Source organism: Melanaphis sacchari, unplaced genomic scaffold, assembly GCF_002803265.2.
Source record: "Melanaphis sacchari strain LSU unplaced genomic scaffold, SCAv2.0 Contig27_pilon_pilon, whole genome shotgun sequence".
NCBI lineage: Eukaryota > Metazoa > Arthropoda > Insecta > Hemiptera > Aphididae > Melanaphis > Melanaphis sacchari.
The window spans coordinates 3,639,404-3,711,492 of record NW_020271152.1 but is presented as its reverse complement, the minus strand read 5'-3'; the positions used below and the strand labels follow the sequence as shown (position 1 = coordinate 3,711,492).

Below are 72,089 nucleotides of genomic sequence, written 5' to 3'. Positions count from 1 at the left end.
AGTTAACATTTTTTTTTCAATTTCCATAGCACAATACTTTTAGTAGTCCAAATGATTAAAATATAACTTTTAGATTTAGTTTAATATATTTAACCTTGTATTTGATCAAAATATTCATGGTTTGTATTAAATTTATAATTATTCATCACTTCATCAGTATCAAATTTGATTATAAAATATGAGTTTTCTGACAACACTGTTTAAAATTTTGATAATAATATTTTAATGGAAATCTGATTTTGGCACAATATTTTTTATTATTTACAGTAGCAAGTTCATCAGGATATATATGGGCATATAACAATAAAACTATAATATGGCTACATTTAGTCTTTTCTGCTGCACATGTACACTTAGAATATTCTACAGAACTATTCTTAATACAAATCTGAAATATTAAAAAAATTAAATATTGTAAATTTATTATATAATTTAAAATTCAGAAACGCAACTAAATGTTTGATCGGTCTTAAAAAGCTATAGATATCTTTAAATTACTGTTCTCCAAGTAGCTGCATCACTTTAATGAAATTTAAATCAGTAAATATAAATAAATTCACCTCTACATTATTTAATTTATTTTTTATGTTAGAATGCATATTTATTTTAAAACTCCCAAAGTAAAATTGCAAGTGTGTACATTTTTACTTTCAAAATGGTTTTTGCCTAAAATCAGTGGTGCTGAACCTATATATAAACTGAAGCGATTGCTTCATATAATAAAGGGTGGGTGGTTTTATTTGTATATATGTTTTTATTTTTACATTACATAATTTTTACCTATACTAAATAATTAAATAAATAACTAGAGTTATTATAAGTTAATAGAGGTAGACAACTTCTTCAGTGGTAGGTGAGTAGGTGAGTGCTTATGTAAACATTTTTATTTTGCTTCACTTAAATTTAAATGACTTGGCGCCGCTGCCTATAGTAATAATCTTATAATCACTAATGAATTCAACTATTTTATGAATCTTAGTTATAGATTCAATACTTTAAAGTAACTGAAAAATATAAGTAGGTATATCTAAAGATAAGAAAATTTAATTTATGAATTAAGTGGTACGCCTACTATTCAATAATACAATTATATGTGTTATTCATATTAAGAGTTTCATATAAAACAAATTCTAATATTAAACAGTACATAAATAAGTAAAATGTAATTATTTTTTTAAATGATCAATAATTTGAACACGCTATTGAAAATATAAAACAATATATACTAATTAAATATTATTATATGCTATACTTAACTTTAGACCAGGTATGTCAAACATAAAGTATCAACTGGATCAGTGGTGTACCCAGGATTTTAGTACTGTGGGTCTGCCTTATTTACGAAAGGCCACTGAATAGAAACTTTAACCAATTATGTATTACAAAGTAGCTGGCTGCGCTCAAGATTATCCTTATTAGTTAGGTATTTATATCACATTTTAATACCAACATTCAATATAACTATATAAAATTTTAAACTTATTTACAAACTTTAGGTATTATCAATTAATTGTTGCATTAAAATGTATATTCAATTAATACATTTATCTGGACTATTTAAATAATTTTAAGAATAAGGGATTATACATATTTACTATTTTATTTGTATACATTTATTTTAATTTAGTTTTCAATGACTGCTTTCAGTTTCACAATAGATAAATGATCTAGAAAAGTTGGTTCTAGATTCTAATCCAATACAAAAAATAATGCATTAATTAATTCTGAGCGAAGATGATTTGTCAGTCTAGGACATTTTATACTATATTTATAATATTTTTATTAAAACGGTAGCTAGTTGGTAGAATTAATATAATTTGCATATCATCATATTTGTATATAATAATATATTTAATAGTTAAGAAATTTCAAGTAATATTATGTAATATTTTATATTTATATAAACAACAGCATTGGTAATGTTTTGTAAAGACCTGTATTGCCATATTGTCGTATCACAGCCACATGTATTATGTTTTTCAAATTAGGTTCATTATTTAAGTTGATGAGTTAAAACACGATTTCGTACACGTTATTAATACTTTAATATTCAGTCTTCAGGTCTATAATACACCATAATTTATAATACACATATAAATTATATGTTTACTATTTCTTAACAATTAAATTTTTATAGGAACATTCTTGAGCCTGTCTACATTTAAAAAAGTGTTATTATTTAATTTAATTTTTAGATTGATTATTGTATATATTTTTTTCAAATAAAAAAAATTTTATGTAGTTTGTCGTTTTGAAGGGCCACATTAACCTCAGAAAAAAACTGTAGGTTAACTGACCTCTCAAGTCCCCCCCTGGGTCTGCCAAAACAGTATCTGCGTGTTGGACATGCTTACTTTAAGTCATAAATATTAAATATATAAGTGAATCTACCTACATAAATATTGGTTAAATATATAACTCAATATGCATATAAAACTATGAAATAATAACAATATAAAAGGATTAACAAACAGAATGAATTTAAAAAAATAAACGGGGAATGCATTTCTTATGAAATAAATCAAGATAACGGTTCGTTTGGATCCAGGCCTATTATCATTATAGATGATTAATCTCCAGGCTCTATATACTTAAAAAACTTCCCAAGAGCAACTAGTGACTGGTACGGTAGTAAATTCTTGTAGAACTTTAAATATTTTCAAAAGATTTTAATTGATCAGTTCCGATGTTATGATTAGTATAACTACTGTATGAAATTCCAAGTTAGATGATTGTAATATGGCATTAACTTTGTTTATTAAATTTAGAATAAACAAACACATGACAAAAACAAATTTAAAAGTTTTCAAAAAATAAAGAGACCTTTTGTTTTGGCTCTTACATCTGGAAGATTTGCTGAGTTTGATATTTCCTACAATGCTTTTAGTATTGCACTATAATTATATTTAATTGGCTCAATTGTTTCAGAACGGCATGCCCATCTTGTGGTGGACAGTATCTTCAATGTTATTAACTTTATATTTATTAAAATTGAAATTTTCTCTAATATACCATGACATACACAACTACCTTCAATTAAATTATAAGCTAATTGAACAGTTTCAAAAAATTCAAATGTCACACGGTTTTCTTCTTCAATGGAATCTACTAACACAAAGTTTTAAGCAATGCCCATAACAATGAACATGGAAAAATTGTGAATTCATCTCTTTAACCTTAGCTTGAACGCCTGCTATATGACTAAATACTGTAGAAGCACTATGATGAAGCAAGCCAAAAACACATTATGCCATTCAATCATCACATAATTCCAAAAAAAATAGTTTATTATACATAATAATATTATGCATAAATATGATACAGAATAAAATATACCCATGGTCAAACATATTTAGCCATGATTTTACCTACTCTCAATAATCAGTTTTAAATAATTAAACAATTTTTCATAAAAAACTTAAAGTAAGCACACATCTTTATAGAGTATACAACTGCACTGTTCGCATGTCTATGATTATATTACATATTTACATATATCATTTATATTAATTGTCTATACATTATATTATTGACTATTGATCAAATGTTAATTTATTAGTTACAATATATTATTACTTTTTACTTATTAGTTATTAATAATATTACCATTAATCTCTATTGAAATTACACAATTTTAACTGTATTACTATGTATTGTAATTTTTTATTAGGTATTTATATCTTATTAGTTATGACTTACCTATGAAGAATTTATCAGTCGTTCTGTATTTCGGTTTAAATTTGATTGACTGTTACTACTTGCTATTTACATTTTTTGAGTACCTAAACAGTAAATATTATTACTTTTAGTTTTTAGTATGGATAAACCTCAGTACTTTCAAAAATTTAGAGAGAAATAGTTAAATAACAGATAATTTAAAGACTGGTTATTAAAAATAAATAAGAATATTTCAAAGACTAGATATAAATTTTGCAAAAGTGAAATTAATGTAAAAAATTATGATTTAATACAACATTCAAATTCCAAAAAACATAAAGAGCTTTCAAAGCCTTTAACAACATTCAGATCCATAACCACATTTAGAAAACCTATATGCATGAAAACTTCAATAACGGAAAGTGAGTTAGCTTTGCTTATTGCTGAACATTGCTCGTTAATGAATTATGACCATCTTGATGTGTTGTGTGCTAAACAGTTTCAAGACTCAGAAGCTAGAAATAGTATAAGATTACATAGAACCTAATGCACAACTGTGATATAAAATCTCTTAATACCACATTTTGAAAAATTAAAAAAAAAAGTATTGCTGACCAACCATATAGCATTCTTATCGATGAATCGACTGACATTAGTATGTTGAAGTTTCTTGGGGTTACAATTATACATTTTGACATAAAAATCAGCAAAATTATTTTAACATACCTAACTTTAAATCAAATGAAATCATGTGATACAGATTCAATTACAATTGCAGTATGTAAAATAATTGAGAAAAAGGCCTCAACATCAAGAATATGGTCGGTCTTGGTAGTAACAATGCATCAGTAGTAGTAGGTATTAACAATAGGTTTATAAAAATCGAAAGAAAATATTCTCTCATTTATCCATATACCATGCATTTGTCAGTCATTGTAATTGGTGGTTTAAGCTGCATACGGTGCAGCATTATCCAGGAACATGGAGTTTTTTAATCTTAGAAACATTTAATTTGATTAGCCATTCCACACTAAAGCAGGTACAGTAAAATAATTTATATAATACTATAAACGATGGACATAATTTGTTAAAAAATAGTAAAAGCTTGTGACACATGATGATTGTCAATCAAAACTGCGGTTTCATGGATACATCAGTGGATTGAGTTTAAGACTCTATTTCAAATAGCTAGGCAAAAACAAAAGTGCTATAATGCTGAAATTTAGTTTGAAATCTGTAGTTATGACAAAAACCTAGCTTATTTGACATGCTTACATCTAATATTACTTGAGATATAAATTATGTATAAGTCATTTGAGTCTAATAATGTAGACTCCAGTATACTGTTAAATTATTTAACAAATTTAGTATGTTCAATAGGTAAAATATTTGTGAATTCAAACTTAAAAGAAAATCTTTTGATCTGAAACAAGTCCTAAAATCCAATGGCCTCTCGAATGTATTCTGATACTTGTAAAAAACAATTCATCAGAAAATGATAAAAATCATTTAAAAGAAAGATTAGTTCAGTTCTTACAAATTTTAATAAATCAATTACAACAGTAGTTGCTACAAAATGTTAGTATACTAGAAAAAGTGTCAATGATATCAGTTAAAAACACATTAAGATTAATTAAAGAGCCTCTAACACCCTTATTAAAACTATTGTTGTTAGATATTCATAAAATTGATAAAATTAACCACCATTGGCAGAACTTGATAAATATTAAATAGATAGAAAAATCAAATACGATATAATTTTAAAAAGAAATGTCTGAATACACAGACACAAGCGGTTTAAATCCATGCTTTGATGTTTTATCTGTAGCTTTACAAATTTTAGTCTTTCCTAGGTTTAACGTGGATTTTGAAAGACTGATCAGTCAGATGAATATAGTAAAAACTAAATTAAGAAATAGTATGGGTCCAAAGTTACTAAATTCAATAGTTCTATAAGAGCTAGGGTTAAGCGTGAATGAACATATTACTCAAAGTATGTGATACCAACAGAATTCAATACTTAAGTCATATATTACTTCTGGTCAAAATCAAGAAGATGAAAGAGTAGATAATATGGAGCTTATAGATATAAATGCAGACTGTACAATTTTATTTTAACACTAAGTATTATTACAATTAACCAAAGGTTAAAGTTGTTTTCTAATTTCTACTCTAAAGACTGAAAGAATTATGTTTGAAAATATATAAAATATTATCTGTTATTTCTACTTTTTACTTTGATAATTGTTTTTTTCCAACACTGAAGCTCTAAATTATTAAGTCTACCTATTGATTGTTATTAAAAAATCATTATGAACAGTAATTATTTACTTAATTTTACTTATTAAAAATTAGCAATTTAATACCAAGAATAATAAAATAATTATATTAAAATATGATTAAAAAAAAAAAGTTACCTAGCTTTTTCTAACATTTGTATCAACACAATTTATTTTTATTTATAATTTTATTTTAGATCATATAAAATGGATGGAGCCACGCTCAATATTTTGATGTACATGTTAATGACAAGTCACCAATAATGTAGCCTAACTATGCATGTGCAAGCCACTAGTTGCACATTTTTCCCAATTGTATGATAAACATGAACATAATATCATAGAATAATTCTGAGATAATATATAATTGATAATTTGTTTTTAAACTTCAAATTCTAATTTTCTAACTTATTAATAATAATTTTGGTTTGACATTAGTTATTTTAATTAATTTATTTTTTTATTGTAGTAATATATTAGATAAGATAAGGCGTAGGACACAGGCCTTGCTATAAGTATTTCGTAAGGGTTTTCCTCATATTTATAGTCAGCCTCATTCTTCTGTCAACCACTGTCTAGTGTTTGCCCAGTCCCGTGTGAGCAATAGTGTGCGACACGCACTGTGCCAAGTGACAATGTTACCTCAGCCTCATTAAATGTTTTATTAAGCTTAATATTATATTATAACCTATTAGTGGTTGTTTTTTTTTGTATACAAATATATGTAAAAATATTCAAATATAGTTTATTTTGTTTCTAATACACTCCTGCCTACATTATATAAAATTATTTTTGGGTAATGGCACCAAAAAAGAATACTAGTTTATGTGTATTTTGTTTGAATTCACTATATAAAAACAAAAATATCTCTTTACAAAAACAAATCAATTCATACAACCTTCACTCTTAAACAAACACAATGTCCGGCTATAACTCTTTATAATGTCCAAGTTCCTTCATCTCATGCGGTTAAATATCTTAAACTAACACTCAACCGCTATCTAACCTGGGCACACTTTATTAAAACTAAAAGACTGCAGCTAAATACTAGACTGGGCATGCTTAAGACACTCTTATTAACAATAAGCACACCAACTTTAAACATTAAACTACTCATATACAAATTCCTATTGAAATTTATTTTAAATACTCAATAGTAGAAAGTAATAACAAACATTTCAATAAATTTAATAAAACTTTAATATATTGAATTGGTAATGAGTTGAAATCTGTATGATGTATTAAAGTAAAATAGATTATTAATTATGAAATACAAATAAATAGGTTGAGATAAATATGCGACTTATTGCTAGTGCATACGCAGTAGAGGCTACATAAAAATAGATAATTAAATTTGGTATCTAGTTATACTGCTAAATTAAAATAATATTATTTTATTATGGATTCAATGAGAAATATTTATTAATATATATTATCTCCATTACATGGCTAACAAATGAAAAGTGACTTAAAACAGCACAGACGATGCACAGAGGTATGTCATTCACATAATATGTTTTTCTACTACTCATATGCGACTGATTTACAAGCACCAAGCCCTCAGTCGCTAATGCAATGAACCCACTGATGGCTTAACAGATGTCTAGCTAGCTTGGTCATGAAGTGTTAGATGATATATAGAAATACATTTATATTTATTTATTAATAGCTACATGATATACATTATACAGCGATTATGAACATTTTAACTTTTTTAATTTACATTTTAAAAATATGTGGTCAATTTTTAAGGAAAATACTATAGAATACATTTCAAACTTTTGGTTTAAAAATAGTTAATGTGCATATAAAGCCTTCTTTAGGTTTTACTATTTCAAATTTATGTTTTTTAAGTATAATTTGTTTACATTTACATTATCTAGAATATAAATATTTGTAAAAATGGTTAATATTTTTAATAAATGAATTATATTTCTCAATAGTTTTTTTTAAAGAATGGATGTAATAGAAATTTTTATAAAATAAGATCATTTGGAAAATATAACAACTGACAATGAAACACGTTTAGTTATGAGTTATGACTGAAGAAATACAGGGTAATAAAACAAGAATGTGCAATATTACAGAATTTTTCCAATTATTTCATTAGGTGCTAAAATTATTTAGAGAAAAACTACTAGATAGAGTATTTTGTTTAAGAATGATTATTACTTTAATAATTTTAAAAATAATTTGTTTTTTTTTAATAAGGAGTCTTGATTCATTGGTTTGCAATTCTGTTTCAAGACTAAACTTACATTACTGTCAAGGATATTTATCAATGAAATTATATTTAATAAGAAACAAAATGTTTGATTGTTGTAGTGTAAATATTGAAAAATATATAGACCTAAATTACCACAAATATTTTAAGTAAAAATAGCTTCCATGATTAAATAAAAATTATAATGATAGAGATTTAAATATTATACTCAAATGACAAATGTATTTTTAACTACGAAATAGTTAACAAATTTTCCTGATTTCAAATGCATCAAAAAGAAAAATGTCACGATTTTTAATATTTCTTTAAATATATATAAAAAAAAACTTAAGCAAAACTTTTAATTTACTAAATTTTCAAGCATTTTCAAATGTAAACAAAAATTTTATCACACATACATTGATATTAACAGCTAAAAAGGTCGAAAATTATTATTATTACTAATAATATTTTTATAATATTAACATAAATGATTGGTTAACATTTCATGACTATGTTTTAGAATTACAACAAAAAACAAATATGATTTTGACAAATACTGGTTTTGCATAAAAATGGAAAATTTTTACTTTTATTCATTTTGAAATCTACTTTAGATCATTTAAAGTACAAACAAAATCCATTTTTTACTATAAATCTCATTGTTAAGATTAAAGATCTGAGAATTTCCAAACTATAAAAAGTGTATTTTACCAAAAAAATAAAAAAATAATAAACTTAACATTGTAAAAAGCATACAAATTAACTACCCTGAATCTAATACAAAAAATGTATTATTTGAACACTTTTTTTTTATTTAATGGAATATTTATTTTGTTTTTACTTTATTATTAATTTTAAAGATTGGATCTATCACTAATAATTACCATTGTAATTTACCAAAATAATTTTGCATTTACTTTGAAATTATATTTATGTTTTTGTAAATGTAATGAAAATATAAAATAATTTAAAGATAGACCATCTTTAATAATTTAAAATCTGTTCAATATTTAGCCTAAGTAAGTAGTCAGTAGAATTAACAGAAAAAAAGTATGAAAATAATATGTTGAAGACCATTTAAATTTTACTATAAATCATACCTATAATTTTACATGCACGATACCTAACAACATAATTTAAAACAACAAATGATATAAATTTATAATAGTAAAAAAATATATATATGCAAGCAAAGTTAAAAAAATAAAGTGTACCAGTTTTTATCTAATGGAATAACAAGCTAGAAATTAATGAGAACTAAAAATTAAAACTCATAACTAGTAGTATAGTTTAGTGGTTCTCGGCCTTTTTTGTATGATGAAACCCTAATTTAGATTCTTAAAAATGATGACACACTCAGGCCAAGACTCAGAAGATACCGGCCTATAGATACAATATAAAAAAGACCTTTTTTTTTCTCATTAATTGTTTAAAAAAAATTGTGTCATTTAATATAAGCACTTCACACGACACATTTGGTCTTATCCGGCGACACACCGGTTGAAAACCACGGGTATAGTTAACCAAAGTCAAAGTAACAAATAGAAGCACAACTGAACTAGTAACAATCAAAATAATAAGTTAATATAAAATTAAACTGCCTGTTGGCAATCATTTAAATGTAATAAAAATTCACCTTAAAGGTGTTATTTTATAAATAAAAGTAAATAAACATATATGTATTGATAATAATAACATGAATTGTTAGCCATTTACCTTTTATAGTTGCTGTCCATTAGCTGGTTTTACACCTAAGCTACTGCCACGGAGTATACAAATTTTTGCAATAAAAAGTTACAATAACTTTACTAATGAATATAAATATGACGTAATGATCTCAAAAACATGCTACTAACGAGCCAACAACCCAGCTAACACTGCCAAACATAGAACCAAGCGAAAGGCATTCTTGGGTCACAACAGCCACAAAGAATAGATACAATAGAACTAGTACGGTACTGACCAACCTACATTGAAAATAAAATAATAGCCGGGAACAATAATAATTTTTGGAACGATACTTACAATAACCAAAAAAAAATTAAATCCACACGCTTTAGAAAAAAAATATATTATGGAAAATTTGATTTTAGCATTTTTAACGGACGATGGCTCTCGTAAAAATTGGACGACGTATTTCCACGAGGGCTGAAAAAAAAAACAATGAAGCTGAAAGAGAGCCACACGAGAACATAATAGATGATTAGGGACGTACAAAACAAAAAAAAAATAACACGAACGATCAATGCCACAGCAATAAAACAGTTACGACTGGAAGTCTGGAAGACTATGACAGTTCACACTTTGACGAGGAAATTATTTACGAGCAGAAAACTGAATGGAAACTTTAAAAAACTTTATGATCACTACGTTCTACGGTCAGACGCCTTAATGACAACGACCAGTAATAATAAACAAATATTAATTAACGATGCGGCGATCGGCGCCGCGACCATGAAATGATAACACACTAAAAAACAAACATTGATAGGGCGGTGCGATTTGCGCTGGGCTGTTGATATCACTTCTGCTAAAAGTGGCGCCGATATCATCTGTAATACCTGTGAAAAATGTTCGCACAGTAGTATACACCTACCAACCACCCAAACGCGCGAGAGGATCGTTTTAAAACAAACGTTTTAGACGATTTAATTCTTTTTAACTTTAACTCCCTTCACAAAGTTACCACAATCTTATATTGTACATTTGTACATGTCGGGCAGATGGCTCAATTTTTTTTGTTATGTAGATTTGTTTAAACGACATGCAGTGCTATCTAGCGAGAGTTCTTTTTACTCACGAAATACCAACACTACATTGCAGATCGCAGCACCGGATTAATACTCAATTGTCATTATTATATTATTATCATTATTATAATATCATTGTAGTTTCGATGCAATACTTTGTTCGTTTTGGATCTTGGCCGTTCCTTTGTCGTCTCGTCTATTGTTCTGCTTTTAAATTGAAACCAATAAATATTGAAATCGTCCAGAATAAACAACGTATTATACTGTTATTAAACTCTGTTCAAAATTTGTAAATTATTTTGTAGTTAGAAATTCATGAAAGTATTATTTTTTTATCTAAGATTTGAAATTTTAAACCAAGATTCCTCACAAATTTTACTATCCATCACAAAAATAAGAAATTACTGGTAAGGCATATTTATATTTATAAAGGTAATATTGAAAAAAACTTACCAACAACCAAAAAGATAAAATATATTTATTGAAACTCAAAACAAGCAAGCTAATGGTAGATACCATGTTATTCACATCTTATGTTTATCATAAATTTTTACTTAATATTAACTTTTAACAATATTATTTTTAGTTTGTTTTTTTAGCTCGACATTCTTAAAATTATTATTATAGAATATATATATGACAATTTACGTATCTGATTGTGTTTTTATTTTTATGTAGCTGTAAAAATATTTTATTATAAAATAATCGTTCAGGACACAAATAACACGTTACAAATTACAATAGGTAAGTTGTGTACAAACTATCTTATCGTTGTTTCTGCCGACAACCGATAAGTATTTTCTACTTTTATAAGTGTCTCTGATACCTATCAGAGTAATAAATTATACTATTATCACGACCGATAATGATCATGTCAATTTCAAACATCATTGCTTATATATTTAAACTTTATGAGTACCAATAAATAACTGTTATGGATATTGATTCAGTATGCGCTCGTTATTCGTTTGATTACCACGCATTACGTTTTGAAAATTAACAATTTTCGATAACCGTCGGCAGAAACAACGATAAGATAACCGTAGGTATATTACGGTAAAATAAAATATTTTTCGCTGTTAAAAAAAAATAATTTTTAATAGAAAACGAAGAAAGGTACCGTGGACCACCTATGACTGGCCCACGGACCACCGGTTGGGAAACACTGATTTAATGCATTATTATAAGGAACTTATGTATTATTATCTTAGTTATTAATATGTTTAATTCTTAATTTTTTAATAAACAAACAGCTGTAATTTATTTTAATATATTATTTTGATGTAGATTTTAATTAATGTATAGGTATTTAATACATACTGTAGGTACTTGATGATATTTTTAACATTTTTGCTTGTTTATATTATATTATTATTTTATTCATGTCATTTCTGTAATTAGGAACTTATATTGTATACCTATTACCTATATTTAATATTTTACTTAAATAACAATACTTAATTTATAAATTGTATTGGTTATTCATTTCCTTCAAACAATCAAAAACTTAATTTTTACTTTGGTAAAATGATCATGTGTTATTTATTTAAACTGTATAATTTTTTATTATAATTTTCAAAGAAGAAATCATAGTTTTTATGAAAAAAAAAAGTGAATTGTTTTAAAACCAAGAATTATTTAAAATAAGGAAAAGTAACATAAAAACGATGCTTACAGTTCATTATTTGTTTATTTTATATAAAACAAAAACAAATTAATTTAATCTCAATAATCTATGAAAATAAAAAATTGTAACATAAAATCAATGCATGAGTTTCTTTCTTAATATTTTGAAAAAAATCAATTTCAAGAAATTTTTCTTTAAATTAATTCACATAATTTTCCAACAGTTTAATACTAAAGTAATTAAATTTATGGATTATTTAATTAAAATTAATGAAATAAGACATTGGTTTAACGAAATCATACCCATTTTTTCTTAGTTTTATGTACTTTTTTCATTGATATTAGTAAATATTTTTCTGAGTGGGGAATGGTGAAATAAAGGTTTCTCAAAGATACTGATTAAACAAATAATGGAAGAGAAATAAGGGCCTTAAGCACCCCAATTTTTAACTCTAATTGCACATATGTCTATTACAATTTACTGTTTAATTATTTTAGCCTATAATCATGTCTAAGATCAAATTTATGGGAGAGTCAGATCTGCTATAAAAGTATAAATTGTTGAGTTAAAAATGAATTCATAATAATGACACAAACGTAATTGATAATATGGACACTAATGATATAGAAATTAACAATAAAATATATATATATATATATAAATTATTGATATATTATACATGGCAAGAACTATACTTTAAATAAAGTTCAAAATAAAATTAATGGTACAATGTCATACATACATTTAAATAATAATTATTTATTAAATATTGAGAACAATGATAATGTACATTAAATGTTAAAAAGTATTAATTTTATCACTGAATTGGTAATAAAAATATCAAAAATCGATATTTTTCACATTAAAAATGAATATTTTTGAAATATTTGGATAGCTCTTCATCGATACATTTGACTATTTGCGTACCAAACTGATAAACTTACTTGTTTCATCCAAATAGTTCATACACAACTTACCTATTGTAATTTGTAACGTGTTATTTGTGTCCTGAACGATTATTTTATAATAAAATATTTTTACAGCTACATAAAAATAAAAACACAATCAGATACGTAAATTGTCATATATATATTCTATAATAATAGTTTTAAGAATGTCGAGCTAAAAAAACAAACTAAAAATAATATTGTTAAAAGTTAATATTAAGTAAAAATTTATGATAAACATATTATAATAAAATAATTGAACTATTGTAATATTACTAACACTTATACAAAATATAATATTATTTTTTTTGTTTATTGATGTTTATAAACGATAATAATAATATATTTATATTTTTATTTTGATCTATAATACTAAAAGTATAACGAACACACTTAAGTTTTGTTTGTGATATTAAAGTTGATTGCCGCATGGCATTATTAGGTAATCATATGACATATACATTTACAGATATACTATATGGTTTTAACAATTTTAAGGAATCAAACAATCAATGGTATTTTCATTATTTTTAATTGACGAAATTTTAAATAAAAAAACAATTTTAACACCAATTATTATAATATAGGGGTACAACACGATTGCGAACGTTTTACCTTTTTTATAACACGATTGCGAACGAATAACTCTTATCAGAGAATTTGTTTTTTTAGACGAAAATCGAACGATTGCGAATGTTTTTTTAGACAACGTTGCCAAGTTTATAATTTCTGAATATTTTAAACATTTATTTATTTTTATTTATTTTTAACATTTATTATAAACATTTTTTTTTTTTTTTTTTAATATAAACTATTGGTATTAATAATACAATTAAAACAATAACTCTTCGTTACAAACTAAAATAAAATTATACAATTGGTATGTAGCGTTTAAAATGTTGATTAATTAAAACAATTTTCGTTGTATAATTATTAATAATACTGTTACAAAATGTACTTGTTAATTTTACGTTATAGAAACTGAATAAAAAAATAATATAATACATTCAAAATACTAGTTTTAAAAACACACATGTTAGTGTTACGTTTGAAACTGAAAAATAAATAAAATAATACATACATACATACATAGATCTGAGTTCTGAATAAAAAATAAAATAATACATAAACATACATTCAAAATAATAGTTTTTAAACATTTTTTTCTACATTTTTATTATTTTTTTAAATTTTTTCCTTGGTAGGAATTTCCAGTTTTTCTTAAATATAAAATTAAATCCTTGTTGTTTTTATAATCATTATAATTTTGTAGAGTTAATTCAATTTTAGGTTTATTTTTTTTTGGACATAGGATTATGTACATTGTTTTTAATTGAATTAATTATTGTCAAAGTTTGAGCTTGTGTTTCTTTTAAAACAGATATAACTACATGTGTTGGAGAATGGGGGCTATAAAACTGACCATTGTACGTCCTATGAAAACTCTCTGGACCATTAGTAGTTCTAAAAAATAATTATAAAAACTTAGAGATTTTGAATTTACTAATAAAATTAACATAGGAGAAAGAATTTAATTTAAAAAATTTTAAAACCATACCTTGGATTTACTGAGGGTTCTTGTGCCCAAAGATATGGTGGAAATAATGAATCAGGTGCAATATATGTTGATACTAAATAGTCTGTAAATACATGAGCTTCTTCTAGGTTAGGGCATTCGGCTATTAATGCTAAAAATGCATCTTCAATTTCGTCACTGGGTAAAAACGGTAAGCCGAAAAATAATTTTAGCCATGGACCTAATTCATTGTTTTTTTCTTTGTATGCATTTATCAAATTTGAATCTTCATTAATCTGTAGATATTTTATTTCATTAAAAATAATGCTTCAAAGTCGTAAAGAGTATTAATTTATAAATAAGATTAGATTTTGATATTACCTTTCTCCACCAAGCTTGACCTAAATGAAAACGGCATTTATCTATCTTATCGGCATCGCTACGGCGTGGTGTAATAGCAAAAAACCCTTATATTATTATTATTTAATTATTTTTAAAATTATTATTTAAAAATTTGTTATTGACACCAAATCTGACAACATTGCAAAATTAAAGTCGGGTAAAAACGTTCGCAATCGTGTCACCGGAAAAGGTCCGTTCGCAATCGTTCCATTCGCAATCGTATATTACCCTAATATAGTAATATATAATAATATAAAATATATAATATATATTAGTAATTATTATATACTAACATCTATAAAATAATACGTACCTACGAATGTCAAATATACCATAAGGAGATAACAATTCTTCAATAATCTATAATCGTATAATTTTTTATAAATATTCATATTTTATTACTAATTTAATTTAATATTTAATAATTTAATAAATGTGTGTATTATACAACTCAAACAAAGAAAGATAATTGTTAACTTTAAATTGATACAAAGGTCTAAAGTCCATATTAAATTATTAAGTTATCAGAATTTTAGAGTAATAAAATGTTCAATTTTGTGTTTTAACGAGTACACTCGAATTGCGTACCAAAACAGGTAGACGAACCTTTTTTAATGAACTGCGTCCCAGACACAATTCGTGTTACCTTTTCATCTACAGTTAATTATTGTAAGTGCCAAGTGGTTCCTAATGTGATATTGCCATAATAATGATATACTAAATAATATAAATTTAATTGTAAAAATATAATAATATAGTAATATAAATTTTAAGTCATACTACTAGCATACTTATTTATAAAAAAAAATTAAAATTTAATTTTAAAAATATAATACAGTAGACGCCGCTTATAAGACTCACGGATATAAGGTCAGTCGTTTATTAGACTTAAAATCGTCAGGAACGGTCCGAACGTATCCAAATACATTAAAAAAAAATCGGTTATAACACTTCGGTTATAAGACTCCAATTTCGTAAAATAAATAGTAGAAAATAAACTTTTTTGGTTATAATTTAGAAATAAATTAGTTTTGAAATAGGAAATAATATTCGTGTTGATTATTTTTAGTTTCTGTTGGTACCTTAAAACGTATAATAATTTTTATCGCAGATAAAAGTTCACATTTATCGCAACGATAATTATAACGATTATAATTTTAGTTGTTTTTATCGGGATTATTAAATTTATTCAATAATAAAGTATGTAATATATAATATGTGTTAATGTATTAAAATCAAAGCAAAATATGTAGTAAAATAAAATTTATAAATACGTAATTAATTTTTTTTTTCCACTTCGCCTATAAGATTCATTCGGTTATAAGACTCACTTTCTGCTGGTCCCAAAGTGAGTCTTATAAGCGGCGTCTACTGTAGTATCTTTTTCTGTATTTATATTTATTGGCTAATGTATTAACATAGACTTAAATTGTAATCTCATTACTGTTTAATTGTTTAATTTTATTTTCTATAAATAGTATTCATTGTCTTATTGATTTTCTAGTTACTCGTTGTTTTTCTAGACTACTTCTTATTAATATTATAGTATCAGTTTACATATTTTTTAAATCTTCTATAAGTTTATGTTTATATATATTTGAGTAAGAAGAATCAAAACATTTTTTTAAATTTGGAATGAAAAAATTCGCATGCATTCGTTGTTCTTTGTAATTTACAATTTTTTTCTGCCCACAACTTTGGAGGAAATATTGAATTTTCACTCATATATGTATCTATTAAATAACTAGCAAATTTTATAGTTTTGTGTTTGTCTGATTGAATATCAGACATTTCAAATAAAAAAAATCTTTAACTTCGTGTTGTTCTAGGAAAATAAATCCAAGCGTCGATGCTAAGTACTTGCCTATTTCATTATTTAGGATAGTCTTAAGTCAAGCCTAATTCTTGTATTTTTTTCTACTAATATTGACCGAGATAAAATTGACAACCTCTTATTAAGGTTTTTGGCCATATTCTATTAACGGAATTGTGTATTGCCTTTTCAAAATCCAAATAAATTATTTTAGGAGTAAATGTGAGATTAACCTATTTTTGTTATTTCGCGATTAATTGCTCTCAATACTTTAAAGTAACTTAGTGTTTGCTTATCTTTTAATAAAAATATACAATTGGAATATAAAAACCATTTTGTACTCCATGAATTGTGAATAACTGACAACAAAATTTAATACAATAATCTAAAGTTCTATCTACGTAAAATACACTTATTTTATTAAAAAAGCTTAGGTTAAATTGACATGAATACATAACTATTTCATTGTCCAAGTTATTAAATAGTACAAATTGTTCGTTGTCTATAGTTTTAATATTTATACAGTTTAAAATAGAATGAACATCATCGATACTTTTTGGTGATTGAAGGTAACTAGTTCTACGTACATAATGCTTATTATTTTTTTATATACGGAACATAAGTTAATGTTAGTGTGGGCACGTTTTCTTCTTTTAATTATCTATGGAATAATTTACTAGGTCGTTCTGATACGTCTGTAATTGCTTTACGTTTTAAACTATTATTAAACTTTTGGCGATTCAGAATACTTACTTCTATTTTATCATGATTGTGAATTAAATTACTGACACTAACAATTATTTTATCTTAAGCATCTATTCGTAAAAAAGTTCTGCAATTTTTATTTGTACACTTATATCTAATATCACTATTTTAATAATTTTTATGACAATCAAATTTAAAATCAATCACAACTTTTACTATTTCACCTTTTTCACTTAACATTGTTAACATAATAAGTTTATTTTCCGTTTTAATAAATAATTTTGATTAATAATATTGTCGATTAATTAAATTTAATATTGAATAGTGCATATGATCGCAGACCACTCCGAAATAATGTAGGTATTAAAATCTGGGATCACTAATTTTATTTGTTATATTTGAATTCACCTAATCACTACAGTGGTATTAACATGATACATTGTGCTGTATACTATATTATAATATAGTGTCTCGGTTGTAATCCATTAGTTACTTATCAATTGGGAAGTCCGTATAGTCTCTAATATTTTTATTTTTTATTAAAAATATCAATAAAGCCCAAGCTTCATACGACGTATTCCGCTGTGTTGTCCGTCGAACTAAAAATGTATTGATTTATTTTTAATAAAGCCGGAGCTTCATACGGCGTATTCCGTTGCGTTTTTCGTCGAACTAAAAATGTATTGATTTATTTTTAATAAACGCCGCGGAATACGAAGCGTTTGAAACGCGGCGAATACGCCGTGTATAGCTTCAGTCTAAATGTACTAATCAATAAAAATAAGTTTTCATATAACAATATTATGTTAATGATAAATATTTAATTATTATTATTGTTATTTATTTTTTTTTTTATTTAAAAATATTAAAATTAAAAATAAATTTGAAAACCACTGGAAAGCTCAAAAAAAACTATGTTAACTTCAAAGGTAACACGAATTTCGTCCGGGACACAATTCGTTCAAAAAAGTTCGTCTACCTGTTTTGGTACGCAATTCGTGTGCATAGGTTTTAACAGCGTGAATAATGTTTTTGTGTACATTGTAGTCTGTACAGACTACAGAGTCACGTCGGCAGTAAAGTTACTACGTCACGTCATCACATGTATTTTTTAAACGATGGTTGCTTACTAAATACTAAAGAATAGTAAGCTGTAAATATATTTTAATGGAATATTATTTGTTTACATCTCATTTTTTATTACTTTTTCTGATGTAATTATTTTTTGTTTTATGTGTTATGGTAACTAATTTAAACCAATTTTCAGTTATTAATAATACATTTAATTTAACTAAGTTAATTTTTTTATATTGTTTTTCGTTATCAACAGAATGGGTATAATTATCTACTTTTTAATATTATACTTTATTATTATTTTATAATAATATGTTATATTGCATCTGAGAGTTATATGATCAATATAACCAATTATAAGTTTTTTATTGAATATTAGGTCGGCGATTGTAAAGTTTAAGTATTACCATGAAGAATAAACACAAGTATAATATAAATTATAATAAAAAATAAAAATAATAGTAATCTAAATTTTTTTCTTTTTAGCCGTGAGTTGTAAATTCTAGTCTAGATAGAAAATATAATAATAATATTAATTTAGTATAAATTTATAGATTAGTATGAGGCTGCTGATCATTATAAATTATTGTACCACAACTTAAATAAATTAGAAACCCAATTTCAACATAAATAAAGGAACAACGAGAATATTTGTTTTTTATTTCAGAAATATACTATACGAATGGTTTACATTCAATGTCATAAAAATTTGAATTTCAAATGATCATTAAATATTAATGTAACATTCTGGTAGATTTTATTTTTTTTTTTTATAAGTAATTCTAATGAAGAAACTTTTGTTAACTGTTCAAATCTTAGATATACAAAAAGAAAATTATTCAAATATTTCTAACTTTAAAATAATTTGTAAATTGTGTATAGATCTTGATGAATTTAGTCAAAATTCTATCTTTAAACGCTTGTAAAAAAATGTTGTTACTAATAGTTACTATACATTTTCAATACTTTTTAGTTAATGAATGAATGAATTATGAGAAACATTGTATTAAATTTTTAATCATTTTTAGTCAGCAATAAATTTTTTACCAGCATGTTTTGGAAAAAATAACAATTTCATATTCTAAATGTCTATTATTAGTTCAAAAATGTTTAAAATATTTTAAAAATTATGCTATTGTATAATACGCTAACATAGACATTCTAAGAATTGATTAAATTTTTTTAATTATAAGTTTATTTGTTTTTAAGTTACACCAAAAAAAAAAAAAAAATTCAGTTTTATCCACGACTTATTTTTTGTAAAAATTCAAGTTTTTCCTTAATTTATTGTTTGGTTTTCCCGATTATTTTGAAAAATTTTGGAATTCTATATTTTAACTTCTACAAAATTTAAAGATTTAATTTTCTATCAAAAACCACAATCGGAGTAAAAATCAAAGCATTTTTTTGTATCATGATATACTCACAAATAAAACACATTTTAAAATCAATAAATTTATTGTTTGGCTTGGAAATAGTCATAATAACTGGTAAGATGTAACTATTATAATATATTATATAAACATAACTAATAAATAATAGGTACCTATTCGTTTTTCATCTATGTATTATTAACAATGCTTAATAATTTTTATGTTCTAATCAATACAACCTTTTAAGAACTTGTAAGTTTATAAACGTAAGATATTTTAAATTAAATTAATTACATAAAAATTTAACATTATAATTTTGGTAATAAAATCTAAATCGAAAATTTATCTTGGTTATAAATTATAATAATTGTTGTGTATAAGTTTATAGATAAATTATCTCCGAATTAATTTCTAATGTGAAATGTCTGTTTTAAAAAATATGAATAAAGGAATTCTAAATTTTGTATCAATTTAAGAAAAATGTTCAAAAAATGCGTATCAAAAGCTTTTAAACATGATCTAATAAGCCATCTCTCTTCTTGTTAGTTCTGTTACATGTAATAAATGAACATTCATTTTCTGCTATGAGAAGAATTAAAAATTATCGAAGAACTAATATGATATAGAAATGGTTTTCTAAGTTAGCAATTCTTAATAAACAGAGAGAAATTAGTATATATATATATATAAGCTTTTAAACAGAACTCTTTTAATCAGATATAATAATAAATGGAGTACAAGACAGAAGCTAAATATGACTTCAGGTACTCAGGCGTACTTTTCAAATGCTTGTAACTGTCTAAATATTGGACTGTAGTTTTTAATGGCACCAATAGCTTTTTACGATTTAGTTACATTTTATGAATAAATAAAAAAATTAATATTTTTAACAGCATAGTTCTTTAGTATTAACGATATTTACAAAACTTTAATAGTATCTATAATATTACTTTCGTTAGTTTGCATTTGCACTATAGCTCGCACACTCTTTACGTATCTAGGTAGCTACTTACTATTCGTAAACAAAATTACCTTCTTAAAAACATTAAAAAAAAATTGATCCACACTTATAATCATATAGGTATTTATTTAAAATAATTAGATCAGGCAATGAAAAAAATGCATATTCATTCAAGATTATAAAAAAAAATACCTATAACTGAATGAATCTCTATATTCAATTATATGAAAACTATGGGATTAAAAAAAAAAATAATAATAATAAATAATATAAATATATTATTATAAACATTATAAAATATTGGTACACTCACCCAACATTTTAAAAATGCTTATAACCCAAAATAATTGTATAAATAATAATAACCAAATATTTTTATGATATACGCCAGTTCGTTTCATTATAGTACACCCTGAATAACTCTAAATGAACTGAAACGCTCATAAGCTACATCAAATATGATCCTTTTTTGAAAAGGGGTGTATCTAAATGATACCTAATTTCGAACGCATTTTTAATATTAAATATAGGGACCATTATAGAACACACTCAAGAAACTCCCTATTCCTTTAACAATTAATTTTTTCAATTTCTCATTATAGGAATTTTTAGTTATATCAAGAAAATATGATGAAGTTTCCAATGCATTTTTTCTACCTAATTAAAGAGTGTCCTGTCATGATACAAACTTACCTGTATTTGTTACCAAACAAAAATATTGAGTTTAAATTGAGGTATAGCTTTTACTTTATTTTATTCAGTGGTTTTATACTCATGTAAAACTGTAATAAAATACGCTACAATATATACATAGTATTATACAGTCATTTTAACGCACCACTTGTTACCGCGGCTGTACCAGTTATTGATTGTAGCACATTGTGTGGAATGAAAAACAAGAGTTCGTGACCTCCTCCTTCTAATCGATATAGGGTGGTAGATGAGGGCGGAGCTGCTCTCACTTTTGCCCGGGCGAAATGGAAAGTGCGCAGATATACGTATAGTTATAATACGGCATTCGAGGTCTAAACTAGGTCAAAGACCCTTTTTACACTAACGCGTAGTGTTCACTCTTTGGGAAAAATAATCTAAAAATAATTCTCCAGGGTTCAGAATATTAAAAAAAAAAATCAGAATCTGAGTGGGCCACGATGGTAGTTATCTTATAAGTTCGATTCTACAAATTAATAAGAAAAAAAATCGAAGTTTGGAATTTCACTAACATATTATGTATAATTTAATAATCATCAAACAACAATATGTTTTAGTACCTGTATGTGGTACCATGGTCTAACACTAACATTAATTATTAATGCATTATTAAGTCTAACTCTGTAACATAACTAGATGACTTTTATACAATTTAATATTTATAATTAGTGAATACTAAATTATATTACTGCAGTTTGCACAGTCTTCTGGATATTAGAACAATAGTTATTAATATTATATAAAAAATAATAATAAGTTAAAAACGATGAACTATGTATTTATTTTTTTTTTATTTATAATTTTATTACTCTATTATTATTTATTATTTATAGTTACTATAAAGTATATATTTCAAAAGGACGCTTCACAGGCATATTTTGTTTTCTTTGTCTTACAGGTGCGTAGCATAACAAATTTACGTTGAGCAGATTAGGTTTACCTTCGTTAGTTTAAAAATTAGAGTGAATCAAGATCAACCTTTAACGAAACTTAATGGTAAGAAGATTATCTGTGTTTGATTGTGATTTTTTTACGATAGTTCAAATTTTTAGCAAGTTTTGCATATATAAAATATAATAAATTAAAAATGTTCCTAACTTACTTAAAAAATTGAATTATCGTAAAAAGTAAAAACTCACAAACAAGCACAGAAAACGCTCTTACGATAAAGTTTTATTATAAGTCGATTCACTCTAATTTTTAAGGTAATGAAGCTAAACCTGATCTTTTAAGCGTACATTTGTCATGTTATGCAATTGTAAGATGGAGACAACAAATTCCAGTGTTACGTCTTCTTAACTAAATTAACTAACGCCTCCCCCTCCAAATGTCTTAAAGAATTTTAAAAATGTGTAAAATTACAATTTATTAGATTAATTATTTACTGTTTTATATCTTAATATCATAAGAAAATATTATTTTAGTGTCTAATAATGAATTGTTATTGATTGACAAGTGAGAATTCAGAACGATCACTAACGATGCCGCGTTTAACATCTTGACAACGATTAATAACAATAATATTATATTTGTGTAAATTAAAAATATTATTATTTATTATAGTTATATACCGTCGTCCGTGGTCCGTCAGCCAGTGACAAACACGTCGAATGCTTTTATTAAATTCGTCATAATGAGTAAAAAAGATAACAAAATTGTACACTTAAATTATTTTTCAAAACTTCCATAGGTACGTTTAATTATTTCACACTTCATGTGTAATACTATATTAATAATTTAACATTGTTTTAATTCATTTACTTTATTTTTAACCAAATGCCAAAACCTAAATTCAGTAAATATATTATAACACTGTGGGTTCCCAATTTAGGTAACACTGAATTTCGTAATAATATGTAAAATTTTATAAAACGTAATCAATAATAAATAATAAATAAATAATAAATAAATGGTTTTATGCACTTTAATGACTCGTAAAAATGCATCATTTAAAATTGAAATGGCTTTTATTTAGTCAATTTTTGATTTAGAACCATAGTTGATATATCAAAATTATCTTTAAAAATAAGTCTATCCATTTATGGTGTTTAAAATAGGTGTTGCTATTTAAAAAAAAACATGTGCATACTGAAATGATAAAATTTTTGACATGTATCTGTAAATGAGAATTTATACACCATTAGCTTGTAAAAAAAATTTAATTTATTCCAATATAACCCGGCCGATAAATTCAGTGTTCCCTAAATTGATGAAATCATGGTATACATTCTACTAGTTAGGAGCTCCTCCAAAAAAATGTCTGAATACGACGTTGATAAATATCTATATTACGCACAGATTTCAACATTAAAGGTGTGATTCCTATGCACACGTCTAGAGACGCGCAATCGACGCGGCGCGATTTTATTTTAGCCACAGATACTACTTTACTTGTTTTTAGATATAACCGATTTCTATGACCACGATCACTGCGCGTGGCGACGACTGCTTCGAAAGCAGTCAAATCGCACGAGCTGCGTGGCTAATAAGTAATAACTAATATATAATTCATATTTTAATTAATCTTCAAAATTCAAAATTGCTATTGACGATAAATTGTTGTGCTATAAAATTTATTAATCGTTCCGTCGGCAGTTTGCACAAAATCTTTTGCTAATCGCATCAACTTTCGTTTATTTTATGAACAAATTGTAAAAAATGCTCTAAAAACTAAGAAAATGCCCTTAAAATGCATTTAAGGTAAATTTTGTTAAAAAAATGCAAAATAAAAATTACTTTAAATTAATCAACATCACCCAAAACACATTTTATACTTGCGGAGCTCCGTTTCGAAATATTAGAAAAAAAGATGCATTTACATCAAAATTCCAGCCCTACCTATGACTAATTTTTATATAGAATTAATTACAAAAATCGTTATGCAGCTTGGGAGTATAAAAATGGAGACCATTATTACAAATCAACAAGTCAATTGTTGCAGAACACTAAAACAATGAAATTTTGATGAAAATAAAAAACAAATTAATAATTAATAAATATTTTAAAAATTTTTAATAGTTTTTTGTTACTTGTAGTTTACTAGTTTTAATTTTCTGAGATTGCTGTTTTTCTTAACAGTATAAATGTATAACTATTATAACTAGGAATGTTGTACTTGAATATTGTCGAGTTTACACGGGTATTTTTGACATAACCCATAACATAATAATATGCATATTTTTAGATGTCAACAAGAAAGTTACAAAACTGTTCTGTGACTAATTTGTTTTCAGAGATGCAACATTTTAATTTTTAATTATTACGTTTTAGTTCTATGTATGACATTTAGTATTAACTATAAATTGTTATTAATAATAATTAAAAAAAGGTTAACTCGAAGAAGTGTCCTTAGATAAATATCCCGAAAAATACGTTACACGCTGATAAAACCTACCCCTTTTTAAAATTGTATTTTTTTAATTAATTTTATTTTAGTTAAGCTTAAAGAAAAAAAAAGTTTAAATAATATTATTTTCATCAACCATTATTACGACTATAGCAGTATTTTGTTATATTTTTAAATAATTGATTGCTAATGATTATATTCTAGTATAATTACTATTAGTAGGAGTACAATTATTTTCAGAATGCATATATTTATATATATATATATAGCAAAATAGGTTCCTATAGAACATTTAAAACTTAATTTGCTTATATAATGGTTTGATTTCATATACTTTGTTTCTTCATTATTATATTTAATAAGTTATGGGTATTTTTTTATTTATTATTAATTTTTAAATTAATTAATCTATAGTTTTTGAAAACATTGTATAGATAGTAGGTATCTAGTTTTAAATTCATATATTTAATAAAATTTGAAATTCAATAGTTTTATGTTAAAAAACTTGAAGCTTTTTCAAATAATGTTATTTAACACAAGCCAACGAAATCAACATAACTAACATAATATTATATTATAGGTACCATTTTATTATTATGCTGTAAAAAATCTGGTGTATGCTGGTTTAAATTTGATATTATATATTTTATTTTCTATCATTTTACGCTGTTTATTAAATTTACACATCGCTTCAAAAACCACCCACTTCTAACCCGTTATCGACGTATTCAATCCCAAACGCAATACAGTTACAATTTCACTCTCGTCGCCACCTCCACCGTCTATGCTGATTCCCAGGGTCCAAGGAAGGTGTTGCCGGTGATGTCTAGTGGGTGACAACCCATAAGTAGGCGGTGCGCACGCAGTATTATGCTCAGGGTCGCAGATCGGTGCCTGGATACAAAATCTATACAGCCATCGCTCGTCATTCGTTGAACGACTGTACGACGGCTTGTCGCGTGCTGTTTCACGTACACCACGGTACACTTACGACGACTTTGTCACTCACTCACTCATCTTTTCATCATCAATTGTGCCACCGAAGCGTACAATATGCTCCGTTTTCTCAAGAAACATCTGATGGCCTTGTTTAAAATCCTGAAGAGATGGTACGTGCATTACTATATAGATATTTTATTCTAATACTATAAAATTATAGTATTATTAGATATAAGTTGTTTTTAATATAATATATATATGATTGTATAGTTAATTTTGTTATTAATTATTATATTTTTTATTAATTTTAACGATGAAGGTATATATACTAAATATATACCTTATATATAGTATATAAGGTATATACTTTATAGTTATTAAAAGAGGTTAAAATTTGTTAATAGTTAAGCTTATGTCTGTAGGGATTGTTTGTTATTGTACATTCTTATATACCGTTAGAATATATTTAAGCACAAAAGAAAATAATAATAATATATTTTACAATTAATATTATAGCACTAACTGGCGTTTATGTTGCAGTTAATAATTATTTATGTTTCATAGTTGAGTAGGTATGTGAAGTAAACCTTTAGTTTAACGCACTGTAATATTGTTGCTTCGTATTTGCATTCCATACTACCAAGTTTATTAATTATTTATGCATGTATAACTCGTATAACGAATATAACCCTCTCTTTCTTCTCATCGACGCTTATATCATAAGTTATGAACCGTTGTTATCACATATCTTCTGAATACGATAAATACACTAAGTGGGAGAATTGTCGCGCGCTTGACAATTGAGTTAACATAAAAATCTGACTCATCGAGTTCGGATTCGGAAAAAATATAAATCAAAGGACGGCGTTAGGTATATATAATATATAATACACCATATAATAATTAATAGAACAGTTGGTATTAATAATTAGTGCACAAAATAAATATAAAATTAAAAATTAGCACGATCTGTGTCAAGAAGCACGCGTGGTCAGACGCAGGGCCGGCGAGAACTTTTGTGGGCCCTGGGGCTGATCAATTTCGGGCCCCTTTACTTATAGTAATTTCATATTTAACTAAGATAAACATAACACTTTAATACAGTAGTCTAATTGATTAGACGATTACACAGATCGAACTCGCATTGAGTGCGCGTGTGTTTTTTATCTTTGTACGTACTGTTTCGCGTATGTGTATAATACAGTAGCTACATGTAGCTGTTTAATTTTGAGCGATCGGACGCGAATGTTTAGGCCTTAACTTGTAATTTTAATTTATATAACATACAATTTGTATAAAAATAATTTTTTTGTGTGCGGTTTTTGGATGCAACCCTAAATACGCCTCAGAGAATGCCCCCCCCCCCCGGAGGCTCGAGCCCCACCATCTCACCGACCCTGGTTAGACGGAGAACAATGTACGGCGCGTTCCCGTGGTGTATGGAGGTCGGTTTAATACGGAACGGTGAGCAAACGTTCGGTCGTACGAAAGTCGAAGTTAGGAGGCGGGCGCATAAAACTTGAGTGAGCGAGACGGTCGTATCCCTAGACGTCCTTAGCACAACGAGAGAATCGTACGCGAAATGAGATGTTCAAAAGTGGAACATTTAACATAATATAATAATAACTACAATAAAACATTAAGATATAAAATAATAAATATGGTGGTGATAACACTGTATCGTTACAACTAAATAGATATACAGTAGGTAATAATTTCAGTGGTCGTGATTTAAATCGGGCAACACGATTGCGCCCAACCAATCGGAATCGGTGTTAGTGAGTTGCGACCCAGTCCCAAAATAACGTACGTGTTGCGGCCCGGGTTTATAAAAGGTACGAACGAATTGCGGCCATACAATAATGTATATATATTACATATAAATGTGGCAGTGGGATGTAAGATTATTTGAAGCAATTGCTTCATGTCTGAAATATATGGGTTTGTAGCCAAGTCCGGGTGGGTGTATAATTGTAAGATCACAACATAAATATCATGACAAATATTATAATTAATATAATTTAATACAATAATATACTAATAGGCTACCAAGTAACTGTGCCGACATGCGCGTGTTTTCGTAGTTATTTTAGTTCTGTTTTATCAAATTTAACAAAAGATAGCAAATTTTTAAGTTTAATTTAAGTATAAATGTATACCACTAATATATTAATTTTAATTTAAAATGTTATTAATGATATAATATAATGATAATTGATAATAATACAATCTTAAATAAATATAATATTAAAATTTACATTTTTTTAGAATAGTAATTTGCGTTAAATTGTTAATTATTTTAAGCTTTAGTAAAACATTATCAATTATAAACATTAAAGATTGTTTTTATTTATTTATAATTTAAATTTTAAAATTTGTGAAAAAAATTGATTCTCATTGAAGTCAGTGACGTGTTGAAAGTTCTCAAAGTGGTCTGTAGACTGTAGTAACAAAAAGGTTGGGAATCACTGATCTACTCGTATATTATATAAAAATATAACTTTCCATATACATAGTGAATCTTTCATTTATAGTTATTTATATATAACTTAGGTAATGATAATAACTCGAGCCGCAACTAACCTATACCTAAAATATTACCGAGCCGCAATTCACCGGAAACAACAAATCGGGCCGCAACTCACCCTCAGCCATCAGTATGATCTAGCCCGTTTTACATTTTTACCTGTACAAAACGCAATACGATTGTGCTCCAACATAATATATACATGTCCCCTATATATATATATAACATATACATTTATATACACCAATGTTTCCGAATCACGCGCGAATATCATTATTTAAGGTCTAGAAGTTGTTAAATATTGTCAAAATAAACCATGAGTTCCAAAACTTTCCAGCACATGATAAGGTGACTAAAAAAAATTATAAATACAAATAATTGCATGTAGCAATACATTAAAATAAAATAAAAAATTTTTTTTAAAAAAAACTAATAAATATACAAATTACTTAAATATATATATATATATATATATATATAAATACTATAAAAAGTTATAAAAGTTAGTTAATAAAACTTACTAATTTTTAGTATATATTTTTGTTATTAGTTTATATTTTACGCATTCTTATTTAAATAAAAAATTGTTTAATATCATCAATTAAAAACAAAATGGCATCTCCTACTAAATTTTCGGGTAAAAAACCAAAAGCGAAAAAACATTTTATCCAAAGGCCTACTTCTGATATTGAATTATAATTTTTTAATAAATTGATATTGCTTTAGATTTTTCTAAACCAAATTTGATTTTAATGGAATCTACGTCTAAATATTAATAAATTTGTGCCTGTCAATTTTAAATATAATCTTATAATTGTGCTCCACATATCTATATAAAATTCAGTTGATTTTGACGTCAAAAACAGTATAGGTCCTACTAAAAGAATATAAAATCCATTTTGTAATATATGTATTGTATAAAGTTGATCGTAGTATTTTGGCGAATGTAAAAATGTACCATCAGCAAAAATATGATTTAAACGACTTAATATATCAAGATTAGTTGGGAAAGTTAATACAACTATATTTCAAATTTCTTCCATGTAGCAAAAATGTTCTACATTAGTTTTAACTTTAAAAAGTACCACACAAGTTAAACAATTGTAATTTAGATTCTTCCATTTATTTTGGAATTGTTGACAATTTTTTTTACGGAAATTATACATACTTTTTCTCCACAATCCAATGTCAGAATAAACGGTTTTTAAATCATTTTTAGTATTACGTAGTTCTTGTAGAAAATTTACATTTGTCTACTAACGATATTTTCCGAAACGATATCATGATTATGTTTATTAAACATAATTAATGCAATCCATTTTTTAACACTATTGTTACTTTCACAGTAGCACACTTATCGAAACACTGTGAGTACTAAACTAATATTTTGTTTATTTCAACACAAGTTACAACAGTTAGTAGCAGACCTGGACTGGGTCACTGTGCTATTGTTTTATAGCACATAGGGCCGCACGCCTCAATTTAATAATTAAATACTTGAATTTTTTTTAAACAATTAAAGAGAAAAAAAAGGTATTTTTTGTATTGTATCTATCTATGGGCCTATAAGCCGCTTGCTTTCTGAGAATAGTAGATCGCTATCCTTCCAATCATGTAAAATCCGATCACGACACTATATCTATATTTTACAGATAAGATAAATTAACAATAAAATATTATCTTGATTACTCGAGTGTACGTACTAAAATACCTGGATATACATATTGGGAAACCAAGTCCGATTTTTAAATAGCGTATTAGAAAATTGTTAGAATATATGTATATGTTATATATAATATATATATAGGAACACGTATATATGTTGGAGCTCAATCGTGTTACGTTTTGTGCAGGTAAAAAAGTATAACAAACTCGGTCGTGATAATTAGTTGGGCGCAATTGTGTTGCGTTTTTTGAATAGAAAAAGGTAAGCCGGGCGCAATCGTGTTACAGACGATTTAAATCATGTTCAGACTATTTTATCTTTTGTTATGTTATTGTCACAATTTGTTTTTAATCAATTCGTATTAAAAATCAATCATCCTACAAATTGTAAAAAATGCTCTAAAAACAAAGAAAATGCCCTAAAAATGCATTTAAGGTTAATTTTGTTAAAAAATGCAAATTATAAAATTACTTTAAATTAACCCAAAACACATTTTATACTTACGGAGCTCCGTTTCGAAACACTAGAAAAAAAGATGCATTAGCACCAAAATCCCAGCCTTACCTATGACTAATGTTTATAATAGAATTAATTACAAAACTCGTTATGCAACTTGAGAGTATAGAAATGGAGACCATTATTACAAATCAATAAGTCAATTGTTCCAGAACATTAGAACAATGCAATTTTAATGAAATAAAATATAAAAATTTTGTATGAAAATAATTGACAAATTAAAATTAATAAATATTTTAAAAACTATTAATAGTTATTTATTACTTAGTAGTTTACTAGTTATAATTTTCCGAGTTCGGTACTTCATTAAGCTAATTGGCAATCATGAAGATTGTATTTCCTGAGACTACTGTTTTTCTTAGCTGTATAAGTGTAGTGTATAAAGGTATAATTCCTATGCAAGCGTCTAGAGACGGGCGACCGACACGGCGCGATTTTATTTTAGCCGCGTAGATACTACTTTACTTGTTTTTAGATATAACTGATTCGTATGACAGCGGTTACCGCGCGCGGCGATGACTGCTTCGAAAGCAATCAAATCGCACGAACCGCGCGGCTAATAACTAATATATAATTCATATTTTAATTAATTTTCAAAGTTCGACATTATTTGAACACTGTGTGATATAAAATGTCTTCAAAAGTATTATTCACAGTAAAAATAATAATAATAACAATAATAATATTTTAAAAAACACACTTATGAGTATACAAGTACAACTTCCAAACGGAGAACTTAATACAACTGCCTGTACGTGTCTAATTATTTTAGCCGCGCGTCTTCTAACGCATACCTACATAGGAATCAATATTAAACTGCGCGGCTAAATAAATGACCGCACGGCCAAAATTCAAATCGCGCCACGTCGGCCGCGGGTCTTTAGATGCGTGCATAGGTTAGGTTAACCTAACCTTAACAGTTAACACTATAACAAACCAAAATATTAACTATTCATTTCTGTTTTACTTTTTTGTAGGGTTACTAGACAGTCTGCTAGTGATAGCGATTTCTCCTTCTCCTTCAAATTTCCAGATGATGAATTGTTCTCCGAATTCTCCGATTCTTCAGATCATTTGTCAGTGGATTCGCTCATGGAATTACAAGATGTTGTTCTTGGCGAAATATTACCAAAACAGGAGGTCAAGAAATTGAAGAAAGAATACGTCGAAATGCTGAACCATATCATCAACATAAAAGTAAACGTCATTTTATTTTTAATTTTTTTTTTTTTTTCAATGTCATTATTATCTGTTTCTAAGGTGAGTAACTTAATAAATCGCATGAACAAGAGTACAGAATATATCCCTTTGAATACGATTATAAGAAGTGCAAAATTAATATTTCCGCGCATACAGATCGATGGTAAATAATCCATATCTAAGTCATTACAATAACTGTAAAATTGTATGCAATAATAATAATTTTTTTCTAGGGAACAGTTTGGTAATGTGGCTCACAAACACAATGGATTTTAATCCGGGTAAGTTCTTGTTAGTTGCTGAAACATTTTTAGATGGTCTATATTCTATAGAAGAAAACTTAAAATAATGATTTAATTTAGATGAAGCACTGTACATGGCAAATTTATTATCGTCGCACATCATCTTATTCACAATTGTTAATCACTATCTGACTTTGTTGAACATTGGTTGCTTTTATCGTAAACGAGTAAGTATTTACCAAAGACATGTTATCTCCATGAGTGCTAATTGGGGGGGAGGGGGGAAGCAAGACGGGGCAATTGCCTCCCTTGAATCTTATAATAAGTATTACCATTATAGATATTATCTGATTAGTAATTACTAATTACTAATTACCTAAATAGCATACAAATTATTATTTTTTTTATTATCACTATAGGAATTTGAAATAAAAATAATATATAATGTATATTATATATAGTCATATTAACAACTTGGTAGATAAACACAAGATTAATTGCAGATTAAATGTTTATTTAGTTTATATATTGAGACTTTTGATATATATGGGCGACTATGGTTATCTATAAAACCATATAATAAATTAAATCCATACAAAAATTGAAATCCTGTAGAATTATACTTTAATCTTAATATAGGTATATGATGCTGTAGGCTATGAATTCCAACTCATTTATTTTTACTATTAATACATAATACATAGTGTGTTTTACTGAAACGTTCAAATCAAATTTATGCAAAAAAATCGAATATTATTGCCCACGTTCAGGTCAATATAAATGCATACTATATACAAAATACATTATAGCAATGTTTCATAAGCCATTTCTGTATTCACAAATGTTTTTAAACATAGGTACTTTAAATATATTACAAGTATTACTTGAATTTATTGAAATATTCATTAATTCACACCAATTTTATGCAAAAAATTAAATATTGTTGCACTCACATAATCTATATGATTTCATATAATAAACAAAACGCATAATAGCAACATTTTATAAAGCATTGATGTACTCATACGATGATACATAAGTATAACAATTAAAATCCTGTAGAATTATACTTTAATACTTAATAATATATATATAATGTAGGCCATGAATCATACTCTTAACTCTTTTGTATTTACTATTAATATTTAGCAAACAAATTACATAATACATTGTGTGTATCATAAATATTCACATCAAATTTATGCAACAAATCAAATAGTGTTGTCCTCACTTGGATCAATATAAATTTATACTGTACACAAAATACATAACAGCGACGTTTCATAATCCATTTCTGTATCCACAAATGTTTTTAAACATAGGTACTTTAGATATATTATTAGTATTACTTGCATTTATAGTAATATTCATTAATTCACACCAATTTCATGCAAAAAATTAAACAGAGTCGAACTCACATGATCGATACAATTTCATATGATAAACAAAACGCATAATAGCAACGTTTCATAAAGCATAAACGTATTCATACGATAATACATAAGTGTAATAACTAAAATCCTGTATAATATTATACTTCTATATCTAATATATATGATACCGAAGGCTATAAATTATACCCAATTTTCGATAATGTTTATTAAATATTTCATATTTAACAAACTTCCAGTATCCAATTAATACCACTGACCTCAGACACGATCAAAAGTATTAAAACGATTCAAAAGCAAGACTTTTGCGATCTGTTTTTGTAATACACATAAGAATCTGTTAGACCCTACGTATGTCAACCATCGACGCACGTTTTTTTTTATACGCATAATTGTATTTCATACGCTATCGTGACAGTACTGACGAGGTCGCGGAGGTGTTCGAGTTTTCAGACACTGAAAATAAAACAACACTATTCAATACGGATAAATAATTTATTGAATTGTAAAAAACAAAACATTAGTATAATATGTGACAATACGATAACCGACCGAAGAACACACCGCGGTTTTCCGAATGCGACGGCGACGGACAAGAAGTAAGAACGGAATTCGGAGACAAACAGCAAGAGCGCGGTTCGCAAAAGACGCGTTCTACGCGATGAGATAACGCGCGGAAGTGAAAAAGGCAAAACCTACTCGCGCCGAAAGAAAAACGTTTGCGTTAATGCTACAGCCGCGGACGAGATCGAATCCTCGCGAAAAACACACGCAGAAAAAACGAATAAGACGCGGTCTACGCGACAGGATCGAGAACGCAACGGAAAAAAGCTTCGAAAGGCCCGGAAAAATGGGCGAAATGCAGAAAAAACGGCAATGAGTCCAATGAGAGTAAAACAACGACGACCGATAATGATAACAGGCTGTCGGTGGCGGCGACGAGCGATAACGGCGATACGACTCTGATAAGAAAAAAATTTAATTTTTGTGATTGGACGAAACGCTAAACAGGGTCACTCTGGCGGAAAAAAAAATAAACTCGTTTTCATTTAATATTATAAGAATTAAGAAGATTTCTTAGATTTGTATAACAGTTTTCCTAATTGCCCAGTAACAAGTTTTGGAATTTGTATTTTGTACTTTTGTAGTGTTTGTAATTACTAATTTGTAATGTTAGATAATATAACTTAGAATAAAGTAGGTAACTGATGTTTGGCATCCCGTCAGACTGGCGATAATATTGTATAAGCAATAAAATTTCGTTGATCACCGATCGCTGACAATCAGTACATAATTTCTATCCTTCTTGGGCGTATTATATAATTTTGACCAATTGTCCATGATAATAAAGCTAATGCGAACGATGAGATATGTTGCTACTTTACCATTTGAGATGTGCCAGTCACACTTTAAGCTTAATAGCTACTTCTAATTTCAATTAAGCTATTAAAAGTTTACCAGTTCATCTATGTATTACATTTAGGAGCCATTTAAAAGTGCAACTATTTGTGGAACATGTCAAGACGTCCAAAAACAGTTGAAATTATGAAAAGTATACTAGGTTGTTCTTTAATTTATCCTTGTCCGACAAGGTAGGATTCATTATTTGATTCGATTAGTCAACTTCTTGTTTATAAATAAGTACTGTTTTCCATCATTTAAATACTAATTATGTTTTAATAGATTTTGATTTAGAGTATTAGATATAGATGAATTTGTAATATTTGTTAAATCATATTACATTTTTTTATTGCTTGATTATTTGCAAGGCCAAGTTAATTGTTACTACAGTAAATTAATACCAACATTATTTTCATTCAAGAACCAGCTTTAATCGTTAAAAGAAAAAAAATGAAGACATTAAATTTGTCCTCTTGTGATTTTACTATTAATATTATCATTGACTAATAAATTTAATACCTGAAGTTAATCATGCTATTTTAGCTACATGTTTTCACTTGTATTTTAAGTACATTGGCTTAATAATAAGTGATCAAGAAAACATAGAATTTAAAATGTATGTATTAATGAAATAGACTAGTGTAAAACAAAATTGTTTGGAAATTGAATCCTATTCGATTGAAAAGCCAGAGGAGTCTTTTATTATTTTTTCTTCTAAGTCAGACAAATCAAGACAACAATCAAGTAATGAACTTAAACACATAAGTTTTTTAAATTATGAAAATAAACCACTTGATTGCTTAAATTAAAAAAATAATTATAAAATATAATATAAGTTAGACCTCTTCAGCTGCTGTTGAACGTAAATTTTTATTTTGCTGGGCTTATTCGTTTTCCATATAGGTCTAGCAAAGCCGGATAGGCCCACCGGGATACCAGGAAAATCCCGGTAGGCCCTCCTTTCTATAAGCTTTTTTTTTCTTACACTATTATAATTACAGAATTCGATATAGTCGCTACTCGATAGCCAATACTTAAAAATATACACAGGCACACAGGACAGAACTAATATGTAACTTTTCATACAATTTATACCTAATAAAATAATAATATTATTATAGTGTTATCATAGGTATTATGAAAATGTATATTTAAAAATATTATAGCATCTAAACTTTTGACTATCATATGAAAAATTAATTAATGAATAATGATTACATTTATAAATATAAAAAATATGTATTATAATATGTGTATGGTCTAAATGTATTTCTTTTATTTTTATTGGGCCCTTACGGTAATGCATTTCCCGGTAATATTAATTTAGCCTATCCGCCTCTGGTCTAGTTAGTATGTCAGATGATACTTTCAAAAAATTAGTCTCTTTAAAAAATAAAAGGTAACTAGAATTTATTTTAAAACATACAACATAAATTACATTCACTATAATACTACTTACAATTCATTTAAATTTAAATATTTAATTGTGAATGAATAAACATTGCTAATTTATAAATTTATTAAGTTTTTTTATACCTTGTATGTATTTCAGATACATATATCTTGTATCTTGGCTAGTCCTGGGTTAAATAAGAGTATATATTATACAAATAATATAATAGATGTAATGTTTTCAAGAGTAATTGATTTAGCCTACTGTAGTACTAAAAGTAAAATAAAAAAGACTTACAGCTATATCAAAAAAATATATTGTGAAATATACTTAATACAATATAGGTTGATATACTGTCTCTGCTCAGAATATACAACAGAGTACACCCACATGCTACTTTTTTTTTTATAATTTATTTAAGAAAAAACAAAATTTAAAAAACATCAAGAAAAAATCATTAATAAATATTAGAAATTCTATAAATTGTAATTACTTCAACATTTTACGTTAAAATAAAATAAGTCAGAACATTACTATAAATCATAACTACTGTAATTTTATTGACTTATATTTACTCTATAAAATGTATTATGCCGAATAAATAACAATGTATATAAGGAATTTAACAGTTACCTAATGTATTAAGTTTGTTATATGGTCATTAAAATGTCATTATTTGTGTTACAGTCTTCTAGCTCACAAACAACTTATAAAACTCACGTGAAGGATTATGATTACGGTAAGCACAAAATAAAAGTATGCCAGAAAACTGTGTTCAAAACTAGATATCTATTAAATTAAGTCATAATAATAAAATTAATATTTTATGTTCTTCTTCAATTCTAAATCTGTATAGTATCATGCATTTTTTTTTAGTTTTTAAAGTAAACATATTTATGTGTAAATATTTTTTTTAGCTATTTACTTGTGTCAAAGAGAAACTGATGAAAATTTACATGGAGATTTGCTTAACTATAAAGTGAAAAAGTTTGCAAAAAACAAAGTAGATTTGAATAAATGGGAATTTGAGTTTGAACTAGCTGATAAGTCAAAAAACAAACAATAATGATGTAATATTTTGAAATTTTGAAATTAGAATATTTTATGGTTATTTCAAACACGATTTTGAAATAAAATTTATTAAATTTAATTTATATTTTTTCAGCCAAATGTCAAAACATACAAAAGATAATCACAAAAAGTTCAACTACAATAAATCACTTTAAAATTAGACTTTTAAAATGCTTAATAAACAAATCTTAATTAAAACTACTATTTATGCTTTTAGAAAAATTACTTCTATCATGATAAATCTTAATTTCTGTAATTTAAAGGTATTTATGCTTACAGATTTGAAGTTTTAATTTTTTTATTTATATTATAAGAATTGCTTTCTTATATAATTTTAATACAATATTTATTTAATCATCATAAGATCTTATTTGATTTATATTATCTATTCAGTTTATGATTGAACCACTCATATAGCCATAACTCCTCATTGCTTGATGGCCATCACTTCGATTTATGATTCTTCATATAAGTACACAATTACAGCATTGACACCAATGATAACAATTGCTACTGATGATTGTCAACTAATGATAGTGTTAGCTTTGATTGGTTAAACGGTGATCCTTGTCACAGTTTAATTGCACCTAAGTGGTTCAATCTTAACCTGAATAGAATGTACATATCAAAAATTTTCAAAAATTGTATTATGGATTATTAAAAGTAGTGTATTTATATTGAATGTAGTGAAAATAAGTATCAATTTTTAAGACATTTTTTAGAATACCTATATAACATTAGTTTAATGTCTTATCTATTATATAATATTTTATTAGTTTAGATTAGTTGATAATAAATTTATATTTAGTATAGAACTTATTAAACTTATATTATATTAACTATCAACTATGAGAGCTCACAAATATTTCATTAGAAATTGCAAACCCAACTTCAATATAAAATTTATTTAAAGAAAAAATGTAAATTCCTCATTACTGGGATAGACAAACTCGTTGGTTTTAATAAGTATCTCATCGTTGATAATAACTGCTTTATTAATTATGTTTGCCACATAATGTTATGTTTTATGAGGTAGATAATGTTGGAAGTGTTGACAAATATTTAACAACTTCTAATCCTATGTGCCTTATATAACGTAACAACAAGGTATACTAATTCAAAATTACAACTAAGATATAATAACACAGCTTCATATATTAAAGTGTCTTAATTCATTTTTATTTTTATTTACTCATATACTGTATGTATTCAAATTATTTATTTTTTTGTTTTTTGTGAATTCTTTTATTATTTTCTTGCACTTAAATATACATTTATCACAGTAATTAATAAATTAAAAATTATCAATAGAATCTTGTGAAATGATTGTAATAATTTATAATTTGCAATTTTTTCTCTTTCATAAATAATTTAAGTATGGGTTTGAAATTGTTTGTAGTATTTCATTGTTTGGCATTTATATTTGTGCATTTTAAAATACATATAATAAATTTACAAGTTATTATAATATAAAAATAATCATTTATTTTATTGTTTAATTAAATCTAAGCCATTGTTGTTTTTAATTTTAAAATATGTAACCATAGTAAGTCAAAAAGCATTTAATGTTTTAATCATGACATTAATTTGTTATAATATTATTCATGTTAAATTATTCTGGGTCCTATATTTGAAACGCAGTAATCAATAACTTAAAATGGTCTAAACTGTCTAGAACAACTATTGCTGTTATTATCATTTTTTCTTCTTTTGAATTTTGTTTTACCTTATCTTTATTGGTAGTTTTTACACAGAGGATATTATCATATTAAATTTAATCATATTATTGACAATTATTTATTAATTATGTTTATGTTAAGTATCAAGTACAAAACTTGAATGAACATAATTTTTAGTTATTTTATTGTACATAACACACTTATCTACTATTTTGTACTGTAAATAACAATATAATATTGTATAATAATAATAATAATAATATAAATAATAATTCTGGGAATGGGGATAGAATTACCTGCAGAGGGATTTTAATCTTTCAAGAGATTTTGCGCAAAGGACTGTGGGCCTCCAGAACTCTTCACAAGTTTGTGAAAGATCCCTCAAGGATAATAATCACTAGAGTAAACTTTTCAAAAGTGTCACTGAGTTTCTTACTGATACCTATGGATTTAGTAGATACCTAGTCCATGGACCCATAATGGCAGCATAGATATATCTGAAACGATGTCGTCTTAAGGTCGTTCTACTCTGACTGATAAATTGATATCCCCTACCTATCCAACATAGTTGATTTTTTTTTAAATTAGTTTAAAAAAAGTTGATAATTTAAAATTTAAATCTCAAAAAAGTATCAACTAGATCAAATTGTCTATCAAAAACAATTCTCCAAGATGAAAACATTAACTTTTTTTCAACTATTTATGTGAAAACACAAAAAAAAAAATATAATATCATTGAAAAGTCTGTACATTTATCGACTGCTTTGAATCTAAAAGTAAGTATGAATCACTATTTTTAAATAAGTTGTGATACTTTAACTTACAAATTGTTTTTATTCAATTTACTTAATGATTTGAAAAAAATTATTAACATGGTTAGTGTTTATAAAATGTTTGCAGAACTACTAATTATTACTAAATATCAATAATCATTAAATAAGTTATTTTTTACTTTTATCTAGTGGTATTTACATAGCTATGCTAACATTTTTAAGTTATTTCAGCCATTTAAAGTAATTCATCTTTTTAGTTAATCACAGTTAGCCACAATCATTGTTTAATCTTGATCAAAAGTAAAATCAACTTAGATGTTAAATTTACACCTATTTGAAAGGATAATTTATATATATATAAATATATACATACTATTACTAGTATTAATATAATTATATTGTTAAATATATTTCAATACCTTTATAACTTATTAAACTTTAGAACATTACCTTTAATACATTTGTTCAGTTTTAAATAGATCAAACTAAAATTTCAAATAAAATAAAACATTTTTAGATAATTGGTCATTATAGAACATTATCCAAACAATTGTTTATTTTTATAAATTTAATTCTTATCTTACAAGATATTGTAATTTAAATAGGAATTTCTTTTTTATTATACAAATAAAACATTAGATTACAAGAAAAAAATCTCATATTAGAATGTGTAACTGTTTCATTAACTGATTAATTAAATGTATTATTTGTTCAATAAAGATCTTTTTCTTCGTCACTTGAATAAGAATGCTAAAAATTATTAAAAAATAAAAATAATTTAAATAACATATAAAACTATATAGGTGATAATTAGTAATGCAACTTCCAAAAATTAACAAAAATATAAGTGTTTTTTATGTGTGAGTATCATGTATATAAAACAAATTAAAAATTTATTGGATAACTTTTAATGGAATATGTTAGATTACTATGACCATATTTATCCAATTTATTAATTTGTAACATCGATATTAGCTAAATTGATAAAACAATAATTAACAATAATAGTAATTAAACAAAACTAATTCTATTTTATTGAGTAATACATAGATAATACATCAGATTGATATTAAATTTAGAAATGAAATAATGGAGCCGATATAAACAAACTTTAAAACGACTTTTAAGTAATTCTTACTAGAGTTAAAATTTAGAAGTGCATACTGCTACATAAATGTATGAGTATTGGTATGTATACACCAATAGTCTAACTAAATATTTACGATTTTATTTTTGACTCAGATTTCGATTTTCTATATGGTTTCTTTGAGATGTTTAATTAGTATAAAAGAATTATGAAATTTGATTATTGCCTACAATAAACTATATAAACAGTGCATTTTAAATTTTTTCTTTAAAAAACCAATATAATGCTAAGCAAATAGTGACACGACCCATATTTTTCCCAGTTCTTAAAATAACAATATATTATACATAAATAATATATAATAAACTGTTTAAAAATAGTACATAAATTGTAATATTAATACAAGTATCAATATTAATTTATTATGTATAATAACATAACTAATGTTACAAATGAATCAAAATAAATTGTATAAATACTAATGGAATTAATTTATATTACTTGTGTTTGTGAAAGAATTGATAATTTGACACCTAATATATCATCCTTGGAAGTATTTAATTTTAGATCTTGTTTGGTTAGTGGCAAATTTGCATTTTCAATAATCTTAAATAAACAATACAAGATAATAAAAATTATTATTGATATAAATGGTAATGAGTTAAAACTCTACAATAATTATGTATAAGCTAAGTAAAAACCATACTATTTTACTTTTGCATTACCATTCTTGAGCCATCATTTAATTGAACTGCTATGTGTCTGCCAGGTATAATCTGTAAACTAGTATATGTACTTATGTGCTTGCAAATATTTGACATCCACTGAATAACACGAGCTTTGGAACATTTGAATGCAATATCTCTCATCTCATGGTACTAAATAATAAATCATGAACTATTTTAAAAATCGGAGAAGTTATTTTGTTGTACATCATATTTTAGTACCCTTCTTCTTCAAATAATTCAATGTGATGGTTTAAAATTTAAATTCAATACTATTTAACATTGTGAACAACAACTATTTTTAATGTAGATAGTATGTAAGCCTTTATTTCTTAAGATATTTTATATTAGTAATTTATTTTTTTAGTCATAATACAGTAGATAGAACTTGAAATCATTTTTATTAGATCATTTTATATATTATATTTATTATTAGTATAATATTGTTATTATAAAATCTAAACCTTTTCTAGTATAAAACCTTTGAAAGCATAAATATTTGATTTATTAGTTTTTTTTGGAGTTAGGTTATTGAATAAATGAGATTTTACAATTTATTTTGAGGTGTTAAATTAGTGAATCATTTAGAAATGTTAATTACAATAAACCACTAATGGTGTATGGATTACTTAAGTTACAGTTTAAACACATTCATGTTTCTCAACATCCTAAAAAAAAACCTGTACGATGAATTTAAAAATGGCTACTAGGGATATAACAAATTGTATATTTGATTATAGTTTTCAAGTCAAAAAATGCTTTTTTTTTTTTATCTAAGTCAATCTTAAAATGTCAACAATTAAGTAATTTGATTATTGTCATAAGTGTGGCCATGGGAGAGGCAGCGGAGGTAGCTGCCTCCCCTGTAAGATATTCTGCTTCCTCAAGATCTTATATTGTATACTATGACCTACCAATTTTGAAAATATTTAAATAATATATTCAATATCAATAGATATGCTATTAATATAGCAAATATAGAATTATATAATATATAATTAGTATAATATTATATACTTCAAAAATTGATCAAATTATGTTTTTTATTAACTATTTTTTTGTTATTATGTATTCTTAATAATTATGTCTTATTGTTTCGTTATATTTTCTTGATCGTTAAAGATATTATTATTAAAAAGGACTTATTGAAAACTCTTTTGATAATTTCATGGTTAACCTGATTCTTAACCGTATAGAACCCATATACTTGATTTTATGTAACGATTTATTTAAATTATCGTAGCCTCACATCTTTGAAAAAAATCAGGGAAAGGGGTTTGGAGTCTGGACGTCCTTGGGTAAAAGTATTGCATCCTCTGCCAAAAAAACCTGTACACACTTATAGTTATTGTTTATACAGTAGAAGTAACATACATCTGAAGAAAAATTTCGATTAGGATTACTAAAATTTATACTTTTCAATGAATTAATTGGTAAAATGATATATTATGATGGTCCATATAAAAAATAATATTATTAAAATATTTTGATGGAGCTTAAATTAATAGGAAATTTTAAAAGCCAAAAGATATCCTACAGTAGTGACTATAACAAATTTCATATAGATAATATACAGTAACTTAAGACGTAAACATGGATTAATTACAAATACATGGTTGAAAGTTATAGATCAAATTGATTTAAGTTAGATAAATCAAAAACATACATACTAATTAATGCTAAGCTATAATAGTAAATGTAATTTATAATTCAACTCGTACTTAAATACAAATTGTATCATGACAATTTAAAACAGGAACTTAATATATTATTACCATACAGCCAAGACCATGTCCAAACATATCCGATTGTAATATGTCATTAGTTGACATTCCTTGTTTTATATTTTGAGGATCCAAATGCAGTTTCATTTTTTTTTTTATTTCCAACAATAACTGATTAATACTTCCTATTTTGAATATAGACTTAAAACGTTTAGCATCATCTGTAAAATGTAATAAATATTTTAAAATTATTGTTCAAGAGTAAATAGGCTATATTGAGTGATTCACTAATCGAACAACGCTCATTAGTTCAAAATCTATTTATAATCTGGAAATTGTGTTTTTACATAATTTCCAGATGAATAAAACCAACTTTTTTTTAAATAATATTTTTATCATTATAATTTTAAATTTTTTACTTTTTAGAATAACATAAATGTTTAATTTCACACTCTGAAGCATAACATTTTTCAAATCATTTTAGTACATAAAAATCGAAATTTGGACAAGTAGTTTATAAGTTATAAGTATTTCAGTTTAGGTGAATGGTTGACCAAAATTTTGAAGGGTATCTTCAGTCTTCACCAATCTGCAGACCTAAACTGTAAATATTTATAACTCTTTAACCACTCATTCCAAATTTTTATTTGTAAATACCAAAATGCTCTAAAAAAAAAATTTCCTTTATAAAACGAAGATAAAAATGATGTACTTAGTTCAAAAAAACTGCTTTAAAACACTAAAATTTGTTAATGATAAATAAATAAATAAAATTTTATATTATAGATTAATTTACCTTTCGGGAAAACTGTGGAACAAAATCTTTCTAAACTACTTTTAGCTTTCATAATATCCATACCAATTTCTGTCTCGACAGTGTATAAATATGGTAATTCCAACGTGCCTTCTTGAAAATCAGTAAGATTGATTTTTTCATTCTAAAATAATATAATTAATAGTTAACAAATGACTGTAAAATTGTTACATTTACCTTTAAAAATGATAAAAATTCCAATAATATATTTTGATAATCATCCGGATGTTCATGCCAACAATAAATTTGATGAAGTAGGTCGGAATATTCTCTCATACCTCCAGCTAAACCTCTGGGGTAAATTTTAGCTGTGCAAATAATATGTGTTACTTTTTTTCAAAGAAAATACATTTTCTTTCCAAAATAATTAACAATTAATTAGTTCATAGGTCTTAAAGTATAAGGAGTTTAAATAAATTTTAAAAAAAACTGATTATCTTTTACTAACAAAATAACAAAATTTCAAATTCCAAAAGGTAAGTAATCACTCTAGTAATTTTAAAGTATACCTAAAATTATCGCAAATAACTTTTAAGAGATAGGAGGATTTACTAAATTTTGTTTAAAAAATATTTACTGTAGATTTATTGATTCTGAACAAAGCAATAAGTATTCGATAAAATACTTAGATTTTCAACTTTGGAGTGGTTTTACTTCAATACTAATTCTAGATAACAGTTGTATGTTTTTGAGTTAATAAATCAAATATCATTAAAGAAAAATTTGTAGTAACAACAAAACTTTAAGGATTCTCCATAAAAATTTTAGTCATAGTACTTGTAATATTTATAACACAATAAAATAAAATAATATTGGAAAAACTCAGTGTGAATAAACATAATATGATTGAAAAACTTAATGAAATATTTAATTTTAACATTAATCTATACTAGGGAACCTACCATAACACTACTATATTTTTAATACTTACAAATACCAATAATTTTATGATATGTACGAAAAACGCCATTAATTAAATTGAATTCTAATGCTGCTATTTCAGCAGGAAAATAATATTTTTCTCCATGATGGGCATGACAATTTATATGCAATAAAATAAACTTCTTTTCAAGTAATTCTGAAAAAAAATCTAAAATCAGCAATGTCTGATAAATATTTGAAGTTAATTTCAGAAATTACAACAAGTACATAAAACCTCAACTCAATAAATATTAGTGGAAAAACATCAATTTCATACTTCTCATTAATAAAAAATTATGATTAAGAATACTCAGTATATTTAAGTATATTATAAGAACCCTTTTTTAAATATTATTTATAAGTATATAAAAATAATAAAATTTATAAAGTAAAATTTAATGATACTTGTATAATAAAATATTAACTAATAAAATTAACAAAATAATTAAAAACTGCACATTTCAAAGAATAACAGATATTTATTTACTCAAGAGTCTAACAACAAAAATAAGTTAAATTTTCTACCATAAAATTTGTATTAAAGCACAACTATTGGAATATTATAAATAATGCTTAAGCACAAACATATGTTATGTGAATATTAGATCAACTAGTTACATATTGCATCAATTTAATTAATATGAATTGCATTTATATTGTTAAGTTATATTTAAAAAATAAGTCAATTATAACAATTCATTTTTCTATTTATTTAATGATTTTCCAGTGTTTTAAGATAAACATTGAATTAATTAAATTAAAAAATGGAAAATACGACATGTTTCTCATTGACTTCTATAAACAGATTCATGTGTCAACAAAATAAAATAAATAATTGAATATCAAGTGGTAAATCACTTTAATCACTAAGTGGATGTTTAATTTGCATATATTGTTTCCATCTTACAGATGTATAGCATAGCAAATTTCCTTTTAGTAAAACTAATTTTATATAGTTAACTTTAATATCAGAACAAATTGGCCTACTATCAAAAAAGGGTATGAACATTATCTGTTATTTTATAATTTTAAAGCGAATAAAGAGTATTTATAATACTATCTTATCAAAATTTTTCATCATTTGCTTGAAAATTAAAATATCATAAAAATACTAACGACAATAATAAATAATATTTTTACTTTCAATTTAAATCAATTCATTCTAACATTAAAATTAACAACACAAAATAAATTCTACTGAAAGAAAATTTGCTATGTTATACATTTGTATCATAGAGACAATACTTAGAAGTATAACATTCCTTTAATAAAAATTTGAAAATAGTTGAAAGACATCTAAACTATTTAAAAATAGTTGAAAGACATCTAAACTATTTAAAAATTTTTTATAAGAGCTATAAAATCTAATTTATCATTTTAATATGTATTACTTAAATAATCTTGTATCATATAATATAAACAATTTTCTTTTTAAATAATAATAATACTTTTATAAAATTAATTTAGTATAATATTTATTAATTTTATATATTAATAATTATAATTAATAAAATGCATGTACACCAATTTAAGAAACACTCAATTTCTTGGTTGAATTATATTGTTTTCAATTCAAAACTTCTTTATAAAGCTATAGGGCACTTAATAATAATACATTTAAAAAAACATTTCAAAATTTTAACCTTCCAGCATCCACTAACACGGTACAACTCTTATTAAAAATGAAAAAAAACAATACCATATTTGTGTAGGTTTAGTTTTCATAGTTATTTTGCTTCAACAACTATTCAACTAAAATCAATATTATGAAAATGTTAAATTTTCTGATAGTTATAAACAAGCCTAGCTTATCAAAACAAAATAGATTCAATACAACTGACTAATTGAGTGATTTCTAAATTGATGAGTACACTGTATATATATTTTAATTATAATTTAAAGAACCTTATAGAAAAGTTGTATACAATAGTTCTCACCCTTGTCATTTTGAATAAATTCAAACATCTTGATCAAACATTTCTGCATATTCAAAAAATCATAACTATTATTGTGTAGATCACTAATCTTTGCAAATGGCTTTTCATCTTGGTTTGAATTATTTTTACGAGCAAGAACCTTATATTTATTTTTTTCTTCATCAGTCATAGACTATATTAATATAATAATAATTAACAAAATTAACTTTAAAAACTCATACCATACTAGGAGTAGCTAAACTGTTATTAAATATTTAAGTTATAGTTATGATAATTTGTTTTTATTGTCATAGGATTGGTGCAAATATATTAAAAAAGTATGATCTTTTTTTTAACCCGTCATTGCTTGCGTGAAAGAATTTTTCTTAAATTGTTTTTAAGATGAGAACTACTGGCAGTTGTATCTTCCTATATGCCCAAGAGAATATACACAAGTAAAGACGGGTTAATAGTAAATAATTATAAGTAAAAAATTATACCACTCCTCAACTACACAATAGATACCATTTAGAGATTACTTACATTCCATATGGGTGCTAATTTATTACTTAATTGTTGGAAGCTAGAAGGTTTTTTTCTGTCATTAATTTCTTCATTTCTATGATCAGTCAAGAAAATAGCAAATGCATTTTTTTTGGTAGCCATATTTACCTCTAAAAAAAAATAAGTTTAATGCTGTATTAATTGGTAATAAATTTAATTAGAAAATCTTAAAACTGTGGCTAATTGTATAATCTAATTACTTATATTTTTACCAATTAAAGAAAATAATATTCAATTTAGGTAACTAACTGGTGTTCCCTTCACATTTATTAAGATGGTTATATATTAGGTACCTATACTTTTTAGAAGTGAACATTTGTATTTTAAGATTGTATATATTTAATAAAAACATAAATTACACTATAAAGTTAAGAAAATGTGATATCAATACTTATTGATTGTTAGAAAGTTATTTTATTAATTTTATAAAATATGTTTCTAAATTTCTTAATTGTCAAGCAATATATTACAAATTTTCCATTCATTTTTTGTCTGTGTAAAACTGAAAATTTACTGTTCAATAAATAAAAGTAATTGCTATAAAAAAAAATAATGGAAAATGTGGTAGATTACTGAACGTGTATGAATGTATAATCGCAATGGAACTTTTGTGAAGTATGTAAATACCCTAAAAAAGTTGATGAACGTGCATAAATACTTAAGCTTTGGGTAAATATCTAGTGGAGATAATATTTATTTTTTAAGAATATTCCCAATAAACCAAACATATGTATAATACTTGTACAGTTAAAATGGGTATATTTAAAATGCCGTATGGGTACGTCAGTTCCTACATAGTACGTGTTGAAACGTTTAAAATAATTTTTATATGGATTGTTGAATCATTGAACAGTAATTTAATTTGCATACTTTACCTTTGCTCAATTACAATAGTGGTTAAACGAAACTGAAAAACGTAAATAATATTAAGTACTGTACAGTCTGTACTCTGTATACAATACTGAATAGTGATAAAAGAAATAACAATGTGTTGTGTTGACAAGTTTAGTAAAAATCGTAGGCATAATATTCTAACATCCGACAAGGTACAATCACAAGAATCATAGAACAATATACTTCAGGTAGATTGGCGCGGTAGGGCTTATCAGTAATCGTAGACACGCAGCGGTTGTTTTTGCGGAATTACTGTGAATTATCAACTATAAAGAATATTATAAATAATCGCGAGCACGATATTTTTATTATTATCAATATTATTATTACTCGAGCTTACGACACGTCCGAGTGATCGATCTGATCAGCTAAACACGATTGTGGCCTTGAAAATAGCAGCGCAGTCATCTGTAACCGCAGATACATATTATATACATTATAATATATTAATCAGTGTCTGTGACTCGAGTAAACAAACTTAACAAACGCATATCTCGCCATAGCCCCATGGCCCAAAGGTATCTCGTGTACGGACTCGTTTCCAACGTTGCTATGTTTCTGGGAGTTGGGTAAACAAGAACTTGATCAGCTGAATCAGTATCGTTTCAATAATTTTTTATGCTACAACCGCGATCACGCTATGCACTATGCAGGTTGGAGCGTTACGTCTTATCTCCCTTGCCGAAGTAATTAATGCGTAAACTAACAGCCTTAGTATAATTACTAAATAGTAATTATATACCCGAAATCAATACGCAGGATAATAAGGTATATCGTAATAATTATTTATCATTTATATAGAAACCGGAAGACAATATTATTTATTATTTACCAACTTACAGCAAAACAATCCGTCGTCCGTTGTTCGTATTATAATATTGTGTTAATGTAGATCTCTCCTTTCTAATTTACATATTATTTAACTCATAATATTAGCTTTAAAACATTACGATTATTGTTTAATTTCATATTGCACAACTTATAAATTCAACTTGTTTAAGAGATAAATAAAAATGAAATCATTAAAAATACTTTAAAGGAGGCTAGAAATTACACTTTTTTTTAAATATTAATTAATGAATTATAGTATTATTGTAGAACCTCATATTTGTAGGTATAGAATTTTATAGTACTCCAGACTCCTTCAATAAAGTGTTACTATTATATTATATCAATGATATTTTTTTGAGACTAAATAACATAATACATATATTTTTGCAAAATAAAAAAGCTTAGATATTTTATACTATCAAATTATACTATTTAGTATTTTTCATTATTCCATTTGAATCATGAAACAACAAATTTTAAGATAGCTTTATTGCGATATAATTGTTATCATAAAAGTATAATACAATATAATTTATATATCTGTGTATAATGATGATGGCGAATTTATTTATATTTAGCAATGAACTAAACTGGTGACTGTATATTTTTCGAGATGAACTTTTTGGACGCTTTTCTGTGAATGGAATATAATTTAAGTAGGGCCCGAAACTTGATGACCTAAAAATTTTTAAAAACGTACATAAAAAAATTATTAAAATAACTTAAAAAATTCCATAGAAATACCAAAAACTAACATAAAATTTTCAAAAATTACGTTTTTAATAATAAATCATCAAAAAATCATCGTTTTTAAATTGTATTTTTCTGACTTTAAACAATTCTAATATTTTTATAGATTAAATATGTTTTTTTACAGACTACAGAGTCTAAATTAAATTTAAAACGAAGATAAGAAATAATGTCAGTAATACAAAATAATTATATATAAAAAAAAAAAAACCAGTATTTTAAAAAAAATAATTGAAGGATTGGGCTGTACAATACGTTAGTTTTTCAAATTTTTAATCTTATTTAAGTAATGTAAAAGAAAATGTAACAAATGCATCAAAATCAGTAAAAAAAAATAACCGTATAACCCCAAATATTACCGAAAAAGCAAAAAAATATAAAATAAAAATGTTTTCATTAAATTTTGCATAACATAAGTCACATTTCTAAAAAAAAAAAGCCTCGTATAAAAGCATTAGAAAAAAAAAGCAAATCCATCTAGTTTCGGGGCCTAAATATGAATAAACAAATAATTTATAAATATTACCTATAATAAAGAACATAATTTTTAAAATATTCAGATGATTATAGTATATAGAAAAGTTTTGATAAAATTTATAAAAAAAATGCTATTATTAAATTAATATCGACGAAAGTCATAAAAAAAAAAATGTATCTAATAGTATTGATGTATGTATAAGTACAAGCTATATGTAACGAGTAACGACTAACGATGTTAGTTGAACTAGCCTACAAACAGTCCAAACACTATTCTAGATTTCACTCAAAATTATCATCACACGCAAACCCTATAACTTTCTCATTTTCCTGTAAATCTCTCTCAGGTAATTTAACTTTAACACGCTCCAAATGTCAAAGACGCAGAGATTTATTCAAATAAGTAGATACACAACAAAAATAAAATCACGTTGGATTTCATCATTGGATTGCTTCCCTTCTCATATTATTTTGTGAAATCAAAAATTCTATAGTTGTCATTATATTTTCTAATTATTCATGTAGCATAGGAAGTACATTTTCTAATAAAAAAAATAAAATAAAATTAATAGTAAATAATTTTTAAATTTGAATAGTAATTTAATTTTTTATTTTATTAAAATCGCAATTATTATTCTATTTTTTGACTATTACCTGCCCGTGACTAAGACATAATGGCAGTCTAATTAATTTAAAGTTCTACTTTAGGTTATTTATTAAGTATAAAAGTTCCATCTCTTTTTTAAATCTCAGACATAATTAAAACTTATACAATTTGATGTTTAATCATCAAAACTATGATCAACTATAGCTATGGGTAATATAATTTAATAATAAATCATTGTTTATTATTTAGTAAATAGTAATTGTTATTAAGGAAATCGGAATTACTATTAAAATAAACATCAAATTCACTTATTAAATATATCCCTTATGTATGTGTACTATGGAATTAAACAATTCTATCCCACTCTAATTATACATTTTTCATCTATACTTATTATTTTAATAATAATATTCTTTTGAATTGGGACAACAAATTACCTGTCTGTTACTTTTATACATATTGCACAAGCCACAAAAACCCAAAAACAATTGTATTATTTAATATAAATTCTATACAAATAAAACAATTTGTAATAACATTTATAAAAGTAAATATGGATGTACCTATATATATGTTTTCTTAATTTATTCAAAAATAATTATATAAATTGATTATCCTTTTTCTTGAATTTTCAAATCTTTATAACTTAAATTATGTTTAATTTTCCAATCTTTGTTGTATATTAAAATAGGTATTTTTGAAATATATTAACAAAAATATCAAATGAAAGCTGAAAAACATCGTTTTCTAATTTTAATTTTTTTTATTGGAGTAAAGTAATTATTTATGTATAAGTTATAATAATTAAAAGTCATTGTATCTAAAATTTAAATTTTAAGAAAAATAACTATAAACTTTTATTTTGTTAATGCTTTCTATACAAAAATCCAAGTACATTCTTATGAAACATAGTATTTTAGTTTGAATATTTTATACTTTTATATTGGGTATACTTATCACTTATTTCTTCCATTTGAACTGTTGTAAAATTACAGAACACTGTAAACATTTAAAATAATAAAAAAAAAAATTAAGCGACTAAGAATATTCTAGTCTTATACTTGTTATGTCCGTGTTACAATTTGAGGTGGCTAAATGTTCTAATTCATTGTTATAAAACCTTCGAACTATGTGTATTTGATATATTTCCATAACTGAAAGTAAACATAAATAGTCAAATTTTTCAAACCAGATTTTAACAATTAATATTTACCTATAATAATAATAGCTGTGACAATCACACATTTATGATGTAGATTTATTAATAGATAATAACACAATAAAGTAGACAATAGAGTGTAAAATGTGCAATGAAACATCAACCACTGCTGAATAAATGAAACATTGTGCTGGGGAAAAAAATATATATAATATGTAATATCGTCTATGAGTATAGACAATATTTAATTTTAATTAGAAAATTAATATTTCTTATTACCACAAAAGTTGCTTTCTTCAATTTATTATTAAAGTAAAGTATCAAATATAATAAGAATAATAAGAAAATAATTGCCAACTTTATGTACATTTCGTCTGAAACAGATAAAAATGTTATACCTATTTTTATTTTCATTTTATTCAAGAAATTTTTCTGATTTTAAATATTACGAGTATTACGTATTGCTGGTGAATGATTAATTAATTTATTTTGGATAAAATATAAATACAGTGAAACCTGACTTAACGGACACCTGTATATAACGGACACTTCTCTTAACGGACAAAATGTCCGGGTCCCGGCAAAAAGATAGGCATTCCAATGTATTTCGACCTGTCTATAACGGACTCCTTCTATTACGGACACGGACACTAATATTTAACCCAAAAATTTCATAACGGACAAAAATACATACTACAAAACAGTGTCGATAAAGAACGCAATTAGGTCATTCAGTGAAAACACGGATTACGATAAATTACATTATCACCGATTACGATAATGCTAATTGCGAGTACCTATTGAATTTATAAAGTTGAAATTTGTGCAACAATTTAGGTTAATACAATTTAACAGAAATATATCCAGATATAAATTGCAATATGTATAAATGATAACTATGAGTATTAAACGTTTTTATTCAGTTTCTAATGTTTTTATCGGTTCGCAGTCAGAGTTGTTGTACATCATTTCCTTAGCAATGCCACCTACCGTGCCGCGTAAAGCTTTCAATTTAAAACAAAAGGTGGACATTATTCGTTTTAAATACTCAAATGGCGGTTGGTCTATTCGTAAACTTAATATAATATGTATAATAAATTTATAATGTGTCATTGTATGTATATAATATAAAAATAATAATTAAAATTAAATTTATAATTATGTGTATAATGTATAACATTAATAAAGATTATACCTAATACATATTATAATATATAAAACAATACAAACAAAATGTATAGATCATGCTTTTAGATTAATTTTATTTTTAAAACATTGAAACCTGTCTACAACGGACACCTGTCTATAACGGACAATTATTTTGGTCCAGTGACTGTCCGTTATATACAGGTTTCACTGTATAAGGTTTTTGTTTAGTATTTAGCAAGGTTTGTAAATAAAACTAAATATTTTAATTGTTTTTAGTAAATAGTAATATTAAAGTTTTCAGGACACATAATTTCAAAACAGATTTTATTTGCAAATTTGTAAGTTTTAAAATAAAATAACAACTTATCAATGAAATATGTGTTGTATATTCTATGCTAGTATACTACATTATAATTACAAGACCTAGATTTAAAAATTGAAATTATAACACATTTTGTTGAAAAATATGAAACTAATTTTTTCACAAGTAACAAAAAAAAAAAAACAACTATTTTAATACTTACCAAGACAAAATTCACATTTTAATAAAAAATTGTTGACTTACCAATTATTTTAAATTTATCCTCTTTATACAGTAGAATAATTAATATTGTGATGCAAAGTACAAAGAAACCCTAAAATAAATAAATTATATTACTTACATAATAATTTATAAACTTAAAATAAATGTAATGATTTATAACAATTTGATCTGAACCTAAATTTTATGTTTATCAAATAATTTTTGTAATTTAGGTATATATTTATATATACAGTAAAACCTCGATTATCCGGGGTAATGATGGAGAGAGGGTCACACGGATAAATGAAAATCACGGTTAATCGAGACTTTTTATAATAATGAAATTTTTTATTTAATTATAATTAGAAATACATAGGTAAAATGTTATAATAATGAAATTTTAAAAATGTTGATTCAATTATAATTAGAAATACATAGGTACAATTTTATAATAATGAAATTTTAAAAATTTTGATTCAATTGTAATTAGAAATATACATAAGAAGACGTATACATACAATAATATACATAATATTTTCGGAATAGTGGGCACGGTTAATCGCAAACACGGATAATCGAGGTTCTACTGTATATTTTTTTTTAGTTTAATTTTTGTAGATAATTAGATATGATTTATGATAAAACTATAAAAGTATTCATTACATGTCAATATCACTAGTCGGACCTATCAAACATTTATTTATAATTTGCTATAGTAAAAGAAGTTTTTTATTATACTATAAAATCAATACATATCTTAATATCTAAATATTTGTTAATTATAATTGTTTTTATCTACAAAGGCTTTAGAATAATAATTTTAAACTATTTTAAACAATATATACCTACTTATCACGCTGTTTTACAGTTGGTACGTACCTATATATATTTTTTTTACTTATAAATTAATATAGCGACTACAGACTAGTAAATAATAAATATAACAATAAATTATATGAAACTTACTAGAATATCGTATTATTATCATAAATTACATACGATTTATTTTTAGTAAAAATCAATTTAACCTATTAATTTGGTGTCAATTTTTTAAATTTTCTGCAATTATATAAAATTTTAAAATTATATTTTATACATAAATTAACTCTTAAATCTTATTACTTTTCCACTAAGCTACTGATGGGACTGCCTGATACCCATTTAGGGTTTAATTTAACATATTATATTGAATATGGTTTGCTATTATAGAATACAAAACCATCAAATTATGCAAAATTAAAAACTGATATATTCCTCGTTTTGATCAAGATTTCAAATTCGATTCTATAAATCTCAACACAATAATTATGGTTTACTATGATTTTGGGACATTTTTTAAATATCTTAAAAAAAAAATATATATATATATATATATATATATCTTAATACTATATTATCATTTAATATAATATACTTTACTCTCTAAAAAAATAATCATATATTTATTACGTTAAAAAATATTTTTTAGAAGTTTTCATATTAAGCAAAATATTATACAGCTGGTACATACATGAACACCTGCAATCTGCATTAGAATCATTAGATAGTACCGTTAAATATTACTATTATTATGCTGTATACTTGATAAAATGATTGCGCACGTCTATAAAAACTCTAATGTGATATTCGCTTTTATCCGTTTCCGCAAATGTTATTGAATATGATTCACATTGCATACATTTATATGAAAATCAAAAGGTATCTAATAATAGCTTGTTGGCATATACTATACAGCTACACTATAAAATTGTTTTTAATAGTTGAGCCAAAAGTTAGTTCAATAAATTATGCCAATCAATGATAACTAATTATTGTATAATATTTCTGAAGCTTAGAAATGTTAATTGATTTTATACACTTGTATGTTACAGGTAGTATATTAATCATTTAGATTCAGAAATTACATTCAAAGTGAGTTATAAATTTGATTTTACCATTTAAAGACTTAAGGCACAATTCCATTCACAAAAAGATTTCAAAAAGATAATGGAAATTATACTTTTTAGAGTACCTATATAATTTATATAGGTATTTTATGATTTATGATTACACATATGATAAATCTCATTTTCTGTGTTTCTAATGTATATTTTGTTAATTTTATGCAGTTTGGAATATCTTTTATGCAAATATTTACTATGTGCATTGAAGATTATTTTGATCACATATTGTCTATATTATAATGGTACTTAATGGGACATTTAAAAATGATCCTTTATTTTCTGTTTACAATAAAAATATTAATACAGAATCATTTCTGAATTAATTTTAAATATTTTTGTAGATACTCATTTTTTATTTGTAAAATAAGCAATTAAATATTTTTTTCTGTATGAATAATGAGTACAATATACTAAAAGTATTATTTCAATCAATGAAAATGTGTCGTTATTTATTTTATTTTAAATATTTTTTTTTTAATAATTGCTAAGATACTTTATTATGTTTAACACGGACTAGTAAACAATTGTTTAAGCAACCTAAAATGCTTTTTTATGGTTGTGTTTTAAGCTACCTTTATGTCATTTCTTTAATAGTATTATATCTGTTCTAACTGTTTGCACTGTAATATGAGAACCACTACACATCTACATCATATTATATTTAATGAGAGATATTTTTTAAATATAATCTCAACGAAATAAAAATCGTGACATTGATAACTGTATTTTTGAGTATGTTATATAATTATTTGGTCTTACTAAATATTTTGTCTATTTTATATAATCAAATGTTAGACAGGTTTTTAAAACCGCAAATTGAATACTTTCGAAGCCATATTGTTAATTATTAATTTATTTATTGTAAACAATTCATACTTAATTTATTATGTATCATACCGTCATTATATCATTATTATTAACATTTGTAGGTAGGTATATTTATTTATTTAAATATATTTAAAAGACAATTATTGCAGTTTCTTGTAATGTTTGAATGTATTATTAAAATTTAATTTAATTTAAAGTATCTTGAATTTTATTTAAATTTAAAGTTGAAATGCTTGTTAAAAAATTGTTATTATTGTGTATTTCAAAGATTTTTAAATAGTTAAAATAATTATTTTTAAGGAACTTTATAATGCATTTTCAAGCTTTTTATCGATAATATTAATTATTTTTTTTTTAATAGACCATATCTCATACCAGTCATACCAACAAATAGGTTAAAAAGAGTCATAATATTTTGAAAACATTATTATATATATATATACAATTCCAATATAAGAATTTAGTAAAAAAAATTTAAAAAAAATTATAGTCATTCATTTTTAGTACACCAAAAACACAAAATTTATTTTGTCAATAACTATTTGAGTGAAAAATCTCCATATTACCAGGAATATATAATATAATATAATGTACATACTTTAGGTACCTACAGGTTACAACATACTATATATGTAAAATATAAATAATATAATTATACCTATCTATTATAAGTAGCTAGGTATTACTAGTATTAAATATATTTACCATGTTGAACGTTGCTATTGAAAGAGCACATCCACATACGTTTAAAAAACCAAAAAAACATTCAAATTTTATCATATCACTGCTGTTGTAAAATGTAAGGTGCCAAATACAGCATTAATAATAATTATGAGTATAATAAATTCATTGATTACAGTTAAACGCAATTATTAATTTTATTGTCGACCGACGTGTGACGTTCATGACTCGCATCGTATAATAAAATAAAATATCATGTCTCGGCTGTAGCGGCGATTACAAAACATTATATTTTAGCTATACCCGTGTCTAAATAATCAAGGCGATTTATATTATATATAGCGATACCGAGGCGTATATTACGTCGGAGTAATAATGATAAATGTTACCTATATACGTAGGTATATATTTAGATTTCTACCTAAGTATGTTATCTGTCAGTCTTAATGATTTTTAGTATTTTTTTTTATTTTATCGACACGTTCCACGCACTCTCTGGTCTCAAGTAAATATATGTATATACATTATTGGAGGTAGTTACTTTAGCTTAGTGGAATTTGTTTAAATGATTTTAAATTCTATTAATTAATTTGTTATACATGGCAATCGATATAGATAGTGTATTACGGTGTATAATTTAATATTTTAAAACAAGTACAATTATAAAAGCCCGGTGACCGTGTATCTACTCTTAAATTATAATTAATTATATAGGTACTAAACTATTTAATTGAAACAATTTGTTTGAAAATATTTACGTGTCGAGGAGTAGATGAAATCTATTAAAATCGAAAAGTGAAAACGGTGTACAACGAAGACTAAACGTAAAGGCGCTTGAATACGGCATGTAAATCAACTTATAAAGTTGAGTATATAGTTTTTGTGAATCATAGCTTGATGGAGTATAATACTTATGCTCAACATTTATTTAGACACACAAAAAGTATCATATTATTTAATTATATTTCAATAAATAAATTACATTAAATGCAGTCTATTATTACCTTAAGAACTAACCATAAATATCTTTAACATAAATTCCAGAATAAATATCTACAAAAAAATTTGAAAATTATACCTAACATAATATTATAATACAATCTTTTTTGTATTAATATTTTAACTAAATTAAATAAGAAATCAATATTATTTTATCAAATGTGAGTTTAATATCTCATATTCTCATATAGTAGTAATCCCTTGGTACACTAGACACCTGCTATACAGCGACTTTTATCTGGCAACTTATAGATAAATGCAGTAATGCCAATGTCATTTGAAATAGGTAATTATGATAAACGTTTAAGTATAGTAGTATGCCTACCATGAACCCCAACCCACAAAATAGGTATTGGTATTCATTAATACCTAATAAATGTTCTAGTTTCATTAATAGTCTAAACGAATTGAATAACATCATAAAAATATACATTTTAATTTGTAAAATTACTATAATATTAAAGTAACATAAACGGTTAAGTGGGTTTTGATGATGGTGCAAAAATAAGTAATTGAAATAAAAAATAAAAAACTATTGTTTAAAAAGTTATCACTTTATTAGTAAGTGTTCATCATAGTAATGAAATATGATAATGTTTTAATATTTAAATACTTTTATTATTATGATTATGATTAATAGCCACTTGTGATGGGGTATTGTATTTTGTTTATTCCAGGAATATATTTTCTCGAAACCATATTTATTTGGAATCAGGTTTAATTGAAAAAAATATTTCATCAGAAATTATTTTTCAAGAACTGTACAAATTTGAAAAGAAATATTCTATTAGAAATTATACTAATTGAGTAGTATATTTGTTCAGAAAAAAAAATATAGATTTTGAAACCATAATAATTATTAATTAAGTTGTTTGTGCTTATAAAGTCCTATTTGAGCGATAGAAGAGTTAACAAAAAAACACAATACTAATATAAAAATTAACTTCCTACTATGATTACCTATACTTTAATAGCAATATCACGAAATATACTTGGTGACATTATATAGTTAGTCAGTGAAGTCACAACTATTATCTAGTATCTACCTATAAAGCTTACACACCTAATTATAATCATTATTATTAATCGATTTTGCCATATTATAATAATTGCATAGTTACGTAAGTGCGATATACCACTCTCCATCAGCTTTTTTATTTTGAAATTTAAACGACCATATTTACAACAACTCTGTTAAACTATTTGTTTACGCTGTTAAGCTCTTTCTGGCAGTTGACTCGACAACTCGCACCGTACAATAATGATTCAAATAGGTTTGTATATGACAAGACTACAAGAGTCAATAAATATGGTGAAATATGATTGCAGAAACGACATGAGTCAATTTTTCAAAACTTTTGGATAATTGATAAAAAGTGTATAATTTAAATAATTCTGAAAAAAATTCCTATTTAAAAATGAATAGGTACTATTGTAGAAATATATGATGCACTGATTATATATAATTTGCGTGTATAAATAATATGATGTTTTTTTATTATAGACTTTCAAAGTTCTGACTCATGACGTTTCATAAAAAATGTGATTCGTGTCGTTTTTGCAATCATCGATTCATGTATAGGAATTCTATTTTTAATTATAACTTCTAAACAAATTTAATAAAAACAAAAAAATATGTAAAGTTTATTTAAATATTTTATCTAATATTCTGAAAAATAATACTATGCATTGATCATTTTTTATCATTACTAGTGTGTTTTGCTTTTTATCTGGACAATTTGTTATTTTATGATACTTTATAATTTAATATATTTTTTTGTAAGGATAATAATTTGTTTTTAATATAAAGATTTTGTGTAGGTTTAAGTAGATCACTTTGTCAATTCTTCCCATCTATACTTTTCTACAGCTGCTAATTTTTTATAGTAAGATGGTTGAAACTTATTTAAGTCAATATTAAATAGGTCTTCATAGTGGCCTCTTAGGTACCAGTAGAATTATCGATAGTTCTAAACTATACTAACTATTGAACCTATTTTTCGTTGCCTCTTTTTTTTAAAACTTTTTTTGCAATAAGTGGTCTTAAAAAATATTTTAACTATTGTAAGTTGTATTTAATAAATGATTTATGTACCTGATCGTAAGAAAAAAAAAACAATAACTTTTTGTAAATACAATTTTTAATTTCATTAACTCATTAATTAAATCCAAAAATTGCAAAATCGTTCTCGTATTAAAGTATGACAATAAATATCATAGTTATAGGTACACACATATCAGTTCAAATGTAGTATCCATAATAATATATAAATATGATATTATATTAATGTTATCGGAGAATAAAATTTTTCCATTTTTTAAGTACAAAACCTATGTAATCGTTTCTAAATATAGAATATTATACTACTATTTTTATTAGTTATTATTTATTAATAAAAATATGGAATATTTTTATGATGCAATAATACATAGTTTTTACTTGTTCAAGATATTTTAACACGTAGACGTAGGTACAATTATATTGTTGAAGTGGTCAAATTTATGATTTATCTATCTATTTATTAGACACAAACATTATTTATACAGATTTTCATAACAGTATTTTGTGCAGTTAGATAAAAAATATATAACTTAATGTGGCAAATTAATTGATAATTATTTGTGATATTTTATCTGGTTTAAATAATATTAAAGCATAACAGCATACAATATTCTCCAAAAGCACCAATAGATTAATGATTTAATTTAATTTTTTTTTTCAATTGTTACATAACAAAAGTATGACAATTTTTATTTATTTTTTAATGTTATTTTGCCAATTGTTACATGTATAGAAGTATTACAATTTTTATTTTATAAGTTAGGTATAATTTTAACATTTGTATTTTTTAATACATATAAGTACTCACAACTATTATTTTATATTTTTATATATAAAAAAAAAATAGATAGTTATTAAATAAAATATGTACGCAGATTGCACACCGCACGGTAAAAACTTGCATCATAAAACAGTTATTTAATCTACAAATGTTCATAAATCGCACGGTAAACAAATGCACAAAAACACGGTTATTTAACTAACAGATAAACCCAAATCGTATTGTTAAAAATAGGATAAATCTACGGATATTTAACCAACAACAGCACTGTAAATGCACTGTTTCATTTGTGCCTAGTTTGAACAGTATAACGGTGTTTAAACCAACCAAAGCATTTATAAGGCACGGTTAAACCCATGTAAAAAATCGATGTTCATTTTTCGAAAAACACGGTGCTCTGAATCAGTTTTGTACCGTACTTTGAACCATTGAGTTAATGTATTATACAAGCAGACTGTCTACACTCAAAATAGTAAATACTACTCAGTACTCGGGCAGCTGATTGAGTGTTGTTTCTATATTATTCTGTGCTGTGGGTGACCCTCTTCCCGTTCCATATCATTACGCGAATCGTTATCACTAACCGCGATATTAAAAGTAGATGCGAATACAATATGGATGAGAAGTTTTTTGATGCAGAAACTAAGAGTGATCTTCGGAGTATTAATATAAACATGTCTGATAATATTTTGGAAATATTTAACAAAATCATTGGAAAACTTATTTCTAGAGTAAAAGTTTAAAACAGAAAGTTAGTTTTTTTTTTTAATTCAAACTAATTTATTGTAACTAAATTAAATTTATTCATATATATATATCATTGTCTAATGAACATAGCATAAATACGCGAAGTTACAAATATGCGTGAACTGTTTAACACTATTCAGAAATAACAAACGACAATAAAGAAGCAACAATCCACGATTGAAAAATAGAATAATTGCGATGAAGAACGATTAAAGGAAAAGGTTAAAGCTTTGGAAAATTAGTTTTTTATGCACTTAAATTAAAATATTGTAAAATATTTTTTAGTTAGAAATAACTTATATTATTCAATGATTTCTAGAACAATATAGAGGCGAAGAAGAAAAAAGAGCACCAAGAAAACTACAAGTAGGTATTAAAGAAATACATTTTTAAAAATTTATTGAAAACTAATCATATGGTTATTAAAAAATTTGTTTTTATTTAACTTTCAGTCATATCGTTTTGAAGAATATTCCTTAATAAATTTGGCTCAAATGTACAAAGTCTAGGATGTGCATGAATTATCGAAAATTGTTCAGAATCTACTACAAAATACTGTTAAGAAGCAACAATTAATGATTGAAAATAAGAAAAATTGTGATTAAGAACAGAAGAGCTTAAATTAGATGAGTGATATGACTACTGTTAAAAACGATTTGAACACGTTAATCACAAATATCAACGATCTCAGAACTCAAATGATGTTTATAGAAAGTACTAAGTAGTATAGGTACTTAGTACTTACTTAAAGATAATAAAACTAAGTATTAAATTTCAACTAAGACTAACGATCATTTGGAAATATCAAAACGTCAAATAGCAAGTTAAGCAAACTTAAGAATAAAATCGGAATTCTTGAAAGTAATTAGAAAAATATCAGATAATGGTATATAATCACTAATTAGGTAGGTGTGCATATGTCGTGCGTATGTGTAAGAGAAGTGACAAAAAATTCTGTTCATATTGGGATGAATTATTCATATTAAACGTTGTTGTCGACAAGACTGAATTTGAGAGCTGCTGTTTCATTAGTAAAAAACATTTTAAACGAATCCTGTCAAATACATTAACGTTATCTTCATCAATTACGACAATGAGGTCAGCATCGTCACGCCAAATTTCGAATCTACCTCCTTCTCCGCCACCACCATCATCAATTTCGGTAGTTTTTGGATTGGCATCACCATCTCCACCGATCTTTAGTATAATAGTATACCGTCAACACGTAGTGGAGGTCAAAGTGTCGGCGTCCGGCGACTAATTCGTTTCAGGCGGCTGTGCCTGATAAAAGTATAAAACAACACCAATAATTTTTAGAATACCAACTGTCATTTTACAACCACTACACGGAAAATAAATTACTATAAAATTATAAGTGGTATTGCTATTTTTTAGTTACTGTTCCTAATTTAATTTAGTAGATATTACTAACGTATCGTAGTTTAAATATTATAGATACTACCACTATTATTTAGTTACAATTACTATTTTGTCTTAACAAAGATTTAGAGAAAAAAAACCTAGGCGTATTTACTATAAATATTAGTTTCTTCTATAATAATTTATAGTGAAACAATTATTTATTTTTAAAATTCTGAGAATTACTAATGTTTTTGCTATCGTTGGACGACTTCTCTTCTCACCACAACAATTATGGAATTATGTAATACATATATCGTGTATCGGCCAATATGTTTAACGTTTCGTAAATTGTATTACGCATAAATTTGATCGTTTATAACTTATAAATTATAAGTGCCTACAAGAAATAAAGTTTTTGAAGATCGTCAGTTTGTGATTGAGGTAAGTTTATTTATTTTACTGTACATATATTATCTATACCATCATACTTAAATATATTATAGTTAGTAGTAACTTACATAGTAATATAGTATTGGTAAGCAGTGAGCCATTGCTATTAATGCACAGAGGAATTTTGAGAGCACGTATTACAATACTAAAGTAGATAACTTCTTGGTTCTTTATAATATTAAATTATGTTAAAACATTTTGGGTATTCACTTAACATTTTTTCAAACATTTAATATAAAGTCATGATAAACCAATTAAATGTAGGTAGGTACTTATTGCAGTATTGCTGTTTGATTACCATTTACCTAGACTATAAACTATAATGCCTAGTAGTCTTGATTATAATAGGTATTTACTAGTTACTGGTTAGAATCAATAGGTACATAGATGTCTGGGAACTCGGGCTTTTGTAGACATTTTTGAAATATATTAGGCATCTATTAGAAATATCAAAGATTTTTTTATTAAAATTAATATTTATAATTTTACAGCATAAATACTTCTTTTGAAATACCTAAATAATTTATTTTGTTGTAATATTTTCTTAAGATTGTTATCATCAAGTACATTTTTTATTAAATAACCATTAATTTTATAGTATAATTTTAATTTGTCTTGTAATCATTGATAATTAAATTGCAATTTGTTCTAAAACTATAAGCACCTATTAATTTTTAAAACTTGATGCTAAGTTATGCATTTTGTCCTATTCTAGATGTTTGAGATTAGGTACATGTAAATAAATTACAGAAATTATTATTATTTACATTTGTTTCCATGTGATCCAGTAATTTACACTCATACCCATCTGTACTTGTATTACTTGGTAACCCTTTTAAGTACCACTGTCCATAAGTAATAGTACTAATGATCAAACTTTACAGTATTTACTTCAATAATATTTAAAATGTTTTTTTTTTTTTTATTAAATGTGTCCATTTTTAGTTATGTATTTGTACATAGAAACAAAATTGAAAGAATGAAGATTCTCGACAAAAACTTTTGAAGTTTTAAAGGTACCTTCTATTTATTTTTATTTTCCAGTTATATTGTTTAAATATCTAGGTTGTTTTTAATAAATATCTAAAAATTATTTCTAGAATATACAGGTATTCCATTATTTAAATTTATTCAAATAATACATTTTTTATTAAATTTAGATGAAGAAATAAATGAAGAGGCATTGTTAAGTTTATCTGAAACCATGATTTTTCAGTTATTTCCTATCTATTTAATTTTTAATTTTTAAAATACCTACTTATTATCAGAACTGGCCAGAGGAAGATCGGTAAAATTTTTTTGACGAAATGGTGTTAAACGACGACAAAATTATGCTAACAATTTTATAACAATCTTAATGACATGGTGTGTTTAATAAGTCATTAAATCGTTAGAATATGAATTAAAATAATTATCAGTGATAAAATTATTTTATTGATTTATTTAACTATATGTCGTTACAATGTTGATCAAAGTAATGCATATTAATGCAACGGTGAGTGTCAGATTATATCTAGAGCTAGAATTTATATGCAACTGTATGTTTTTTTTTTTTTGAAACTTCTGATTATTGCATTTGTTAGTAATTGCCACAAATTCCCAACGATGAGATAAATAGTGGTGTTTTTATTTTGCATATTTTTACTTTTTAGTTATATTATATCATTATTTATTTTACTATACACAATTAATTTCAAGATATTATTTATGTATAATACAAATCTATTTTTAGTGTTTTACAGTACATAGTTATAAAAATATTTAATTTAATTTTGAGTTATATAAGTTGATACAGTATAAATATATATTATTTTAATAATAATTTATTAATAAAGTAATGAGTAATGAATAATAACTGTAATGGTATACAAAAGAATATAGAATAGTTATAAAATGTACTGTTTAGTTCTAATATCATAATTGTTTGCACAAATAAAAAAATGTAGTTCTAATGTATTAGTGTCACCAAATAAGTTCAATATTATAAATTTTAATAATACGTCTCATAATCACCTCTACTCCGAAGACTTGAGCATAGGATCAAGTATAAGTGCTGTAAAAGAAAAAAAGCAAACATAGATTTAAACTCAAAACCAGGTAAAGTTTTACGCTCAACTTTACTCCCAAAACGAAATTGTGTATTTTGATTTATTATCTATTTATCGTCTATTAGGCAGTGTATATGTTGTAGGCATATGGTCAAATCAGGAATTTTATTAAATACCTAGGCATATAGTCAAAGAATTTAATGTTTATACAATTTCACTATCTGCCTAGATATTTAACTAAATGCTTATTTAATACCAGGCAAATAATAAAAAAACATTTTGTATTATTTTAAAAATTTAAATATATTTCTTATCAGTTATTTATTGCTATTTTATATATAAAAAAAGGTATGTATTATTTATTGATATGAAAAACATGTAGGTATATGAAATAATATGTTTAATTCCATGTTCATTATTATTTAGTATTGTTTTAAAAATGAAATCATAAATATAATATACAAGTAATAACTAATTAGATGTGATAGACGTAAATGATAGTACTAATATAATGTATAGCCTATAGTCAGTATAGTACAAGTAGTGAGTACTATATATTCTTATTAAATAAAATAAAAGTTCCATTGGTTTTTACCTTAGAAAATTAATGTAGGTACTAGGTTGTATGAGAACCTTATCTATATTGAGTACCGTGAGACAAATTATAATCTTATCGATTATAACAACATACATATGACATTACGGAAAAAGATACAAAACATGCGATTGAATTGTACAATAATTTAGTTTAATATGTGTATTACATTTACGTAAATTGTATGAAATGTGACAACAAGTAATAGGTAATAAAAACTTGTAGTTATAATATAACTTTTTTATTTATTTTTTATGATTTCATTTTTAAAACAATAGTAATAATGGACACAAAATTAAACATATTATTTCACTAAGTTATATTATTATTATTATTTTATTTTCTACGTTTTTTACATATTAATAAATAATACATACCTTTTTTTATATATAAAATAGCAATAAATAACTGATAGAAAATATAATTAAATTTTTAAAATAATACAAAATGTTTTTTTATTTCCTTGGCATGAAATAGGCATTTAACTAAATGTCTAGGCAGATAGTGAAATAGCATAAACATTAAATTCTTTGACTATATGCCTACGATATATATATCGTGTTAGAGAACATCACTTTTCTACTTCGCCTCATACCAAAAAAAGAATCATATAAACAGCTTAATGAAATCCAAAAAAAAATATTTACTTTTAATGATGAACAATTTTGTTTTATTAATCAAGAAAAAAATATGAAAATAACATTCTTAGCAAATCTTAAATTTTTAAGCGATTCTGAACTTAGCATTATTATTATTACTATCAAATCAAATTTAATATGGATTTAAAGAGTTGATGTCTATTTGTTGGACTGATATTTTCAGACTGTGTTCTAAATAATTACATTATAGAAGATACAAAATTTCCGCTTTTACTGTGAGCAAAAGAACCAACTGGCAAACCTTCTATTACTAAAGTAATGAAACTAAATCATTTTATAGTAATTATAATTAACAATTTTATTATCAGCATCCTAATATTTATCAAGTAGTTAATATTTTAAAGGAAATTCAAACAGAAACCTAATATATCACATAATAATACTTTTACGTTACTCAAACACTGCCAGCAATAGACAGTGATCAGTTTGACCCTTATATTTTAGTTATATAGTGGACTGTTAAATAAAAATGATTTGGATTAAGAAACAAAATAAATTTATGTATAATAACTAATAAGGTAATCTATTATATATAATAATCTAATAGGAACAATGTTGGCTCTACAGCACAACTAACAGTATAGTATAAATGGTACAATATTGGCTCTATAATAGTACAACTAATAATAAAATAGGAACAACTCTCAGCAGCACAACACAATATAATAATAAAATAACAGGTACAAACTACAAAGTTGGCCCTACGGTAGTACAACTACTATAAGATAGTATAAATAATATGAGGAACAATGTTGGCCCTACAGTAGCACGACTAATAATACTAAAATGATATCTGGATAATATGAGGACTCGTGACAGTCTTTACCTTTTCAACTACATTGCACACAAATTTGTTCTACCCACACGATCAAGTCAAAGTCTGTAAGTATACTAATAATACAATAAAAAGGAACAAGGTGACCCTGCACTCGTGCGATTGTGTGAGTGTAGCTGTGTTGAACAATTCACAAAAAATGACAACTAAAACAATACGAATACACTAATTGCCGTCAAATGACAGACGTCATCATAATTTATGGATCTAAAATTGGATGATGGAAACTGTCCACAAGGTTATGCCAGCTCAAATCACACTACTCTACAAATGAAAAAACATTAATACAAATTGGCAACTATAATTGTTGATACCACCGTAGAGTAGATTCACAAACAATTGACAACACTAAGCAGGATGAATGGTTTACCAATTTAGTATCGACAGCAACATGAATTCACTGCATAACATAATATGAAACTCGCGGTGAAATTGGACGATTGTAAGCTGTAAAGTGACTAGAAAAAGATGACCGAAGAACTCAACCGTATAAATAACAACATTACATAACAAACACAGTCGTGTGCTACCCTTGCACTATGAAATTCACTAAAATTAAATATTCGATGACACTGACAACATGATTAGCACATTTTGTAGAATACTTTAAAAATTAAACTCGAATTACACCACAATAATATACAAAAGACGAAACACCACTATCACTATACTATACCAATATTTCTAAATTCTAATGTATCTATAACGATTAACGGCGGTCGGCAACACCAGTCACAGGACTAGACGGCTGATGCACAGCTGTGTTGATAACAGTACCAACCGCACAGTAACCAGTGCCATGGTACCGTTATCACATAAATTACATAAGAGAAAGAGACATCATTTTAATAGGCAACAGTGTATAACGATTACTAATTTTTTATATAATACATATTAATATATTATTACATATCATACTAGGTATTTTAAAAGAATTGATTTATGCACTTCATAATTGCTATATACAGTTATTTTTGCAGGGAACACTCTAGTCAAAAAGATTATAAAATTAATTTTTTATTAATACACCTACTATAATCTTTATAATATGCTATTGATAATCGCCAAAAAGATATATTTAATGAAAAATGTTCAAGTATTAATAATAACTTTCAAAATTTTATTTGTCTTTTCTTTAATTTATTTTTGCTTAAAAAGTATAATATGCAATAAATAGTTTAAATAGTTCAATTCCAATTTTTATTTATAATTAAAATAGATCTAGAAGAAACTTCAAATGTAAATCTTATAATTAATTATTCAAAATGATTCAAATTATATAATATATGAGTGTAGAATTAGTAGAATTAGTATATAGAATTCAGAGAATCATTAAAATGTTTTAGGATAAACATTTCTAAAATAAAATAATATCATAATATCTTTAACAATCAATAAGACACATTAAACAATAAATGACAATAAATTATAATTAATTTTTTCAATAACCTTCTATTTAAATAATGTTGTTTATATTAAAGATGTAATTATTACTGTCGAGGAAAACTTTCCACCTTAAGACAAATTGACCATGTTGCTCGAGGACTATTGGATTACCATTGATTTTATTTTTACGTGAATGTAATGTTAAGACAACTACAATAAACCTATAGAAGAACTCAGTTATAAAAGTACAACGTCGAGACAAACATTAATTTTTGGGATTGTTGATATTATAGAATATTTGTTTTCAAACAAACAATCGTTTAAAAAAAGTGAAGATAAAAAATATTTTATTTATTAGACAAATTAATTAACCATTCAATGTACGCAATTAAAAAATTTTTTTTTCAAAAAGGTATGAAATCTCATTAATCTTTATTCACTGATACTACAAACTATTTAACAACTCTAAACATTTATTTAATTTTAACAATATTAAGAGGTAAAGAAATGTTTCTTGTTGAGTTTATTGAAACTGTAATAAGTACTTTCTATATTGCTTATAAATATTTTAGGATTAATTTGATCTTTTTTTTTTGTTTTGTTCAAAAGAAGGTTTTAATAATATTCTTAACTGTATTCAATTCAAAAATTATTTGCTTAGTTAAGAATGTTCAAATAATAATAATATATTAACTTTCACAGTAGTAATTTGTCTTTTTTTTTTTAATATATAAAATATGTAATGAATACTTTAATTTCAATTTTTTATGTCATTTTTGGTATTTGAAAATTGCAAATTATACTTGATCAAATAAACACTACAGTATTAACTATGGACTTAGTTGGTTATATGGTAAAGAAGATAAAATTTCAGTTTAAAAAATAAACAGTTTATTGCTATTAATATTATTTAATTTTATCTTTTAGAACTTCACTAAGAGATCAATAACTATAAATTTATAAAAAAAAAAAGTCATTTATCAAGATTTATGTGGGAGAAAATGCAAACGTGAATCTTGTGACGACATTAGATTGATTGTTGCTGTGAATAAAACATCTACAAATATTGCAAGTTTATCACAAGTATATACGTTTAAAATATTTATAAATATTTTGTCTATTTTAACCAAAAAATTATTTACAGAAATCTAATTATTAAATAGTACTCAATGAAACATTAAAATGCTTGAGGATAAACATTTCTAAAATAAAATATTACCACAACATCTTTAATGATTGATGAGATACTAATTGTAGCATACAAACAACTGTGTATGGATAAGGTACAGCTTAAGGTATGAAATAATTCATGTCTTAAAATATTTTATGGATTTTTTTTTTATTATTATTATTTTTGAAAATATTTTTTAGTCCAGAAAAATATTATTCCTGATTTAGACTAGTGTTAGACTTCTTACTTAGGTAGTTTACATCTGAAAAATTAAATTTATCTTTAACCTAAAACCAAGTTATATGTTTTGATTAGTTGAATTATTACCAGGCTTAAATACAATAAAAATGATCATACTAGACATACAAAAATATGCAAAATAAAAATAGTACCATTTCAATTAGAATAATATAAATTGTGGACTTAATTCACTAATACTCCATTTGGGTGTAGCAAAAAAAAAAAAGTATGCTGCTACCTTCAAATTCTAATTCTGGCTGTAAAGTATTTAGATGATAATTTAAATAGTTTGATGGGAACATTTGATTCATTGAAAGACATGTCAATAGTAATTGTTAAACAGATTTTCAATACATTATGTTTTATAATTTTAATTTAAAAATATTGGGATTCAGCGATTGCTGTATAACTGTAGTAATGCACTAAAATACAGTAGAAATACAGTCCTTAGTTTTACCATTCTTAATTACTACTTCAATTAAAAAAAATATAAAATGTTCTTGTAATTGTCTAGTTTATCAGTGACCGATTAGATAATTTTTGAAAACTAATAATAGAACTAATTTGGCTAGGAGCTATTAATGTATAATTTAATTCTTAAATAATCCAAGAGCAAATTAAAAGAAAACATTTATAAAGTATTAAAAATTAAGTTTTATTTTTAGTCAATATATCAAAAATATATATTTATTGTAAAAAAATAAAAATGTACAAATAATTAGTATCTACCAAGGTATAAAATCAGTTTATTATTTTGCCAATAGTTAAAAATTTCTAGTTCTTATTTATTTTAATATGTATGAACTTTAGTATTAAAAATTCTTTATTTAAAGCTTAATATTTTATAATAATTATATTATTGTATTTTCAGCTCTCTAAAGGTAATTAGTTCTTCTGGCGGTATTCTCAATTGGAGTTGATTTATTGTTCAACTGACAAGCGGAGTGTTGATACCTGTCCTGATAAATACACCATGTTCTATATTTTATATCATTT

General features: G+C 25.1%; 4 protein-coding genes and 1 long non-coding RNA gene across 8 annotated transcripts; 2 read left to right on the top strand and 3 right to left on the bottom strand.

Moving 5' to 3' along the window:
• Window positions 1–14,758: 14,758 nt before the first annotated feature.
• LOC112595538 lies at window positions 14,759–18,142 on the bottom strand. The gene is made up of 4 exons (XM_025340783.1): window positions 18,127–18,142; window positions 15,364–15,449; window positions 15,025–15,278; window positions 14,759–14,930 (listed from the first exon to the last, which is right to left on the bottom strand). Exons 1-4 carry the CDS (start codon window positions 18,140–18,142, stop codon window positions 14,759–14,761), a joined length of 528 nt encoding a protein of 175 aa, XP_025196568.1.
• An 8,278-nt stretch (window positions 18,143–26,420) lies between these two features.
• LOC112595502 lies at window positions 26,421–37,895 on the top strand. Its single transcript, XM_025340749.1, has 8 exons — window positions 26,421–26,476; window positions 31,993–32,212; window positions 32,276–32,378; window positions 32,449–32,496; window positions 32,578–32,684; window positions 37,330–37,381; window positions 37,560–37,712; window positions 37,808–37,895. Exons 1-7 carry the CDS (start codon window positions 26,421–26,423, stop codon window positions 37,706–37,708), a joined length of 735 nt encoding a protein of 244 aa, XP_025196534.1. The 3' UTR covers window positions 37,709–37,712; window positions 37,808–37,895.
• Window positions 37,896–40,797: 2,902 nt separating this feature from the next.
• On the bottom strand, window positions 40,798–49,791 carry LOC112595433 (protein maelstrom 1-like). Of its 4 annotated transcripts, none has more exons than XM_025340650.1 (12): window positions 49,289–49,791; window positions 49,141–49,218; window positions 48,792–49,076; window positions 47,896–48,026; window positions 47,374–47,545; window positions 45,447–45,593; window positions 44,693–44,823; window positions 44,498–44,639; window positions 43,753–43,922; window positions 41,978–42,130; window positions 41,754–41,858; window positions 40,798–40,915 (listed from the first exon to the last, which is right to left on the bottom strand). In XM_025340650.1, exons 4-12 carry the CDS (start codon window positions 48,016–48,018, stop codon window positions 40,877–40,879), a joined length of 1,182 nt encoding a protein of 393 aa, XP_025196435.1. In that variant the 5' UTR covers window positions 48,019–48,026; window positions 48,792–49,076; window positions 49,141–49,218; window positions 49,289–49,791; the 3' UTR covers window positions 40,798–40,876. The 4 variants fall into 4 exon arrangements, with proteins under 4 accessions (XP_025196435.1, XP_025196436.1, XP_025196434.1 ...); XM_025340651.1 differs by having other exon boundaries at window positions 49,294–49,791; XM_025340649.1 differs by having other exon boundaries at window positions 49,141–49,791.
• A 2,549-nt stretch (window positions 49,792–52,340) lies between these two features.
• On the bottom strand, window positions 52,341–58,025 carry LOC112595501. The gene is made up of 6 exons (XM_025340748.1): window positions 57,783–58,025; window positions 54,349–54,418; window positions 52,914–53,008; window positions 52,689–52,824; window positions 52,537–52,629; window positions 52,341–52,474 (listed from the first exon to the last, which is right to left on the bottom strand). Exons 1-6 carry the CDS (start codon window positions 57,855–57,857, stop codon window positions 52,392–52,394), a joined length of 552 nt encoding a protein of 183 aa, XP_025196533.1. The 5' UTR covers window positions 57,858–58,025; the 3' UTR covers window positions 52,341–52,391.
• A 4,240-nt stretch (window positions 58,026–62,265) lies between these two features.
• On the top strand, window positions 62,266–63,570 carry LOC112595513. Its single transcript, XR_003114725.1, has 4 exons — window positions 62,266–62,351; window positions 62,438–62,568; window positions 62,667–62,713; window positions 62,800–63,570. It is a non-coding gene; the product is annotated as an uncharacterized LOC112595513 (long non-coding RNA).
• The last annotated feature ends 8,519 nt before the right edge of the window (window positions 63,571–72,089 follow it).

Coding starts and splice junctions, on each gene's coding strand:
- LOC112595433 (XM_025340649.1), bottom strand. CDS start 48,018: ATGGCTACCAAAAAAAATGCATTTGCTATTTTCTTGACTGATCATAGA. Junction 45,594..47,373: donor ATTTATTCAAAATGACAAGG/GTGAGAACTATT, acceptor ATTTTTTTTCAG/AATTACTTGAAAAGAAGTTT. Junction 44,824..45,446: donor TCATAAAATTATTGGTATTT/GTAAGTATTAAA, acceptor TTATTTGCACAG/CTAAAATTTACCCCAGAGGT.
- LOC112595502 (XM_025340749.1), top strand. CDS start 26,421: ATGCTCCGTTTTCTCAAGAAACATCTGATGGCCTTGTTTAAAATCCTG. Junction 26,477..31,992: donor TTTAAAATCCTGAAGAGATG/GTACGTGCATTA, acceptor ACTTTTTTGTAG/GGTTACTAGACAGTCTGCTA. Junction 32,497..32,577: donor CACAATGGATTTTAATCCGG/GTAAGTTCTTGT, acceptor GATTTAATTTAG/ATGAAGCACTGTACATGGCA.
- LOC112595501 (XM_025340748.1), bottom strand. CDS start 57,857: ATGATAAAATTTGAATGTTTTTTTGGTTTTTTAAACGTATGTGGATGT. Junction 54,419..57,782: donor CAATAGCAACGTTCAACATG/GTAAATATATTT, acceptor TATTTATTTTAG/GGTTTCTTTGTACTTTGCAT. Junction 52,825..52,913: donor TGAAGAAAGCAACTTTTGTG/GTAATAAGAAAT, acceptor TTTTTTCCCCAG/CACAATGTTTCATTTATTCA.
- LOC112595538 (XM_025340783.1), bottom strand. Junction 15,279..15,363: donor GTCAAGCTTGGTGGAGAAAG/GTAATATCAAAA, acceptor AAATATCTACAG/ATTAATGAAGATTCAAATTT. Junction 14,931..15,024: donor GAACCCTCAGTAAATCCAAG/GTATGGTTTTAA, acceptor ATTATTTTTTAG/AACTACTAATGGTCCAGAGA.